Below are 72,089 nucleotides of genomic sequence, written 5' to 3'. Positions count from 1 at the left end.
ATCAGAAGGGAACAGAAACCTCTGCAGGGCAGATTAAGGGCAGAACTGAGAAAGCAGCTTGAGACCGATCCCCGATCCCCATCTTCACCAACTCCAGGGTGCAACACAAAAAATCAGCCAAGCGCTTTCATGACTGCATCGTCTGCACTCTTGCAATTTGCAGTAAAATCTCCAAAACTTACTGCTCGTCTCCATCGTCGTCAAAAGATCGCGTCACCAGGCAGCCCAACATGGCAATGAAGTCCAGGGTCAGAGGATCACAGGATCACAGGATCATTGAGAAAGAGCATGCTCTAGGCAGACTGATCTCCCGTGCTCTCTGCACATGGGATTAAATACATACAGACAGAGAGAATGACTGATTGATTGACAGATAGACTCAGACTCGGACTCAGACATGCCCATCGCGGAAGTGATGATAGCGAACAGCTATGTTTGACATAGCAACTTGTGCTGGGATTACACCATTCAACAGCTTACAAGGCTGATGAATTGACTGCCACTAATTTTATCCTGGTATCCACCACACAGCTGATTGAAGTGACTTTTTCTGGCCAGTGAATCCCTATTTTCATTTTTCCATATTTTCCATCCATTTTTCTTTTTTTCTTTTTCAACACACACCACACCACATACTCCGGCATACACTGGCTGTTGGTGACCACCCAGACAGACAGACGCGCACAGACAGACGCGCGCACACACACACACACACACGCACATGCGCGCACACACACATATGGGCAGATAGACAGACAGGTAGACAGACTGACTGACAGATAGACAGACAGAAGGACAGGTGGACAAACGGATACTCATGGTTTGACAGACGCAAACACAGACAGACAGTCACATGTACTTGTACTTTCTCAATGCTATGACTGGTCACGCGAGTCTTCCCCGAAGAGGGGCCGATATCCCCTGAAATTCCCAAACTCTCGGTGGACTTGGAAATGATCTCACTTATGGGCTCACCACACCTCAGTAAGTGGGAGAGGACAAGGTGAAGAAAAGGGATTGACGACATCAAGGTATCCGTCCTGGGATCCAACTGCATTCACCCCTGCCCCCAGTGAAGGTAATATTTGCTACTCCAGTCCATTCATAAAAGAGTGCTGGCTCTGGCGAGCTCCCGTGTTTGGCGATTTTTTGTGATTTAGCGTACACAGTGCAGTGCCGCGAAATCTGAGGTTAGAAAAAGGGTCCGAAAAAGGTACATCAACTGGGGTTCGAACAGGAAAATGCAGTAACGCAAGTGGAGTGAAACGGATTGGATTTCCATGGCCTTTCCCAATTCAGTGCTTACAAGAGAAAACCTGGCCGAAATCCTATTCTCGTTATGGCTTGCTTTTCGGAAAAATGGACTGCAGAAACATAATTAGAACAGCATTCCATGGGGGACTGCAGAAAACAATGGTGAAAAAACTCAAAATTTGACCCGGGCCACTTATGGCCAAGAACCTAGGATTTCATCTTTTTCTGAATGGATTGTAGTGTGGGTGGTTAAATCAGAGTGGATCTGATGAAGTCTTCACTAGCACCATTGATTACACAAGAGTTAATCTAGCCAGAAGCAGTCCATGGTTAACAGGTATGTATACTTCAAATAGAAAGTATTATGAACCCTGGAACCAACAAAGTTGGTAGGTACAGCATTACACGTTCAAGCAGCCGAGCCCGTTGGCAACAGACACAACACTATCTGGCATAAGTGTACCCACCAACCGAACTAGCAAGCCCATACACACACGCATTATGATAGCATGAAAAATGTTTTTGCCAAGATGCGCACTCGGGCAGGCTTTTTGGTCTCCGTTGTTCTACCTTTGTGTGGTACTCTCTTCCCTTGCTTGGGCATGGTGCAGTATCTACAGCAAGGACCCTGGCCGTTCAGACAATAACAATTCTACGGGATCGTAGAACCTAGTCCAGCAGGTCCAGACCATATTTCGAAAACGTTGACCAACCCAATTTGTGTAAAAGGTGCTTTTTCATCAACGAGAGAGCTTGGAAGCTCAGGGCTCTACGCTATTATAATGCTTTTTTGCCTAACTCATCATGCATGTTATCAGAACTAATGGAACTGTTTTTCCATTGATTGGCTACATAATTGTGTTGCAAAAACGTTTCAATCAGTTTGAATATGAGTTAAGCGGGATTCACAGAGACTTTTTTGCGATGCGATATGCGACGTGATCTGCGACGGATGCGTGCGATGCGAGCTCGCGAAATACCATTCACAGAAGAAGTCAGCGATGCGACAACGTCTTGCTGATTTGGGTACGTCACCATGATATTCGCGCGGTTTGGTACAACTTGTACAAATTTATAGGCAACTATTGAACCTTTGTACAACTTTGCTGTAGAAAAGGTCAAAATCGTACGCCAATTCGCTTGTTGCATCCCAAAACTTGAGCCAAGCTCAACTTCTGCGATGGCCCAGGTGCGGCAGTTGCGTGGGGTGTGGGATGGCTGCGATTTGGAAATTTCCCGGTTTCGCGGCTGTCGTATCGCGTGTCGCATCGCAAAAAAGCTTCTGTGAATCCCGCTTTAGGCAAAAGTAATTGCAGAATTTATTGGGTTTAATATATAAAATTATTGTATGGTAGGGCCCGGAGCGAAATAAATAAATTTTCTCTTTGCATTCGAGGGTAATACGACACCGTCTACCACCTTGATGACCTAGGCAAAAAAGCATAGGGATGTTATAAATTTTTCATTTCTCCCATTTTTTCAAGAAATAACCAAGGATTCGAAGCCACACTATTGCCCGGCATGCATTCCCCTGATACACTTCGCATACATACTCATTTTTCCAAGTTGCTTCACGTTATGATCTTGCATTTGAAAGCCCTGTTTGAATATTGTGACCAGCTGTCTTTGATGGTACGGTACTGGACAGGTACGGGATACCGCCAGGCATGCAGACGGCACAAACACGGAATTAAAGCTGTGTGGACCCTGGCTAGCGCCAAACGTTACTGAAGTAACGTCTTTTGCATAGCTACGGGAATAATGTTCGTTTCCAGTCCAGTGTCTCATTTGGCTGGACCACCTGAAATCTGGGTGCTTCGTCCCTGATACTAGTTTACATAGCGAATCAGTGCTTTTTTTGTTTTACCTGCGGAAAAAACTGAGTGGTACGGCAAAAACGGGTACGGTCAATATCCTAGTGACCGTAGCAACGTGTTCCGGCGCCCCTGGTTACTCTGATTACTATTGTAGGTACAGTACTAGCTGTCATGCATAACTCTCACCTACTAACACCTACTAAGTATAATCCTCATTCATACTCTCCATCTCGCGTATGGGAAACACGTCGCATCGCGAAAAAGTTGACTTGAGCTGAACTTGTTTGGCCCATCGCGCGACGGTCATCGCATGTACGCGAAATGAAGTATGAATCAGCCTTGAGATGACTTGGTTGTGTCATTGCTGTGTGATTATTGTATTGCTGGCTCTGTCCACTTGACGTAGAGCACTATACACAGCCTGAGTACCTTAGACAACTGTCTCACCGTATTTCATTATTTCGCATTTTGTCTCCTCTTACATTGTAACAGAGGGTACCAGGTTCAAGTCCAGCGGAAGGATTTTTTCCAGCCGTGCTGCGACCCACAGTTAATTGGGAACTCGTGGCCTGGCACGAGGGAAACATTGATGCAGTGAATGGGATTTTCGGTCTTTCACCACTTTGTGGTGGGTCTGATCTACTCACCGCCCACCGCTTAGGAGCTGCATCTGCGCCTTGATCCAAGAGGGTGGTGGCGTTCCCACGGCGGATGCGGAAAACTGGGCCTTCGGCCGAGTCTCACGCGAACCGTGAATTTTTTTACATTGTAATAAGTATTGCGTTATTCTATTCATCCACTCACGATAGCACCACAAACTTACTTGCAATGCAGTAGCGAGCACTACACAAGCACTAGCTCTGCTAACGTTCGACGCGGTAGCTCCGTAGCCACGGGCGTCCAGCTTTTCGTGGCCCATTACGGAACGCATGAGGGCAGGGTTTCGGTGCAGCAGTTGTTACCAATACAATCCTGAATCCCTCACCAGCACAGCGGTGTACTACTGGCAGCTCCCACTCAATTATTATCTCTGAGCGCTTGAAGAAGATTCACATGCATCTCTTCTCCTTCACGGCAATAGCGGAGTGATGTTTTGTAAAGCAGCTACCGGAGAAAATTGATAGTTATGCAGCCAGGACCAGAGTGGTATGGTAGAGATACAGTGGTATAATTATAATGTCTCCGTCAGACAAACCATTCTCCGCCGCCAACACAGTCCACGGGTAAAGCCAGTAAGATACCGGAGGAGAAGGACCTTCGGAAGCATTTCTGACGCGAGAGTTTCCAGGTAGCTTGAAGAGCAATACCCAGCGACACGCTCTGAACAACAAATTTTCTTTCTACTCCAGTTTTACATTTTGTGTTTATTACCTTCAACAAATATTAGTTTTATTTAGTTGAGTTGGTGAAAATGGCCTTTCATTTTCCTAAGCCGATCTGTTTTCAGCTGAACGCCTCGCGCCTGCTAGAGACGAGTGTGAGCGTCTGTGAGAGTGAGAGAGATTGTGAGAGTGAGAAGAGTCTGGGACAGTGAGTCTGGGACAGTGTGAAAGTGAGATGAGTCCGTGAGAGGGTCAGAGGGGTCTGGGACTGTGTGAGAGTCTGTGAAAATGTGAGAGTCTGTGTGACAGTGTGAGAGTCTGCGAGAGTGAGACTGTGCCAGTACAGACGGTGAGAGTGTGAGGGACTGTGAGATTCTGTGACGACAGTATGTGACAGTCTGTGAGAGTGCTAAGAAGTAAGAGCACATGCGCTACATGTACAGTCTAGTCATGGCCAAAGAAATCCGACCCGCGAGTCAAAAGTAGCGCCGCGTTTCCATTACATCATGCATGCTTCCCAAAACCTGATCCGACTGAGAGCCGCATGACCCTTGGCGCTGCTTTCGGCACATGGGTTGGATTTCTTGGGCCACGACTGTAGATTGACCATGCAAGTACTGTCGTAAATCCAGTCGATTGACCGGGGCCGGCGCCCTCAGCGCGCACAGAACAGCGCCTGATCCGATGCGACCAGCGCGCTGCAGCATGTGTGTACTGCTTACCCACGGCTGCATGGCCCGCGCCCTGGGGCCGCTAGACGTGCGACCGGATTTCCATGTCCACGACAGTATAATAGTTAATACCAGATGCACAATGCATAAGCAACTATCTCTACTGTCGTGGCCATAGCCTACTCACCCATACCATCCCTACAATTACAACCTCGGCGTCGCACCTACAGAGTAGAATCTACAGTCTCCACCCCATATGCCTATCACATATTCCACATGCTCCGATTTGCAACCACAGAGCCTTTCTGTCCACTGTTTGACTCCTTGCTCACGAGTCACTACCAACTAATCCAGCATCATGATTTGTAATTTTAAAGGATTGGGAGAACTTCAAATTCAAAGGATCAGTCGGGGAAGTGAGCTGCCTGAAAAGAGAAAAATTTCTAGACCCACCAGGACTCTGTGGTGGGTCTGGCATTTTTTCTCTCTTCAGGCAGTTCACTTTCCCGACTGATTCTTTAAAAAAATTTAAGTTCTCCCAATCCTTTTTAAAAAATTGATCACTTTCGTTCACCTCTGGTAGTACGAACTAGTTGGAACAATCAACTTCTCTGGTAGTACGTTCCAGAAACTGACCCAGGTTGGCGGGGGGAGAGAACCCAAGTGCCATCAGTATGTGTGGCACGTGTTGTGAGCTGCCTTTGGAGCGAAAACTTGTCAGCGCCTCCTAGCTAGGTTCAGCCTGGTCCCATAGCTCAGTGGTTAGAGCATTGCTCATGACAAGGAAGGTCCCGGGTTCGAGTCCTGCCTCCTGGTGGTTCTGGCATTGTTTTCTCTTCTCAGGCAGTTCACTTCCCCGACTGATTCTTTGAATATTAATTTTTGTAAACTTCAAACTTTGTTATCTTCAATGATGGACTCAGTCACTGCCCTGCTTACAAGTACTCAGTGCGTACATTACACTAGTAACTCTGTTCTGCCATGTGCTCATTCTTCCCTTACACCTCTCTCGCCAGCCTAATATTCGCTAGGAGACCTTTTGAAAATTGGTATCCTTTCAGTGCCTTTGGAGAATCCTTCAAATAGAATGTCACATGTCGAAACAATCAGGTAGAGAGTCTAGTCCACAGTGATGACACCAGGTCCATACCATTTCATGGGAAATACATGTATCTACCCGTCACCCATCACTCTGAGCTCCGTTGATGAGAACAAACAAGGTCGAAACGGCTATCTGTCTGAAGAAGTCCAGGACAGATTCTGCTCAAAAATTGGCAGACTGCTCGAAAATTGGCAGATTCTGCTCGACAATTGGCAGATTCTGCTCCAAAATTGGCAGCTTGAAACATACCAGAAAAAGTAACAGATTCTGCTAACCTTTTTGCCGGCATTATTCGCCAACGTCTAGCTGTCCTGTGTACATGTACATGTATCTACTTGCATGTCCACTGACCGGCCTGTCGACGCAGGATGGTGCTGGAGTAGGCATCGGCCATTGAGAACTGAATTTCGTCGGTTTTACGTGGAATTTTTTGGAGCCTTTTTTCCAACATATTGTACTTGAATATTATTCTCTTTTTCTTTTCATTGTATCTCTATTTTCCACATCTACATGACTATATCTTGCCCGTGAAAGAGGCCGTTACCCCGAGAAAAAAACTTGTATGTCCTCTTGCCTACCCATGTTCACTGTGCATGTACATGTACAGTGAACATGCACCAGTCTAAAGCACCCACGCTTGTGTGCATACAATTTTAACCCTGCCCCGGTCAACCGAGATTCCAGGGATCGGCATGATGTCACACATTCGAGTTCGCCATCCCAGCGTGCATTCATTTGCTTACGTCAACCACAACCCGAAGGTACCTATGAGTTATGAAGGGAAAATGGAATATAGGAGAAAGAAACAGGAACAATTAAGGGTTGGAGCCACGCAAGGTGGCTGTGCCAGTGGTGTAGGCCAAGCTCAGCCGACAGACCGTCTTGGCTTCATTTCCAGAACTACGCACTGTAGCAATGAGACAGACATAGGGAAATTCAGAATGACACACAGACAGAAACATAATCATACATGTTGATCGGTTGACATTTTTTTGTTGTTTAAATTTGTTTAGTATTAAACACAGCCCTACTGGAAAACATGTGGAGAACAAAAAGAAACGAGGGAAGGACAAAATATAGGGGATGTAGGCATGCTGTCAACCGATCAACATGTTTTTCCCAATTTCTATCAAACAAGGCTTACCTATCACGATCAATCACCACCACCACACCAAGGTCGTTGACGCTGCAAGTTCTATTCAAAGGAAATCCCCAAATTGTCGCCCTTGGGGCTTCGTCAGGGAGTAAAATAAAAATGAAATGAAACTGGTTCTGTAGCAAACGATAATATCGGAGCATTGAGACATTGGCACTACAGAAGTGAGGAGAGGAGAGCACGAGGCGTCATACATTAGCACTTTAATAGTTTACTACAGAGTCAGTTTCATTTCATTATTACTTTGCTCCCTGATGAAGCCCCAAGGTCGAAAATTTGGAGATTTCTTTTTAATAGAATTTACAGCGTCAACGACCTTGGTGTGGCGGTGGTGACTGATCGTGATATGAATTGACTGCAGTGGAGCCTCCGTGTTCTAAAAACAAGGCTTACCTATATGTACATGTACATGTACCAAACAGATTACATGTACATGTGCATGCACAGTACCGGGGGGGGGGAGCTAGTGGGATAGCAATAGTGTACATGAGTATTAGAAACGAGACGACAAATTGGGAAATAGTGGTACCATTATTTTGCCCTGGAGTGTAGTCAGACTGATCACGGGGACCCGGAAGACGAAATGAGTGGAAACCTGATACTTCGTTAGTGCGTCATCTCGATGATTGTTTGTCTGTCTCATTTCTCAATAGCAAGTATAAAACGTTCTATAAGAAGAAAAGAGGAGCGAAGAGCTACAAGTTACGCTATAATATCCACTAACACCAAAAATGTTCTATCAAGAGTTTTATATGCCCTGGGTTTATGCTCTCTTCATTCCTGTCACGCTCGCCTTAAGTTTTTTTTTATAGCTGCGCTTCATTACCAGTACAGTCCAGTACAGTAAATGCTATAGAGGTGGAGAACTCTTGCAGAACTCTTAATGAGGCTTCACGCAGCTTCATTGTAACAAAGCATGGTTTGGATGATAGCGACACTGGCCAACACTCGGTCATACTGCAATCTCACACAATCGATCAGAAATAGTGGATTTAATTTAGAACGTTTCTGTCAAATTATATAGACCATCTTCAATTGACTGCGTTGCCACGAACAGATTTAGTATGAATTTCTTTTGTGAGTACATTCAGGGAACTCCTCGACCTAGCTCAAAGTCTAATAATATTCGCGGGATCCGCGTTAGCATCACTTGAATGTTCAGAAACACACAAGCTATAGCCTTCGCTTCCGCAGGCCACCACTATGCCTTTTCACCTTAGTGGCGAATGCAGACCTCACAAGTGAGTCAGGGGAGTGGAGGTGAGTCTCTCAACTCGAAGTCTTAAGTGACGTGAAATGATTCGTACATACGTGTAGAGTAAGTACTCAGATGGAGAGCCAGGAAAATATTTGAATTGAAACAAGGAAAACGGCGGGACACAAGTTATGTCTGCCAACTACACCAGGTTTTTGAACAATGAGACGTGACACAAGGTAGCACCAGACTGGAAGTGACACCTGGTTTAGTTGGCAGACTCTAACGCATAACTCGTGCTCCACTGTTTTCCTTGTTTAAATTAACATACGTGTATACCGTATATTGTTTATATTATAGTAATGTAGCGTTGGCTAATACCGTGTATAGTTTAGAGGGGATCCAGCAAAAGCCACTCACTGTCTCATGTTCGCTCTAATACGGGGCACTAGACGTTACTGTTCGACAGCCAATCGCGTCCGGTGTTTGTGTATTGGGGATTGATCATCATTCTGTGGGAATGTGACCAACCCGGTCTGGTGAGAAGGTACTGTACATGCCGGTGTTCAGCCACGCTTACTGTAATGCCCGGGCTTGTTAGCAAGCCCCATGCAAAATGTTGCATATTCACTTAAAAGTAAAATGAATGAATCCAGCACAGCAACATGCTTTATTCTATTCCTTGGGTAAACTCGCACAGTAACGGATCGTTCGCATACTAGTACTTACACTGTAGCTGGGGCTCAGATGCTCTACTGTATCGGAATCCACCTACCGCGCTACCTTTCCGTGCTGGCCTCTTTTACTCCAGCAAACTGCCTTTCCAGCACACTGACTCTCCTGGTGTCGTTTTCGCGCACAGGTATGAACGAATTTTTCTATCAATTCAGTTTACCTTGATGGATTTTCATCATCCTGGGCTTAACGGTTGGAAAGATCAGGACAAAGCGAATCCATCCTGGTAGCTCTCAACTCAATATGCACAGCGGTGCAACTTCTACGTCCTCTTGAAGCTACATCACGATGCCTCGGAAGGCACAGGAACTCGATCTCACAATCGTTTTCAGTTTCTTGCTCCAGGTCAGCCGATTTTTTGTGACATTGTCTTTCTGAATGCAAAGATTAGGATTGTGCTTTTTAAAAGCCACTACTCCATCATGCAGGCTGTGTAGATCTACAGAGAAAACACCGGTCTTTACACCCAGGTGGTCGTTCATCACAGGTCCTAGGTCTCGCCTTACTGCGGAGCATGACCGAGTGTCTGAAGACTGAAGTGAGTGGTCTACCAACACAAGGAAGCAACACAAGGAAGGCGTCACGTGTTTACAGTGGCCACGCTTTACGCCACCAGTATGGTTGTATAGGTCAATGCAGGTTTGGATGGCTGGCTGATACCAGGGAGTAGTACAATACCGGTATTGTACTACTCCCTGGCTGATACAGTGAAAAAAAAAACTCACCCAGTGCGTACATGTACTCTGTTCTGTAATAGTTGACATACTATTGCTCCGGCGCATGGATGTAGTGATCAGTACTGAAGTACATGTACATGTACATGTATGTCAGCCTAGTAGATACCGATAGGAGATTAAAACTTGGAGGAGAGGAGATTGAGAAGAAATACTACGAGCAGATCTACGCCGTGCAAATATCAGCAGGGTCAGCACTGAGCATAGACTGTTTTTCTCTTTTTCTTCGATTTCTGACAATTCCTACGACTATTCGATTATTCGTTCACCCCACGAATATTCTAAATTATTCCATTATTCGTTTCAACACTAAATTGTCAGGATATGAAGTCCCTCGGATACTACGGACCCAGCACTGCTGACCATGGCCCGGGCTGTACATCTTATGAAGTCCCTCGGATACTGCGGACCCAGCACTGCTGACCATGGCCCGGGGTGTACATCTTATGAAGTCCCTCGGATACTACGGACCCAGCACTGCTGACCATGGCCCGGGGTGTACATCTTATGAAGTACTACCAAGTGGTAGTACAGTCAACTTCGCTAATAACGACTGCGGATATAACGACAATTCGCGAATAACGACCGAATTTCCATGCCCAGAGCAAAGTCCCATCTAACTGTATACATTTAACTTCGGATATAACGACTATCTGAATAACGACAATTCGCGTATAGCGACATGCTTTTAGTGCCCCGTGGTCATATTCACTGCTTGAATAACGACTTTCTGGGCTTTTGACAGCTATTTCAAGTACCTGTCAGTCAAGTACATGTACCTGTCATGCAGAAGTACCAGAACCTATGGTGCACTGCACTGGTGATGGATATTATTGCACACATGCAAGAAAATGCAGCCAAGGGGGGGGGGGCTTTTTCTTCCTTTTTTATGTTGGCTTCAAAATTGTTGGATTTACCAGCACACCTATATGTATGCAATGTACATGTAGCTGTACATGATTGCACAGTAATCATCATACATGTACAATGTACATGTCTCTGGCCCTAGGCCCTGTAGATGGCTCAAAAAGGCATATTTTTCAATTGATTTCCCTTGCATATTGAATTTTTAGTTCCTTTCAACTGCAATATGAAAATAAAGTACACATTGACATAGAGCAAGAAAAGAGCTTGATTTTGATATGCATATCATACTATACAAAATATGGGTTCACATACATTCAAATGGGACTTCGGTTATAAGGACACTTCGCGAATAAGGACACTTTTCTGATGCCCCGCCGAATGTCGTTATTGGCGAAGTTGACTGTATATAAGTAACTTATCAGAGTTCTACTGCATTAATTTTAGTGAAACTCGGGACTCCACTCCACTCTCCAGTTCAAGAACGCCAGGCAGTTGTGTGTACCGCGTATACCGGTTTGCGCAACTCCCTTGCACTCATCAACACGCTACAGTGTACAGTGTAGATCGTGTGACTGCATGATTTTACCCGTACATGTACATGTACATGTAGTTACGAGTCACCACTTGAGCGCCCTTTTCCTCGTCGCCGCTCAATACAACTCACGGTGTCAACACAATGCTGTTTTTAATTAAGCGAGTCCGGCAGTACATAGGACATGATTGTCACTCAAGTTTCCACATACAAGTCGTACCCTTCACCAGGCATAACACAATTGAACGTGAACTGATTTGCACGACGAAAAGAACGAAATTGGATACGGAAACAGCACAAGTTCAAGTGGAGGAACACGAGCTTCAAGAGCAGGCAATCTGGCAGGGCTCACGTAACCACTCCGTACTGCATCCGCCAGGAATGGATGTCAAGACCAGGTTTCCATGTACATTGTACAGTATTTGAAACTGTCCACCTCTCCGGACTGCCCTCTTGGCCCACATTCACCACTCCAGAGCGAGGAAGTTCGTTCTTGGATAGATGTGACAGTACATATCTCAGTGGAGGTACCAGTACATTTAGACAACGAATGAGTAGTAGATAAAGACTAGTGGATAATGGAATGAGTACATGTAATTTTACAATTATGGTAAAGGTGGCGGAATCGCACACTTTTATATATTATGGTAAAGGTGGCGGAATCGCGCACTTTCTGCATAGAAAAATGGCATAACCCAAAGAAGTTGAAGGTGACAACAGTTCTAAAGGTGATAACGAAACCCACAGTGCTGCCGGCACATGCATGCAGATGGCGCTAGACAAGGGTTTCGTCACAGCTTACTGGATGGATAAGAGAGAGATTCCCGTGAAAACACGGTCACGTACTGGGCTATTTGTAACAGAAGATGGTGACAGATTACGCTCAGATTGTTGTGAGCACCTTACGGGCAGACGTGCCATTCTTCATTCGTTTGACCATATGCGTGTAGCCGGTGGATGGTTCATTTAAATAAGTGTGCTGGCATACTGTCTGTTCTTGGCTACTAAAGATTCTCGACAGCCTCTTCTGCCTGTGTCAATATACTTGTAGTAGTGCATACGTGAACGGACTACATGTAACTGTATTGTTCGAAGCAGTTAAAAGGCACCCAATTAAGCCCCAATCCGCACAAATACAAACACTATGGCATGTACGTGTACACTCAAACAAACACACACGCCCGCACAAAACGCACACACATGCTTGCACACACAAACACACGCATAAGCACTAGCACACACACACACACACACACACCTGGTCCTGGTCCTGGTAAACACTGCCATTACGGTCACGTGTCCCCTTACGGGGCCGACAATATAGAACGACGAGCGGGACCATGTTCGAGAGAGCCATCTCCAGCAGCTATGGATCTGGCTTATCATCGGAAACGATTCCTCTCACGGCTACAGCTAGAACTGGTCCATCACTCTCCACAACAGAGCGAACATTCCATGAGCCAACGCTCAGAGTCAGACACACACACACACACACACACACACACACACACACACACACGCATAAGCACTAACACACACACACACACACACACACACACACACACACACCTACAGACGCTGGTGTCCCCGATTGCGTACCTCACAATTCTGCACGCGAGCACGGAAAAGTGAGTAACTTGATCCGAGTACAGAACGTAAAGGAAAGCTGTCTAACACAGAGGGTGTGCGCCTTAACCTGCAATAGTGCTCAAATGCCCGGAATGGGCAGAGCGTAGTACGCAAGAGGTACACAAAAGGAAGTATATAGGGCTGTTTTTGTTGTAACTCAGAGTTTCATGGCAAAAACCAATCATCAGACAACATAAGGAGATTAGAAAAACGCAGGTATATGAAGGCAAGCAGAGGAGATAGAATAATTCAGTGCAGACAATATGATAATCATTCAACACCTCCCACCTCCCAGAGGCAGTACGCTCTGACGTGCCAGAATCAACATCTCAGGAAAGCTGTCTAATGTGTCCGTAGTAAGCACTCCGAAATACGTCAGACAGGTACCCGGTAATTGCTAGTTACTTTCAGTTAGTGAAGTGCAAGGGAAAGGGTGGCTACAACATTGGAAGGGACAAACCTTTAATCACGTTAGAAAACGTAAGTTTTTTACCTCCACAGAAGTACTTCAGAACTGAGTAGGAGCCTGGTCCGGCAACGGTAAATACTGGGTGCTTGACGTGAAGAGAGAATCGTGCGTGTTCGCGCGTGTACGCGTGTGTGTGTGTACATTATGTGTAGGTAGATGTCAATGTTACGAGTGTATCATCGAGGTTTGGTCCATGGGATCCATGGCGTCTACTTACACCCAATCTCTGCTACATTTGCATTATACAATGTAATGTAGGCTAGCTGTTTACAGTCCATTCATTGGAAACTGGCACCCTAACTTTTTGGTGTCTCTCTCTCACATACATGTAGTTGTAGATATCGTGAAAACAACAGTACATCCTGCATTGTGTGACCCGTGCAATTACTCCTTGCCACATTTGAGGCCAGAAAAGTCCAAGAACAGGGAAAAAGAAATTCAGCCAGGTTTTACAAAATTAGGACAGGTATGCCATGGCAAAATGTATGGAGAAGCAGATCCCAAACCCAGATTTTTGAGATTTAAAGTGGGTTTTTGATCCTCAATTCGGCCCAAATCCCACTTTCAAAAGCCAGCGGGCCAGTTTCCGATGAATGGACTGTAGGCTAGCTGTTTAGGCTAGCTGTAGAGGCTAGCTGTTTAGGCTAGCTGTAGAGGCTAGCTGTTTAGGCTAGCTGTAGAGGCTGTTTGCACCTTGTTAGGTCTCATGGGCACCGACAACTAACTACTAGTACCTAAGTAGTTACTTGGCACTGGTCAGAATTCGAGACTGCTCGGTGCTCGGCCGCGTTGAGTATTACAATCATGTGGAGTGGGTCATGACTCATGGTGTGCTAGTAAACAAGTACTAGTATGGCCAATTCAAATGATGTATGCAATACAAAATACAAATACAATACAATACAATGGCGGGTTCAGGTTCCGGGCAGCAGCTGCTGATGATATTAGACGCAGAGAGCGTATACCGTACTCTTTGCTCTCCCGGCTCCTGTTCTACAGGCAACACAGCCCTACTGGGACACGAGACAGTGGTAAAGTAGTAATTGCGAGAAGTCGCCTTAACAAACCAGCAACATGACTCCAAGTTGTAGATACTGACAAGATTATTAAATTAATAATCTGCACAAGAGAGAGATTGGAAGCTTTGTTACAACTCTGAGTTTCACGTATTACTATAATCATCAAGCAATTGATGGATCCAAAACGGGCAGCCAGAACATAAGGGGAAGCAAGGTGGGAAATTCCGAGGGGTATCATAGGCGACGCGTATCATAGCGCGAGAGTCAATTAATAATAATATGTTCTCCATACAGAGCAGTTTCGACCACTCATGTCTCAACAGTGAAGGTTCAGAATAATGAATAATGAATAATGAATAGCTAGAACTGATTTGAACGCACAGTATATACAGAGAATGCAAAGAAGAAGTCGCGATCCCGTGCTTAGAGCCAATAGACTTGTTTAAACGTGCGTCCGTTGACTGATTCTGTTGCCGGCGATCCGTACCGTATGAGCCCAGATACGATTCCTGTGCTTGAGGCTATCAAGAGCATTAGCCAGCTTGTTAGCAGCATCTACCTTGTTTGGGTTAGCAGTCATTGTGGCTTATTCCTCAATGACGACGTAGATCGCCTGGCTGCGGCTGGTACAGTCGTCCCTCTCTAATCCGGCACTTTATAATCCAGCACCCTCGATAAACCAGCACAATTTTCAGTAGCCAAAATGTCCTCTTCATGTACATTGCAGCAGTAAATCAGATTTGTTAATCCAGTACCCTCCCTAATCCAGCAGATTTTCGTGGCACAAATGGTGCCGGATTATAGAGGGACCACTGTACCCAGGTCCCCCAGGGTCGCGTCCGTCTTCCAGTGCAAGCCACCAAGACTGCAGTCCGCAAGGCAACACGGTACCGGCCACCACTGCTCGACACCAAGAAGCTCAGTGACCTTCGGACACGGAAAGCGTCCTGCAAGCTGAACCAGCAAATGACCGGCCACTGTAGTCTTCTGAATGGCTACCTCCACCGCATTGGAGCTGCAGACTCGCCTCACTGTGTCTTCTGCCCTGGCGTCGTCGAGGATGCAATGCACTTCCTTTTCGACTGCCCAGGAAGAGCACAAAGCCGTCACTCTGTAGCTCTACAGTCGTCTTAATCCGTCAGTCAAGCTGTAGCCGACTCTCCCTACAATATTGCAGTATTCTTGCAGTTGGAGAAACTGTTTTGAAGTTTCGAACACAGACTTGAAACACGATACATGATGAATTGCTACTATTATTATGTGAACTCTCATTACACCGGTATGCGGTATTACCTTCCACATAGTCATTAGTCTAGCATGGCATCATATATTTATCTCAATCCAGTGTTTTCCGAAGAATGAAAAAAAGTGCTAACACACGAAGAAAGGGTGCAAAATGACACTCTTACGGGTTTGTTTAGATGGCCGAAAGCTGCTTCTTACCTACATCAGTACATGTGTATCTAAGTCGCCTTAAATTAACACTGCATTATTCCTGGTGGGGAGTGTTGCCGTGTGATATTCTGTTACGAGCAATTTCTTAGTTATGGAACGTTTTGGCCCTCTCTTTAAAGTCCTGCACCGCCACGTGCCAATTCAAGCGTCTCAGATTGAAAGTTTACTTTCGTGGCTAATGCTAGGATGATGGCGCCTATGCCGAGAGATTCTAGGCTCACAGTTTTCTTCACTCCGCCTAAACAGGTTAACATTATCTTTTATCGTTTCTCCCTTTCCATCGTCATCATAAAATTGGGCATGATTGTCCGTTGGATTTGCGATGCAAAATAACAAAATATACAAGTACAAATACAAGCACATTGCGAGGACAGCAGACCGCATTCGTTTCTGCATCGGCGTTGCAATCACACTTCGGCACTCACGTCGTTGTTGTTCCTCTATCTCAGTATCTGTTTCTATTTGTGTTGAAGTGATCAAGGCAGGATTGATTTCTTAGAGCGCAAAACAAGCGCCACTCGGCCCCGAAGTCGCCTGTTCAAGTGCGCCTCTTACATGAACTGACTTTGCGCTGTACATAATCATTACCATTTTCGCCCTATGATAGAATGAATAGGCTTCGAACAGTTTGCGTATGGCACGAGCATTCACTGTGACGGTCGTTGAGGGTCGCCCAAGGCAACGCTCGTTTCCTTCGTCCCCTCAGGCTATTTTAGTGGGGCCTGCTCAGTGTTCTATGTTGCAGAGCTGTGTTGGACACCACGAATACTCCCCTACGCTCGTCGTATGCATGTTCTCGTACTGTGAGCTCCGCTGCAGAGACCTATGCTGCAGTACCTAACAAGGTCGAAATACAGTGCTGGCAACTGAAATCCGACCACTGAGCGGTGCGGTCACATTCTAGCGGTCTCTATTTCGTAGTTTTGCTACGCAGGGGTCGGATTTCAGTTGCCAGCACTGCAACTACCTATCCGGAGACCGAGTATTACGTTCCCCGCATCGGCTTGGCTGAGTACTGTCTGGTCGGCGTCAAAGTAAGTAATAATTATTAGTTATCTGCCCTCGTATCGTGCAAAGCTCGCTGTGTGTATCGCAGTTAGAGCACTCTGACGTTGATGCTTTGAGCCGGTTTAAACATGCTTGGTTGTTCATTAGTCTTCATTGCCATCGGCTCGACCAGTAACTCTCTGAGCTCTGCTAACGAGACCTAACAACATTCGGGACGGAAACAGCTACAGTAGCTATCTGGAGATTGTGTGTATCAGTATGTGCATGTACGACTCGTAGATACCTTTCGCACAAGATTCAGTGTGAGGGAGACAATGACGACCAGTGCTCGGTTTCTCACATCATTCACGAGTCCTATTCTTGCGACTTGACAACATGGGTTGTCACGCACCAGGCCGGGGAGATGTGCAAAATCAAACTTCCCACCCATAAGTTATTAACCTAGTGTTTCGCAGCTGCTATTTCGCACATTTGTTTGTAATTGCGCTGAATATAATGCTTGCTGGGAAATGTTCTACGGCCTCAAACAGGGTTGCGCGGCTCAATGATTGCACTTTGCTTACACAAAGCAATTCCAGCTGACGTCTTAGATATAAAAATTGCATTGTGCTCCGACCCTTTTCCATGTATTTCAGCCATGTGCTTAGTACACTTTACAGGGATGGTGGCCTAGCTCCGCGTACGCATGATTCAAAAACTTAAAACCCGTCTTGAAATCATCTAGACTCTTGATTCAAGAGTATAATTGCGTTCGTCACGTGGCAAGTTATGACCAGTAGCAAAGTAGTATAATTCACCGGTATCTGAAATCACAGAGTGGTAAGGTCTGCGAGCAAGCGTGCATGCATTCATCATGAGAATAATATCAAAATGTGTCCCAGTGTAGGGAATATAGTCGATCAAGTGAAACAGTATTGGAGAGAGAGAGAGAGAGTGAGAATAAAAGGGAAGGAGAGAGAGAGCATCTCAGAGAATTCTTGCAGGCAACTTTGCAAATGTGTAGACCAAACGCTAGGGCACTGGGAACTGGGAGCGTCGTGGCCGCAGTGGACAAGAATGATTCACTGTAGTATATGGCGCATACTGTAGTATGGATAGCATAGGCACGCCATTGCGACTGTGAAAACTATAATGAAATATCAACGCAGGTTCATTGTATGGTGACACAAAAGCATACTAAGTTATCTATTATAGAGACGAATGCTCTCAACGAACGTGATTACCTGGTTGCCTGGACAAAGGTGGATCATTCTTGAACATCGCACTGATCCCAATGAGATGACTTTCTAGAATGGGTACGCTGAATCGTATCTCTTGAGTTGCTGTTAGCAGCTGCGGTAACAAATGTACTATATAGAACGTTGCTATGTCCAATTCCCAGTCCAAAGAGGAAGGAACAAGACTGCAGTCGAGGACACTTACTGTTGTTTGTCTGTGAGCGAGTCTTGCTTCTTTACGGAGACATTGCCCAGTGTCCTGTCCTTGGCCGGTGGCGGCAAGATCTTCCCGCTGCTCTGACGACGAAAGAGCGATGGCTTGTTCGATGCCGTGCTGCCCTTGCCGGATTTCTTGCTGTCTGATCCAGGCATTGTTGAACGGAGACGGAGAGATCGATTGTAGAACTCGGGAAGGGATTCGACAGTGGGAAGTAGCGAAGGTGATTGAAGCTCAAACAACTCGGCGAGAACTGGCGACTTGTGGCGAGGAATCCAGGCTTTTATGCCCCGCTGCGGTGCGGTTCACAGATGCAGGGATTACAGCAAGCAGTCCGGGAATGCTAGTAGTAGTAGTAGCTCAGATGCATGTGTTGTTGTGAATAGCGCGAGGGCAGCATAGCAGCGAGGAAGCAATGATTGAAATAATCCTCTCACGCTGCTGCTGCTACCGCTGCTGCTGTCCTTACTAAGTATGGGAAACAATAATAGAGACTGTAGTGCAAGATAGCTGGGTGTTCGGCTCCTCGTACCATTCTCCAGTCTTTCCCAATACTATGTTGCACTGTATTGGAGTGCTCGGAGTGGGGTCTTCTCAAGAGCCGTCTCGTAGGCGTGTCCTGAACAATACAAAGTCGTTCGAAATTGAGCATCCACTGAATCGAGTTGCCATCTCTCTGCCGACCCACTTACACCACTCAGTACCTTGGAGTACAATGTGCGATCTTCGTGTGAAGCGTGCCCAGTGACAGTAGTCTGCCTGTGAAAGATAATGAGCGTCGGTACGCGGTCCAAAGTGGCTCCGTAGGGTGCAACCGGAGGTTGCATGCCAGTCCGAAGTGCACACACACCAGTGGTTGCACGTGGCCTACAAGCAGCTCCGGACTCTAATGGGTAATGGTAGGGCGCGGACGACATGTGTATGAGATAATTAGCTGCCGCTGCTGTCGGTTGCATGCTCGGAGTTCATCCTTGTTCTCTCACCCGCCACCCACCTCCGGCCAGCGACCTTGTATTATAACGGCAAGCGTAAAGTCTTCTGAGAGGAGCTCAGAGCACAGAATGCCTGATCAAATCACTCCATTCCATCAGTCCCATACTCTCTCTCTCTCTCTCTCTCTCTCTCTCTCTCTCTCTCTCTCTCTCTCTCTCTCTCTCTCTCTCTCTCTCTCTCTCTCTCTCTCTCTCTCTCTCTCTCTCTCTCTCTCCAGTCTCAGTGATCACCGGCAGAGGCACTGTGGTAGCAGACCGTGTACGGTGATCACCAGCAGAGGCACGGCGGTAGCAGACCGTGTACAGTGGTGGTCTGCAGTAACAATGCGCTGCGACACACAACAACATAACGGGATTGTTTGTGTCGATTCCACGGACTTCACGATGCACGTAAGCACAGGTATACACAAGATTTTCTTAGAACAATGCTAAGTGGCCCTAACATCGGCATCCACTGAATAGCTATTATCAAAGTGTGTACGGAACCTCAAACGGAAGAACACAGAACACACTGTCAGATGTCATGTCGTCACTGAGGGGCCCAGTCTAATCCAGCGCGACGAAGCCGTGTGGTCGTTGTCTGGCTGAGAAACTCGTAACCCTCGTGGCAGACAAAACAGTCAACATCGACATGAGGTCAGAGTTTGTGCCAAAATGCCGACACCAGCACCAGAGCCCAAATCTCCCTCTCTAACTAACGCTACTTCTCGTCTTCAGTCACATGAGCTTGTTCTGTCAACACAACGCCAAGCAGTACCGAGTTCGAGGCCATGATGATTTCTCCTACACTACTGTATCGAGTATTTACCCATGCCTGCTGTAGTACTGCTCGCACTGGCATTTCCCGTTGCTGACCCATATTAGCGTTGAGATGTTTTAGCTGAGGTTTTCATCCCTGCTATGGCTCATGTGCTAGTAATAATTATCACCAGTCAGTTCTGATCCAATAACACTCAGTCCCATTACCACCGCCATACGTGACGCATCTGCGCCTTGATCCTTGAAGGGTGGTGGCGTTCCTACGGATGCGGAAAACTCGGTTTCCAGCCGAGTCTCACGCGAACCGTGATCTTTTACTTGACGCATACGCGCCATGGCCTCCCCCCCCCCCCCCCCTATCCTCCCCCACCGTTTAGGAGCCGCATCTGACGCCTGATCGTGGGGTTGTGGCGTCCCACGGAAGCGGAAAGGTGGTTCTTGACCAGGGAGTTGTACGACTCCTTGTTATTGACCTGCCCGGTACGCGAACCCCGTCGAATTTATTTATTTTTTATTTTATACGCGCCATGGCACCAGCCTCCCTGAAAGCATCAAATATCTAGGCCCGCTCGCAGCACCTTCGATGTTGAGTGATGGCACAAAGGGGTGAATTAAAAAGGTTACAGCTCGGTGGATCTTCGTCTCCGGTGTGTACATGTACATGTAGGTGTGTAGGTGTGTAGGTAAACCGTTCACTGCATACTTGTGTACTGAGCACTCTATCCCAGATCTACATGTAGCTTCAAAAATATTTAATAATAATCTTTATTTCAGGATTACCCAAAGGCTAACCTTGGCCGGCCGTGTTTCAATGTTTGTAATTACAGTGCAAGTAATACCTCGCAAACACTGAAACAGGGCCGGCCAAGGTTAGCCGTTATGGAGACTGCAAGTTGGCTCGATGTTCCACACCTCGTACCATTCTCCAGTCTTTCCCAATGTTATGTTGCACTGTAGCGGAGTGCTCGGAGTGGGGTCTTTTCAAGAGCCTTAGCCTTTATGGATTGAACTCGGCTACTGCGCCAGTAGTGAATGCACAAAATGGAATTTGGTGTCAGGTCGTTGAATGTCTCAGTAGTGTGTCAGTTGTGTACTTACTCATCTACTCATCGCACTTTCTGACTGCTTACTACAGTGAAACCTGTCTAAGACGACCACCGCTCAAGGGACCTTCAAAACGTGGTCTCTGCTACCAGGTGGTCTCCTTATCCAGGGTCATGGAAATAGCTTCCCTTGGTCCTGGATGCGGTGGTCTTCTAGGACAGGTGGTCACCTTATCCGAGTGGTCGCCTTGACAGGTTTTACTGTATTAAAAAAAATTATTACAGGCCTCTTTTACGGGCAAAAATTAACACAATGTTTTAAATTGCAATAAACCATACACTGGAGAAGAAATCAGATAATGCATGTGTAAAATACTTAGTAACTTACTATCTTGTTACAGTAGTGGACAAGTTGACCATAACTCGCACCCATGTGTCCTTTCTTTATTTTTCGGTGGCTGCACATTACATACATGTATGGACAGTGGCGGTATGGATCCGTAAGCAATACAATCTCTACTGTTATTAATAACGCTGCAATGCAGCATGAATTGTCGTGCCATCGCACATTGATCAGTACACCTATCCACACTGCGGAACATGTAACTTCAGGAATTCATTCTTGTTCTCATATGGGAGCAACTGGATGATAACGCTTTTCAAGCGTCCAGCCGAATTCTGATCAATAATTGCCTCTCGGTACGTTTCTCTACACCTTCACAGTGAGTCTACAGTCAGTAGTCTGACTGTGAGTAGTCGATCCTATGCATAGCTACCACGACCAGATCGAACGCATGCTATACACGTGTTTTGGTCTGGCATATGTACATGTACGAGAACAGTGAAACCTCGTTAAGAAGAACACTGATAAGACAAACTTTCGCTTTAGAAGAACTAGTGTTCATAGCTCTATTGGATGAATCACTGTGTATTCACTGGGTATAAAATATGGATAAGAAGAACTCCCGTTATTACGAACAAATACCATCGGTCCCTTGGTGTTCGTCCTAAAGAGGTTTGACTGTACTTCAAAAGAAGTAAGCCTTGTTTGATAAGAAAACGTATACTTGTAATAGTTACTGGCGAGGTATCCTGTAGCTTCATAACTCAAAGAGAGGTGGTGAGCACACATGCTCCTTCTCTGGGCACTGCAAATTCACAACTCAGTTCACATTATCCTTTTCTAAGGTAATCATGTGAACATAATGTTGACTTTGCAGTGCCCAGGGAAGGAGCATGTGTGCTCACCACTTCTCTGATAAGAAAAGGCAAGAAAAAGAGACAAAACCGAAACAACGAAACATCCAAGTACAAAACTTGAAACAAGCCAACCTGGAACAAGTCTACAAACAAAATTGATGATGAACGGCTGACAGGAGCTACACACGACTGACATCCAACAACGAGCATGGAGGTACAGAACGGACGCCGGACTTCCAGTACGAATAAGGAATATCTTCAACTGACGTCTATAGTATAGGCACCGGCAGATTCTGCTCGACAAGTAGTGAAATTGGCAGAACCATACAAACCTTATGGCGGGCAATTCCTCGAATTCTGCTCCATTTCTTTATCCACATACCAAACATGCATGGAACTTACCAGAAAAAGTACCGAATTCTGCCAATTTTTCTGCCGGCATTGTCCGCCGGTGCCTACCCTAGTATATGGAGGGTGTGAACCGGAGCCAGACCCCATACGGTTCATATGGTCGTCAACACCGATGATGCGTGCAGCCTCAGCTCAGTCAGGAGCACTGTCTTCAACATAGTGCGTCCTCCGCCACCTTGTAACATGCTGTCAAGCTTTCACCATGACATGGTGTTGTAGTCCCGTAGGTATTATACAGTGCCTGTAAAGTGTAGTCTGTAGACTTGTGAAGCTGTGTGTGTTGTGCATGAACTGCTACTGGTAGAGTCTACAGTACAGACAGTGCAGGTCGACATGTCCTGGCCAACCACGTATGGATACCTGACTGCAAAGTTTCCACTCCGACTACGCGCCTGGGTAATATGTACGCAACACATGCAGGCGACATTACGAAGATTCCAAACAAGCAGCTAGTGGCGACTGATGGATGTGAAAGCCCTGAAGTTTGTATTACCTACTTTAAACTTACCGGCAAGTTCAACGCGTAAATGACCCAGCCTGATTTGTCATGTAGTCGAACTGCCGTCGGCGCCAGACTACAATACACGTGAATAGGCTGAGCTGAGGAAGGGGGTATAGGCAAGTTTGTTCAGGTTAGTTTGCCTCTAGGCCTAGGGCCTCTCAGTGACGAAAAGGGACGTCATAATTGTTTTCCTAGAAGCCTGCCGAGATGTTGTCGATGTACATGCACATGTATTAAAGTTTGAGGGGAAGAGACAAACGGGAAAAGTCTGAAGAAAACATTGACTGTCACCACCAGGACTCGAACCAGGGACCCTCGCTTGTAGCCAGCGATGCTCTAACCACTGAGCTATGGTATAGTACATGTACTCAATCTGCGGACAGAACTGTTTCGTCCTTTGTGGACTCGTCAGCGCAGCACAGAGGAAATGAGGCCGAACCTGAAGCAATGGAAATAAAAATTTCCAATCAGGCCCGAACGTACCTTGCCAGAGTGCTCAAACTGACAAGTCAGTGAGCTCTGTACGTGCGTGTACATGTACATGTACACGCACGTACTGTACTGTGCTTAGTAGAGTACAGTATGTATGTATTACTGCACAAGGACCAGTGCAATACCGGCCGATATCTGCACGAACGGCGAAGCCGTAAGTGCAGATATCGACGCCGGTATTGCACGCGTCCGAGTGCAGTAATACATTTATCGCACCCCTGCCACCACACAGTCTGTCACCACACACTTGACACAGTCTGGTGCATGCAACCCTAGCATGCTGCATGCAACCCTGCTATCATTTCACAGTCATACAACACAGCACAACCAGTCGCGTTCATTTTTAGAGGAACACTTCTTTCGAGTAGCTGCTGTCTATCACGGGAGATCCTGGAAGTAGCGGGACAGCTTGCTCATGTCGTCGTCGTTGATGGGGTGTTTGTGCTCCACCGCTTTGACTTCTTTCTTTGGCTTCATGAGGAAGGCCATCAATGCAATGTTTGCGTCCTTGAACGCTGGGTCACTGTGGACGTTCATGGGCCGCTTCAACTCGACTAGCTTTCGATGTATTGCGGAACGGAAACCGAGCAAGCTTGATGCAGAGTAGAACTTCACTCCAGCTTTTTTCGGACGCAATTCGACGTATGCATGTCGCAGAATGTAAGCTAGGTCGCTTGCCGTAACCGTACTCAGGTCACAGCGACGTCCTGTGTCTTTACTACTCGTCGAATAAGCGGAGCCATTTGTCAGTTGCCTGCTCTGTGTTTTTGTTTTTCTGCTCAGAAACGAGGCAGTTCGATGGCGGCGTCGGACAGTTTCTCAAATCGGCTGTCGACAGTCTTCTCCAATACTTGGGCGTCCGCTGTCTCGACTCTCACGGAGCTTGTGAAGTAGTTGACTTGGCGGACGCAAGCCGGGTCCACATTCGCTTCCGCGACATCGACAGCGTCCTCGACCAATTATTTTGGTGTGCTGCAGCAAGTCAGCAGCGACTCCCTGGCCTGGCGGAGCGACTCGCAATATTCCCAGTACTCGGACACCGCCAGCCAATGACTATGTGGATGCACTGCAGTGCGATATTGCACTCCGGCGAGTGAGCGTGCAAATAACCTATATATGCACGCTCACTTCGAAGCGAGCGTGCAAATAACCTATATTTGCACGCTCGCTTCGAAGTGAGCGTGCAAATATAGGTTATTTGCACGCTCACTCGCCGGGGTGCAATATCGCACTGCAGTCCATCCACATTGGCTGGCGGTGTACTGGGGAATATTGCACGCTCAGTAAGGCCGCTGATTGGCTCAAACCATGGAAACACTCACGTGGGGTGCGATAATCTACAGGATTTGGCCTTACACGAGTCTGTACTGTATCCCGCTTTCTCCAACCATTCAGCCACTTGCACTGCCAGTACATGACTGTATACTAGTAATAGTATGATCTCCGGAGAACATGACACATTCAGGATTCAGGCTAACAAGGTCAATAACACCTACACGCCCTTTGTAGTCCCCTATGTTCTCTTGATGTTGTTGTTGTTGTTGTTGTTGTTGTTGTTGTTGTTGTTGTTGTTGTTGTTGTTGTTGTTGTTGTTGTTGTTGTTGTTGTTGTTGTTGTTGTTGTTGTTGTTGTTGTTGTTGTTGTTGTTGTTGTTGTTGTTGTTGTTGTTGTTGTTGTTCTCTTCCATTCTATGTAGGCATGTGCACTTTCATAAAAAAAATAAAAAAATAAAAGCTACACCGTCCATGAGAGACTGAGTCACTCTCCGCCTCCGGATAGCCACCTACATGTGTATGTACATGTACAATATTATCATAACTGTGCATCGCTCTCCGTAGCCACCTTCACTTTACTGATATCACTCGATCTTGGAAGACTCGGCTACAGTGATATCATGCCAACATAGCGGATGTTCCTTTACACCAACACCCGAATACTGCAGATAGTGCTGATACATGTACATGTACATGTAGAGAAGAAGTAGCGACGACCCGTACATGTACAACATTGGAGTATAGACACTGGGCGCTCATCTGACCCTGGGCGCTACCCTCTCCCATTCAACACCCTCCACATTGCACCGCACTTCGCAGCAATGCCAGTATCACGTGCACGTAACGCCGCTAGTGACTGTCACCACCAATACTAATAATCCTACTTCGAGTATCTATTGTACTGCACAGCGGGTGCAATCTGAGAATGCATGCAATGTTCCTACTAGTCTTAGCCCTCACTAAGACCACAGTCCGCGGGTGCAACGGGGCCAAGAAGGACGACACGAAAAACCTCCGCAGTACAACACCGCAGTTCCTGTTGAGAGATCCTAGCCAAGGATCTGGACACGTAGAGCGAGAGATCGATAGGCGCGCACAGTGTGCACGTTAATCATACCATTGTAACATAGAGTGTGAGCTGTGGAGTGAGTGGCAATAATGGAATTACTGTACCGCCCGCTAGGCTCTATGCAGGGTGTAGGGCTGTACCCTCCCTGGCTGCATGCAGGCTAGGCTACAAGCGTTGGCAGTGTAATTGATGTAATGTTAGGGCACGTGGGAATCCACTTGTAATCTGTTATGGAATGACTACATGTACGTGAAGAGTTCCTTCTAGCTAATAGCTAATCGCCTGCACCATGTGCTAATGCTGAGTAGTGTAATAGCTAAAGTGGAAATAATTGAAGAGGCCATGCTGCATGCCATGCTACATGTATACCTCAGTGTTCAGTGTGTAGAGACGCACGATCACACGAGACGAGATTGCCTGCTTTCCTACTTGCCCTCTGGCCTGGGTCTGCATGGGCCACTGGGCTAGACACCATACCCTGACAGGCTTAGGACATCATGACTGTACTCGTGCCAATGGTTTTCGTCGATCACTTATGACTTGTAGCATCGCATGCAACCCTTTCCTTTCGGCTTGCGACAAACAGAGACTGACATCCCAAATACGGACTCGCTGGTTTGCAGTGTAGCAGCAAAGTACATTATTAAATTTAATAAGCTGGGACTCGTGGTATTGGTGGGTGCACGCCGACTACTGCTACCCTGCTGATAAGATGACATTACTGTGCACGACTGCATACATGTACATGTACATGTACCTCTGGCAATCCCACAACAAGAAGAACTGAAGGGAGACAGGGCTGTGATTCTGAGTTTATCTCGGAGTTTCAGGCAACATGGAGTCATGGAGACGATCATTATGGCGAGAGGCAACCTTTTTAACAGGCATTGCTCACCGAGCTTGCATCCCTTCACGTACATTATGGTAGGCATGGGCGGGTAATGCTAGTTATTTGCTGCGATAATGCTAAAGGCAATGCTCATAATATGAGGATATAATGCCACTTATAATGCTCACACTACTCCATAATGCCAGTTTGAAAGTTGGAAAAGTCGATTTAAGAAGGCCGTCTTGGATCAAGGCCAAAGCGTGGAAGAAAAAAACTTGAACAGCAGTGAGCATGTTGTCTGAAACAATCCACTGAGAAGGGTGATTTGCAACGTCAAGTCTCCGGACGAAGCCGGACGGGTTCAGATGCACGATTTTCGGAACTGGTTACTGGACCTAGCCAGCTTCATGCATGACACCGTTGTCGACCAGCAATTATGCTTTTAATGCCAATTTTGCATGCGAAAATGGTTTTATAATGCCAGCATTATGCCACCTGGAACAAAGGGACTATACTGCCAGCCATAATGCTAGCATTACCCGCCCATGCCTACATTATGGTCTCACACGTCTTTCTTCTCTTTCTCATTCTCCTAGCTCTTCTTTCATTCTCCTGGGTGGTTACCAACAGCCAGTGCATGCCGGAGTATGTGGTGTGGTGTGTGTGTGTCAAAAAAATTAAATAAAAGAATGGAAAAAAATGAAAAATAGGGATTCACTGACCGCAAAAAGTCACTTCAATCAGCTGTGTGGTGGATACCAGGCTAAATATTAGTGGCGGTCAATTCCCCAGCCTTGCAAGCTGTTGAATGGTGTAATCCCAGCACAAGTATTAGTTGCTATGTCTAACATATATGTAGCTGTTCCCTATCATCTCTTCCGCGATGGGCATGTCTGAGTCTGAGTGTGTGTCACGTACTTGTACATATGACTGCGCCTATTTAGTAGGTGCCACACCTTCCCGTAGTGATATCGTAGCTGCCCTAGCTGTTCATCACTGTTGTTTGTTTGTTTGTATTCTTTATTTAGAGTGGGAAGTCCAAAACAGGCCCTAGCCTAATAACAATGGTCCCACTAGTGAGGGAATGCTGTATATCTGTGCATAAGCCTAGCGGATCAGTGAGTGTAACAGCAACTATTAGGGAAAGAAAAAGAGAGAAGAACAACAACTCAAAACAGGAGTTGCGACTTGCATAGGGAGAAAATAACGTAAAGAGCAGTGCATACAGTATTTGTAAAAAGGCTTATTTATCTGGTAAGCAAAAAGGCAAGAGCCATGGACTTAAAGCGATTGCGTTTTCTTTCTTGCCTGACCGCAGCGGGAAGCTGGTTCCATAAGATGGTCCCAGCATAGGTAACACGTTTGGCAAGATATGCAGTTGGGCTGCCTGGGACAATCAGTAAATTGCTGTGCCCACCACGAGTTTGAGTGGAATTACTGCGGCTGAAAAAGTTAGTGAACAACATGCTGATGTTAGAGGAGTCATGGAGACAACGCCAGATAAAAACCAGAAGGTGCATGTTGGTGTATGTGGTCAATGTTTGGATGTTCATGCGTGTAAGAATATTGCTTGTGGGTGTCCCGGGAGGTACCCGACAGACTGTGCGTACAGCACGCTTGAAGAGCCCATTAAGCCGTTGACTTTGAGACACCGTGAGAAATGGTAAGTAAGCAGAAGCGGCATACATAAAGTGTGATTAAATGAAAGAACGAAAATAGGCTATGCGACATTGAAAGGGCAGGAACGTAGCGTATCGTCTGAGCACGCCAACTTTCGACGCGACGCCCCGTGCGACGTGGTCGACCATGGTGCTCCAGCTCATGTCCGCATCAAAGTGGAGACGTAAATATTTTGCAGAGCGAACAGTTGGCAGAGGCAGTCCATTACATTGCACTTGCAAGTCAAATGTTTGAGATCGTACTGGCGATATCGACATGATCTGTGTCTTCGTTTCATTCAAGATGAGACCGCGGTTCCTAAGCCAATCGGCGAGGTGCTGGACAGCACTTGAGAGATTTTGGGACACCTCATCCGTGCTCATGCTGGGAGATATCGTCCGCAAATTGCAGGGTCGCAACGTTGTAAGGGGACAGCTCTTTCGCAATGTCACGGACGTAGAGAACAAACAACAGGGGCCCGAGAACTGACCCCTGTGGTACTCCGGAGAAGCTGGTGTATGGTGAGCTCTGTACCTGACCGACTTTGACATACTGTGTTCCATCTGAGAGGTAGTCTGCAAGCCATTGCAGCACCGTTCCACCAATTCCGACCTCGAATAGGTCCTGAATAAGGGTTTGGTGCTTCACCTTATCAAATGCTTTTGACATATCTACGAAAGCAATCCCCGTGAAGTACTTTTTTGTCTGGGCTTGGCATATGCCCTCAACGGCTAATACAAGGGCATCACATGTGGAATGATGTGAACGATAGCCGAACTGAGTTGGTGGAAATAGATCATGTCGGCACAAGTACTGAGTGAGCTGATCATGGATGACTTGTTCCAAAAGCTTTGAAACTATCGACATTAGAGACACGGGTCTGTGATTCTTTGCTATGCTGGGATCACCACCTTTAAACAGAGGTGAAATGCTGGCCACCTTCATAGGAGCTGGGAAATGTCCCTCCCTCATGGATTTGTTGAACAGTAAGGCCAATGACGGCGCAAGAACATCTGCATGAGCTCGAAGAAGGGCTGCAGGGATGCCGTCACTGCCAGTTGCCTTCGTCGGATTCTGTTGCTCTAGAAGCTTCCGGACTTTTGCAATAGATACAGGAACAAATTCCACAAAACTAGTTGCCGTTCGTGGCCCTTGGGGTAGGTGAAGATGAACTGGGCGGCTGGGATCTTCCACGATCTTGGCGAAAGCACTTCGAATTGCCTCAGCTGAGCACTGAAGCGGTGCCGATTTTCTTTGTTTCCCCGTCAACTGGTTGATGATTCGCCAGGTTTGTTTTACATCACAAGTCGCAAGCTGAAATTTTGTACTGTAGTACGCTTCTTTCAGCTTCCGGTTACAGGTAGTGGCCTCCCTTCTCGCCGCTTTGAATGTAGCATACCTTTGCTCAGATCTGTCTGACAGCCACTTTCTATGAAGCCGGTTGCGCTTACTCAAAAGGTGCAAGAGCTGGCTGTCCATCCACGGTACTGATCGTCGCTTGTGTTGCTTACAATATCTAAGAGGGGCATGAGTGTCAAGCACCTGCAGGAAGCGATTATTCCACTCCGTCCACATGTCTGTTGGGCTGCCTTCGATGCTGCAAAAATTCTGCTGAATCAAGTCAGCTTTGAAGCTTTCATGATTTATCCTTCGGTAGTTCCGGCACAACATTGATGTCTTGGGACTCCTTGTCGGGTCAAGGTAGAATTCACTTTGGACCGCTGCATGGTCGCTGAAAGCCACGGGATGGATCGTTGCCACATTGTGCTGGTCAAACGTATTGAAGAACAGATCCAATGTGGTGGCTGTGGAATTAGATGCAAACCGTGTCCGCTGATGAACGCCCTGGTGGAGACTGTAGCTTGCCGTTAGATCAGACAGGAAATGGAGCTGATGATCTGGAGCCGTTGATGGATCTACATTCACATTTAAGTCACCGCACAGTATAACGTTCCTGCCCGGAGTGATAGCTGAGTGTAGAAGACCATCAAGGCGATCCCAGTAGCCAATAGGTTCAGAGGGAGGACGATAGATTGTGCCTATCAAGCAACTCCCACCAGTGCAGGGAATCTCGCCCCAACAACTCTCAACCCCAGCAGCAGCTATATCGCATCTCGGCTTGAGAGGCAAGGATGTTCGGGAATATAAGCAGACACCTCCACCAACTTAATCCTCTCGATCAGCACGCAAAACATTGTAACCTGCCAACGTGATTTCTCCATCAGTAATTGTACTATCCAGCCATGTCTCGTTCACACAGACAACATCAGGACAATGCTGGCGGGTGAGTTGTGCTAGGTCATTAATCTTGTTTCGAAGGCTCCTGATGTTTATCAGTAGAACTTTCAGCTTAGCGTCACCACTCAGTCCTCCCCTGTCTCTGAAAGGTGCTTTCGGATGGCGCAATCTACCCGGAAAGAAAGTTGGAGCCTGCGCATTCAGTATCGAGGTATTCATTGCGCCTCTGCTTGGTCAGACCTGAAGCGCCAGTCACGGAGAGTGTATGCGACTGTTTCAGGCCAGAAAGACTTTTCACTAACTTTGTTCACGTCCTGAGCGTCAACTGTTATTCTCGCGGAGGCCGTTCTGAAGTATTCAGAAGAGTATATTATAATACATTGCACTATCTCCACGTCCCGATCTCTGCACCATTCAGCGATGGACTGTGCCTGGCAACCATACGGGATTTGCCCCAGGTAGAGAACTTTCCGCGGGCCTCTGGGGACGGTGTCTAACGAAGGTGTCGGGTTGCTATCGGACGTACGTTCCCGGATGTAACGTGAAGACTCGTGGCGGCGGATGGGATTTGTCTGCGCTTTGCGACTGTCAGTCTGCCGTTCCGCAGGACTTGCAGCCTTCTCCGTCCCGGAAGGTTCTGATGCTAGCCGCCTCTTGAAGCGTCGACGCTCCTTCCTGGACATGACATCCTCGAATGGCGCCTGGTCAACCGATATGTCCATTGGAAGGTCAATTGGGGCAGTATCTCTAGATATGGCCTGTGAATACAAGTCCTTGGGTTCATTCCTAGCAACGTCTTCAAGCACTGATCCTTCACCTCGGGATGTGGCATGTAGGTCTCTTTGTGCTCTTTCAATCTTCGAATAGCTCGCCAGGGGAGCAGTCATCTGCGGCCGGGCATGCTTGTGCTGTTTCCCGCCGCTGGCCCTCTCCAAGTCTCCTACTCTGTCCGAGAGAGATGCCAGTTCCCGCTTTACAATCGCTTCAACCTCTAGTAAGGGGATACCCTTCTCCTCTGCAGCCGTGATCTGCCGCCGCTGGTCGTCTCTCAGTGCTGCCAACTCGTCACTGATGCTAACGACAATCCGCATCATCTCACCCAAGCGTTCAACGACTCCAGCAGCTGATGGGTGTAACACACCCACACCAGCCTCGCGAAGTTTCCCGACCACCTCCGCGCGAGCCATACTGTCCAGGCCATCAATGCTATGCCGCCGAGCTAAACCTCGCAGTTCCTCGAAAGTGAGAATGGCTAAGTCTACAACGTCACCCAGGCTCATCTTGCACCAGATTACCGCAGACACGGCCGCAGCAAGTCGCGAAAATAGCGTCGTGAAGACAAACCACCAGTGTGAACAGAGGCGCGAGCACTCCACTCCAGCGCGTGATCCAGCACGTGATGCAGCGATGTAGCGATGTAGGTAATCCAGCTAGACGCAACGCACAACCCAGCCCTAGCGCTTAGGATTAGACCAGACCTGGACCAGGACTTCATCCAATGGCAGGACACTGCCAACTCAGCCAACCAGAAGATATAACAGCAGCCCAGTCAGCTCCAGACCAAACAGCAACCAAGCAACTCAGCAGCCAAGCAAGCCTCTTCCTCCAACCAGAGCATCCAAAAGTCCAACCAGCATCTACTTCTACTCAGCATCAAAGAAGAAGAGAAGAGACTAGAGTATGATTGTCAAAATGCTCTCATTGTCACGCAGAGTTGCGCTATGGACCTTAGACATAAATTAATTATTTTACGGACACTGAACTGAACGGCACAGCCTGCTCATGCAAACGTGTTCATCACTGTTCATCACTGTTCATCACTGTTCATCACTGTTCATCACTGTTCATCACTGTTCATCACTGTTCATCACTGTTCATCACTGTTCATCACTGTTCATCACTGTTCATCACTGTTCATCACTGTTCATCACTGTTCATCACTGTTCATCACTGTTCATCACTGTTCATCACTGTTCATCACTGTTCATCACTGTTCATCACTGTTCATCACTGTTCATCACTGTTCATCACTGTTCATCACTGTTCATCACTGTTCATCACTGTTCATCACTGTTCATCACTGTTCATCACTGTTCATCACTGTTCATCACTGTTCATCACTGTTCATCACTGTTCATCACTGTTCATCACTGTTCATCACTGTTCATCACTGTTCATCACTGTTCATCACTGTACATTACCTACATTGTAGAGGCGACGGTTCGATACCGGAACGTGTTGACAGCAAAATTGTGTAGACTCAATCCGATCATTAGTATGGATTGTTCACTCGAAATATGTTTGTGGGAGGAAGGTGGCATGTTGAAGTTTGCTCTGATGCCAGAGTCGATCGATCTGAGCCCCTCCTTTGTGTTGGCCCGTTGCCTCCAAGTTGCCCTCAATTTTTGGTGTTTACAGAGGTGGCTCCAAACCGGACAGGTTTTAGAGTGCCCGTCAAATTCACTCTGGGTCTGAAATTAGGTAATTGCTATGGCTCCACGACGGCCAGTACAGAGCACCAATAAGCCTTCTGTGTGCTTCCATTAGTTTTCATTGGTATTCGGTTCTTTATTGGCGAGAGGCGAGCCGCTGTTTAACTGCGACAAGAAGTTGATTTTTCAAAAGACGTAAAACTCAAGTCGCAGTGGGAAGCAACACGTCGAAAACTCAAATGCTTGGTATGGCGCTTCTGGTCATCGCAGAGCCATGGAATTTTGGCGCTTAGTAAAACACATCGTAGTCTCACTGTGACATACGTTTCTAATCAAAATACCAAGAGAGAAAGTGAGTATTTAGACCGTTCCGGTTAGCAACCTACTAGTATGTTCTATTTGAAACCGTCTCCTCTACATGTTCATGGGATTCTACACTAGCAGTATTACTGTAACCTAGCAGCAGGCTGCATCATAGTGAATGATTACTACTGCATGTCAACGCCTTTAAATCCATGGCCTTACCTGTATATTGGAAACACCGCTGCTTTCCTAGATATTTTAGATGCAAAATAACTAACCCACTACGCCATGCCATACAAGTCAAACTCCACAGAAAATTTTCAATCTAAATCTTCTTGTTCACCTTTCCTGCTGGTAGCCCTTTCCCAAAGTCCCAATAGTATGCTGAAGATATCGCCTTTTATATACACTGTCAGTCTACTGGAGAACTTCAGCACAAGTTGACAAGTGAGTTGAACAGACTAAATACGTACCTTGGAAGCATTGGTCTCATCTTGAATGCCCAGAAAACGAAGTTCATGGTGCTTCGGAAGAAGGCTCTGCCTCTTCCGCCGGATCTTACCATTGCATGCGGTGGTGTCGATATTCGACTTTCTGCCACAGCGCGTTATCTTGGCCTCATTATTGACCAACACCTCACCTTTGAGGATCAAGTCAACCATGTATGTACATCTGTTTATAAGAAGATAGGAGCATTCCGCCGCTGCCGCCGTACAGTAGACCACACAACTAAGCGAATATTTTATTTATCCCTCATCCAATCCACTATTGAATACGCCAGCAACTCGTATGCTCACTGTCTTACACCATCTTTATACTCTCGCCTTGTTACTTTAAGTCATATCAGCATGAAACAGGTGTTTGGTCTCCCTCGCCGTACCCCGACTGTCTTTGTTTTGCGGCACGCTTAGTTATACTCCCTCGAATCTCGTCTCAACTTGAGGCTTTTTTTATTTTTGTTTTCCGCTGTATTCATCAGCTTACAAGTCCTCTTCTCTCCTCAATGTTCACCCTCCAGTCGGCTGCTACTTGCACCGAGAGGCGCACTAGAGGGCAATCATTCTCTTCACATTCTTTGCCCGCTGCTACCACTAGATATGGCATGTTCTCTATTTCTTTCCTTGGCGCTGATAGGTGGAATTCTCTGCCTGTCTCGTGTCGTCAGGTTGAGCATCTATCCGTTTTTGTTTCGCTCTGTAAAGAGCACTTAGGGTTCCCTGTAACAAGACGGCAACGTCTGTAGGGCCTTCCCTATCAAAATAATAAATTCTACTACTACTACTACTACTACTACTACTACTACTACTACTACTACTACTACTACTACTACAAAGATGCCATCATTTTTCGCAACTTATGCTGTTCGTAACCGTGCCAAAACAAGTGATAGTTGCTGAAATCGCATCCATATTTTCAAAAAGCTCAAAAGTTGCAGGAAACATTCGCACCATGTGACCAAGCATGCAGTGAAAGGTGTCAGATTTTGGGCGAAAAGTATTGGGCAGCACAGGACTGTTGTAGCAAGAGCGTTGAACTACCGGTAGTACCGGTACTACCGGTACTACCGGTACTACCAAGAGTACATAAGGTTTATGTACTCTTGGTACTACCGGTAGTAGTCTGCGATCCGATGTAATCAGAGTGATGTTCGTGTTGACTGTTGTGGTACGAGTCCATCAAAATAATAAATTCTACTACTACTACTACGTACTACTACTACATGGTACGAGTAGATCTACGAGTAGCGAGTACGAGCTGCCGGCTGCCGTGCTTAGCCCTTGGCGGATTATGCCGGCATAATATTTGGCATAATCGATTTCGTCAAAAAATTATGCTCCGGCATAATACGGATTCCAACGTGTAAGGTCGGCATAATCTTTCGGTTTAGACAAAAATTGTGGTTAGGGGCATAATGCAGCTTTGTCAGAAAGCCTGCAGATGTTTTTTTTAAATACCCCAGTTACGACTCCTTGTCCTAGCCCTTGGCGGATTATGCCGGCATAATATCTGGCATAATCTTGGGATTTCGTCAAAACATTATGCTCCGGCGTAATCTTTCGGTTTAGACAACAATTATGCTTAGGGCATGGCCGTGTGTGTATGCGTGGTTTCTCAATCCTCTATTTTTTTATTTTTTTATTTCTGCACCTCGTGGCATGTCAAGACAGCCAATTGAATTGAGGAGAGGGTGAGACCAACCACGGAAGAAGAGAAAAAAAAGAAAATTAAGAGCACGTACACAAAGTGGGAAGGGATTAGCAACTTACAAAGCAATGGGATGCTCAGCGAGCTATGCAGCGGAAGTGGTGACTGTGACTTTGTTTACTGGGAGATACTGAAGTGCTGTCTGACGAGGGTACGGAATTTGGGCATATCTGGAGCTTGTCTAACACTGGGAGGCAGTTGGAGCCACGTGGAGTAGGAGGAAAAGAAAGGGGAATTTACGAATAGGGTAGACCTAGCTAGGGGGAGACGAACGCAGCTTCGGGTGGTGCCACCGGAATTGAACCAATTAAGGGACTGTAAATGAGCAGGGTGCTGGTCAAGGAAAATTGAATGCGCCAGGGTGCACTTGGAAGCATCAAGGTAATGTTGCAGAGTGGTAGTGGATGCAGCAGCATACAAGTCTAGATTTGAGGTATAACGATCAGTACGGAATATGATTCGCAGTATACGGCGATGGAGAACTTCTAATTTACCTATGTGGGTTTTGTTAATGGTGGACCAGGCAGGGAAGCCGTACGTGAAGAGGGGAAGAATGTATGATTTATAAAAATTAATCCGGCAATTTTTGGGCAAATGGGACAAGTGACTTGACATTATGCCGACAGATCGGCATACTTTGGACGACACATGATCAGCATGGTGAGACCAGGAGAGGGCGGAATCTATGACAATGCCAAGGTGTTTATGGTGGGGCGCTACAGAGATAGGGTGACCGGGATCATCGGGAAAGTGGAAGATGGGTACTGGATCTGTGGGAGGGGGAAACAGGAGGAGCTCGGTTTTGGTCACATTTGGCTTAAGGTACCAAGTGCTCATCCAGTGAACAATGTCGTTGATACAGGTCTGAACTTTGGGGTACAGGGTGGCGTGAGATGGGGAGGAAGCAAGGACAGTGGTATCATCTGCAAACAAAGAAATATTGGGAATTGAATAGGGGAGGTCATTAACGTATGTGAGAAAGAGCAGGGGACCTAAAATGGAGCCCTGGGGCACTCCGGATGTCACAGACTCGGGGTCAGATAAGGTTCCATTTACTGTGACGCACTGATTTCGGTCCAAGAGGTAGCTAGTTATCCAGGCGAGTAGGGAGCCGGAGACACCATGGGCACGAAGTTTGGCGATCAGGCCCTTGTGCCACACGGTGTCGAAGGCCTTGGAGAGGTCGAAGAAACAGATGCAGGAGACCTGCCGCTGGTCTTTTAGGGAGCAGAGGTCTTGGATTATGCGGGATAATTGCAGGGATGTGTTGTCCGTACGACGGAAGCCAGATTGTGCGGGGTGAAGAAGAGGGGAGATATGGTCGTACAAGCGGTCGTACACTATTCTCTATAGCAGTTTGGAGACGCAGGACAGGAGGGAGATTGGTCGGTAATTAGACGGGTTGTTCTTGTCGCCTTTATTTTTGTACACTGGAATGACAGTGGCTGACTTCCATCGTGACGGGAATGTGCCGGAGGAGAGGGAAAGGTTAAAAAGAATGGAGAGTGGGCGGGCAATTGAGTAGCTCAGTTTCCTGAGGATCTCATTGGTGATCCTATCAGCTCCGGGGGATTTGTTCAGAGGCAGTCTTGCAATATACTTGTGAACAGTCGATGAGGTGATGATCAGGGAGTGCAATGTAGTTGCTGGTGGAGGTAGAGAGGAAATAGTGGGAATAGGAGCATCGGGGTCAACCTGTAAGCCAGCACTAACGAAGTGGCGGTTCAATAAGTTACCAATGGATGCCGGAGAGGTGCTTGTTCGACCATTGGGGCCCACCATCTTCGAAGGTATAACCCGGGCGCTGGTAGGATTTCGCAGTTGACGAATGAGCACAGGGAGGGATGGGAGGCGAGGGTTTGTGGGAGATATCGTGGCACGGAGGTTGCGGATGTAGCAGCGATGGCAGGATCTGAAAAGGCATTTTACATAGTTACGTTGGTGTTTGTATTTGTTGAAATTTGTAGGGGATGGGTATTTCCGGTAGATGCTGTAGAGATCGCTCTTGACTTTAATAGCTGCTTTCAGTGATGGAGTCATCCAGGGGCAGGGTTTGTGGCGTGATTTCCGACGAGGAGGTGAGGATCTTCCTATATATAGGTCCAAGGCACCTTCAAGGATGTCAGTGAATGCGGAGACAGCCGTGTCGATGCAGTGGGAGGCAAGGACCTGAGACCAGGGTACAGCTGCGAGAAAAACATTCATGGCATTCCACATGTTATCCGTGGCACTCAGGACATTGTATTTTTGTGTAGATGGTGGGCTACGGCAGGTGCTGGCTGCTGTGGGGGAAGACTTTGAGGAGGAGAACTCAGCCAGCAGGACGGCATGGTCTGATGCGCCAAGAGGAGCCAGGTGTTGAATGTGGTTGAGTTGGTTAGGGATGTTGCTCGCGATAAGGTCTAGACAGCTGCCAAGTCCATTCGAGCGGAGGTGGGTGGGAAAGGTTACCGATTGGGTCAAATTATAGCATGAGAAGAGGTTGTCAAGACTCAGACCCTGTGCATCCGTTTGGTCAGTTGAGCACCAGCCGGAATACCTACAGTTGAAGTCGCCTGATATCACAAGGGCTTCCGGCTTCCTTTGAGTTGATTGCAGGGCTATTTGGAGGCGGTCGAGAAAAGTCGAGAAGTCATCCGTCGACGGGGAAGGAGCACGGTAGATACAGGCTACTGTTAGGTGGGTTGTTGGCAGGTCAGAAGGTGAGACAAGCTTATGTTCAGCGAGTGTAAGCCGAAGTGCTAGCGCTTCCAAGCCCGGTTGCTGAAAATCCGGTAGCTGATCAATGGAAGTGCACAGACCTTCACGAACTAAGATTAGAACTCCTCCATACCCCCTGTGTGGGTCACGGTTCTGTCTATTTTCTAAAACAGGTCGGTCTCGACGGAAGCATTCATAGTGTGGCACGTGGAAAGCTTGTGTGGGAGTTAGCCAGGTCTCTGTGATGCATACTACGCTGGGTGTGTGATCTTCACAGATTTGAATGAGTTCGCCAGACTTGTTTGCTATGGAGCGAGCATTAAGGACACAGATTGTAAGTCGGTGAGTAGCAGCATGTACAGAATGGGGGAAGAAAGGTGGGGCAAGAGCGTTGAGAGGCGCAGGGGTTGAAGTGGAAGAGGAGGGATAAAGGTTACGCATTGGAAGCTGGCTTCGTCACTTTGGGGCTGTCCGCAAAACGCCACTTGCGTACTGAGTGGCTGATGGCTTCGGGCCAGAAGGCTCTGTCTAGTACACGCTCTTCATGTTCTGCAGCCACAGTGACTCTGGCATACGATGTGCCAAGGTATTTGGACTCCATGACGGAGCAATTTAATACCTCCACGTCCCTCGCTTCGCACCAGTCTCTGATGGAGTGAGCGTTGCAACCGCTGTTGATGCTTCCAACGTAGAGCACCAGTTTGTTGATGGGCACCACCCCTGTCAGGACGCACGGATCAGCAGGTTCCGTGTTAGGTGATTCCTTCACGTATCGAGAGGTTATAGTAGCCCGCAGAGCTTTGGATACGCTGTCCGTGAATTTGTCCTGCCGTCCTTTTCGTCTATGGTTCACCTCTTTCCACGTGTTCTGTGTTGGCTCTGTACTACATATGTACAGCGTGAATACATAGTGGAACCGAGCATAATTCAGCATAATTCAGCATATTTGTTGGCATAATTGTGGCATGATTAAAGGGGAAGTATACCCTAAAATCAAATTTTCACCAGTTGTAGTCTTCGGGGTGCTGAGTCGAATGGTCTTGGTCCGAGGAAGCTGCGACGCTCCCTTCCTACTTGAATCCCAATCGAACTCGCGCACTTCCACCGAAACTGGGTGACTGCGCCCTACTAGATGGGGATTTGTATGCAAAATGTCACTAAAAGCGCCATTTCGTTCTTATAAAAGCACGGATGACCGCGATTGGCCCATATGTTGTAGTCTTTTGGACGCTGAGTCGACTGGTTTTGGTCCGAAAAGGCTGCGATGCAGCGTTCCTCCTTTATTCCCAATCGAACATGGTTGAACAAGCGGTCACGTGCTCCTGGGTGCCCAAATCACCTGGTCACCGCGCCAGCAGGCGACAACTTTCACACCAAGGTTCAACTCGAGTTCAACTCGAGTGACAGGACTGCACCCAAAAAAGGTCAAACAGGCTAGTAAGTTGTACCCTGCAGGCACGGTGACCAGGTGACTGGTGTACGCAGGAGCACGTGACCGCTTGTTCAACCATGTTCGATTGGGAATAAAGGAGGAGCGCTGCATCGCAGCCTTTTCGGACCAAAACTAGTCGACTCAGCGTCCAAAAGACTACAACATATGGGCCAATCGCGGTCATCCGTGCTTTTATAAGAACGAAATGGCGCTTTTAGTGGCATTTTGCATACAAATCCCCATCTAGTAGGGCGCAGTCACCCAGTTTCGGTGGAAGTGCGCGAGTTCGATTGGGATTCAAGTAGGAAAGGAGCGTCGCAGCTTCCTCGGACCAAGACCATTCGACTCAGCACCCCGAAGACTACAACTGGTGAAAATTTGATTTTAGGGTATACTTCCCCTTTAAAAGCATAATTTGACGATTGGCCGAGCATAGTCCGCCAATGGCTAGCCGTGCTGGTCCACTACGAGAATGTTCAATCGCGTCTATCGGACATCGCCGGCGTCGCACTTCTAACCCGAGCCGCTAGCGCCGGAAGGTTTACTAAGAAATGCAAGACTGTATGAGTCGATTTTTAAAAGTAAATTTTTAAAATAACCTGGTCGTCATGTGTAGATCTACTCGTACAACACACAATCGTTACTACAGTCATGAGTTAGTAGTAGTAGTAGTAGATCATCTACGATCACCATTCGTGTTGGGTTTAACTACTCACTGTACTGATACATGGTGATGATTGTGCTTTGCTTTGCCCGTAAAAGAGGCCTTCCCTATCTACGATCACCAACGACCTAGCTCCATGGACCAGTCCATAGTGATACCAGTTCTATCACGCTCCCAACCCGCCAGGCCAGGGCGAAGGCTTGCTATGCAGGTTCAACCGTTGTCCTAACTACGTCATTGTATGTAGAATGATGTACATGATTGTACTTATTCAACCTTGTGCCATGCTGTCAATCTAACAATATGATTGTTGTACTTCTACCGCAAATAGCGCTCGTAGAGAGTCGTAGTACTAGTAGTCATACCAGGCAATAGTACGCAAGGAGCATAATATTTAATATAATTTAGGGTTGGTTCACATATCGCCGGTACGCGCCGGGAGTCACCGGCGGTGGGCTTCTTGCAACCTCTCCCGGCGCATTGCGATTGTGTGAACCCGTGCAGTCGTAACAAAATCATACGGTAAAATATCGCAAGGGACCGCCGGCAAAGTTGGACAGTGCCCATGCCCAACTCTTGCGATCTGCCCCGGCGCCGATCCCGTACAATTTTGACCAAAAGTGGTTTGTGAACCGTTCGCGCCGGTGATCGCCGGCTGCCGGGAGCCAGACTTTGTCAAATTATCAAACCAATACTTGTCCTGAATTTTCCTAAATTGAAGCTAGAGAGGAGGTCCGTTCGCCATTCTTGTAGTCGCTTCAAGCTGGCAAATAAGTCAGCATACCAGCCCGTCCTTCTCGGATGATCTGCTTGACCATTGTGCAACTTATGAGACAAATACAATTGAAACAAATAAAAAATATGATGGATACATTGGCAAGTTCTTGTGACTTCCCCAACGTTTGCAAGCATAATTTCGACACCATCGCTTACTAGACTGCAATAAAATGTGTAGAAGTATTTTCATGATCTCCAGTAAAAGGTAGCACCGAGTGGCCATCACGAAAAGACCTTGAACTACTGAAGAAACATAGAATTCAAGCTTCAATTGGCAAACCTGTCGTAGCATTTGGGCACATTCTGTACTACTTTGTAGTAGATTTGGTACTCGAACCGTATGCGCAACGGATCGGAAGCTGGCTCACCGCCGATGTCTTGCGGCGCCGATTTTGCTTATGTGAACCAACCCTTACCGGCACTACTCCATTGCTACTAATCGTAGTACGATCATACAAGACTCAAGTCAAAACTATACGACACGACAACCGTATAAACCATTCTTTACTTTTCTTTGTCCGCAAAAAAACCAATCTGACATGTACAATCAGTCATCCACTCATACGTCATCAGTACGCCTGGTTCGAGTCCTCAATCGACTCCTCATGCATGCAGTCATGGTAGTGAGAGTCATTTTTTCTTCAGACAATGCCCGTTTGCATTTTTCCCCCAAACCAGTGAATACTCTACGACCTATTGAATACAAACACTGCACACTGATGACTGCTGAAGCCTCTACATGTAATTTTTTTAATTTAAAGCACTGCACACAACACCACGAACATTTCAGCAAGGTCTAGTCGCTCTTCCATTGAACTTGGAAGTATTCATGAATTAATAATACAGTTTCCTCTGAGCCTGAAGTGTGTCCTTTTTATGAGTACTAATTTGTATACAGATTTCTTTGGTTAGTAGCATGACCAACATCACCCTTCATCGCATGGTTTGTTTCTGTCTCTATGGTACACTTTCACTCCACATAACACACACACACACACACACACACAAACACACGCACACATCACACACACACACACACACACACACACACCACACACACACACACACAAACACACACGACTCTGCTGTGGGCACGGTGGCTCGGCAATGGCGTACAGACTGTAGAGAAAAGTTCGCTTTCTTGTTATGCCTTCGCTTTCTTGTTATGCCTTCGCTTTCTTGTTATGCCTTCGCTTTCTTGTTATGCCTTCGCTTTCTTGTTATGCCTTCGCTTTCTTGTTATGCCTTCACTTTCTTGTTATGCCTTCGCTTTCTTGTTATGCTTTCGCTTTCTTGTTATGCCTTCGCTTTCTTGTTATGCCTTCGTTTCCTTGTTATGCCTTCGCTTTCTTGCTATGCCTTCGCTTTCTTGTTATGCCTTCGCTTTCTTGTTATGCCTTCACTTTCTTGTTATGCCTTCGCTTTCTTGTTATGCCTTCGCTTTCTTGTTATGCCTTCGCTTTCTTGTTATGCCTTCGTTTTCTTGTTATGCCTTCGCTTTCTTGCTATGCCTTCGCTTTCTTGTTATGCCTTCGTTTTCTTGTTATGCCTTCGCTTTCTTGCTATGCCTTCGCTTTCTTGTTATGCCTTCGCTTTCTTGTTATGCCTTCACTTTCTTGTTATGCCTTCGCTTTCTTGTTATGCCTTCGCTTTCTTGTTATGCCTTCGCATTCTTGTTATGCCTTCGCTTTCTTGCTATGCCTTCGCTTTCTTGTTATGCCTTCGCTTTCTTGTTATGGCTTCACTTTCTTGTTATGCCTTCGCTTTCTTGTTATGCCTTCGCTTTCTTGTTATGCCTTCGCTTTCTTGTTATGCCTTCGCTTTCTTGTTATGCCTTCGCTTTCTTGTTATGCCTTCGCTTTCTTGTTATGCCTTCGCTTTCTTGTTATGCCTTCGCTTTCTTGTTATGCCTTCGCTTTCTTGTTATGCCTTCACTTTCTTGTTATGCCTTCACTTTCTTGTTATGCCTTCGCTTTCTTGTTATGCCTTCGCTTTCTTGTTATGCCTTCGCTTTCTTGTTATGCCTTCGCTTTCTTGTTATGGCTTCACTTTCTTGTTATGCCTTCGCTTTCTTGTTATGCCTTCGCTTTCTTGTTATGCCTTCGCTTTCTTGCTATGCCTTCGCTTTCTTGTTATGCCTTCACTTTCTTGTTATGCCTTCACTTTCTTGTTATACCTTCGCTTTCTTGTGTGTGGACCAAAAAGTAGGGATTCACTGGCCAGAAAAAGCCACTTCATACCTGTGTGGTGTAGACCAGGCTGAATAGTGGCGGTCAATTCTTCAGCCTTGCAATCTGTTGAATGGTTTATTTTATTTTTTTTTGAGAACGGAGAGCAGCAGCAGCCTGCAGGTCTTATTCGATAGTGAGGAAAATGTTATCAACTCCAAAGCACGAAAAAGGCCAAAAACTAAACCAAGAACATATGCAATAACATGTTATTTATAAAGACAGGACAAGTGAATAATTAGTCAGTCCATTGTTCATGATGATCTCCGACGGTTACGTCGGCAAGCGAGCCTCCGCCACTGCCAAAGCAGCGTGGGCTCCGCAGGAGGGTGCAAATTTCAAACCAAAATTTAAACGCCTACAACCGCGAATGCACATGATACAGGATTTCAGAAGGCTGAAGGAAATCCTGCATCTAACAAATGCCATAACATGAGAGTAATGCTCACCCCTCTTCTCCGCCAACAGATGAGCAATTCGTTTGTACAGTGCTGTTGATGCTGGACCCATTCCGCCACTGGCTGACATGACCGCCGGAACAAAGGAGGCTTGCTCAACCTGCCTCACCCGCTCCTCATAGTGCCTTCTCTTTTCTTTTTCATGTCGCTGATACACAATAGTATGTGGTGCAGATTGATTTGAGCGTGAGTGAGGATTAAAAACCCGTATATCAATAAGTGTACGCTCAAAACGACTGCCCCACAAACTATTGGCAGCGACATCCAACCGGGCACGGTCTTCCACATTTGCGGTCCGGTAGCGAAGACGCTCCCCCGTCAGCGGTTGCAGCAAGGGCTCGATGGACACACTGGTGCACACCTCGTCCAGCAGCCGGGCCGTGACGTCCCGAATACCATTGTGTCTAATGGAGGGAAACCCTCCATAGGGGCACGACAGGGAATGCGCGACAGTTGCCTCTTGGCCGCAAGAGCAGTGTGACGGTACCCTGGCCGGTGTCCATCCGTAACGGAGGCAGAGTCCGTCCCAAAACTCTCCCTTTGTTAAATTAAAATGATATTTCTTAAGTGGACGGCACGTCAGCCAGCTCGACGACCCTTTCTCCTTCGCGACGTCTATGACATGTCGTAGCGACTCCGACGCACTGCCCGATATCGCGTCGAATTCCAGTTTCTGATGACGTCGAGAAGATGCCTTGGCGTCTCTCTTGGCCGATCTGATTAACACTACCGAGTTACCGATGGAGTCATCCCCTGACAAGATTCTCTGAGACAAAGGGTTGGTCATCCGAACCGACGAGTCGTATTGTTGGCATAGGGACACAGGATTAATCAAACCGAGCCCACCCAGACGACACGGCAAAGCCATAAGCCGTCGGAGGGTGTCGCCTGGGGGTGCACGGCAAGTTAAGGTGGGAATCAGTTCAGACTTCACAATGTCCTCCAGCGGTTGGAACATGGGTTCGGGTACCTTCATGGTACGACAGAGGAACGCCCATCTACCCCTGAGGCCCGTCACATACGCAGAATACGCAGCCTGCGGCTGGGTTTGTGCAAATACTGCTAGCTTCTTCAGTTCCCCCATCCATTCGTCCACCTTTGTTTTGATATAGCTTTGAAGAAAGCTGTCCCTTCCGATTGCTGCGCCAAGATATCGTGATCCCTCGTCCGTTATCATTACACCAGTGTCTCGAAACAATTCAGTCGCCTCCTGGTAACACCTTTCCTTGACGACAAGGACCGATTTCTTTGGGTTTACGTAATATCCATATGCCGGTCCTCTCTTGTCCATTATGTCCCACCATAGACGGAGTCTGCGAAGACGAGCAGCAGCGGATGAATCGTCCGCGAACCATGACTGCACCGCACCCGCCTCATCCGCCAAACGTATCAAGGGCATTATTCCCAACGCGTACATGTACATTGCAAGGGGATCACCCTGTGTTGTCCCTTCTTGCGACAGGATACTTTCACCGTCCACGTAGAGATGAGCTGGATCACGGTAGGTATTAATTAGAACGGTAGCAAGTGATGGACACAAGTGCCGAACATTTCTTAAGCAAGTCTGTCGATTTAGTCTGTTGAACGCATTACTTGCATCCGCCATCAGAATTCCTTCGGTGTCATCCAGCTCAAAGGCCTGCTGCATCGCATGTATTCCCGCCTCTATACCGCAATCCTGGCCAGCGCATAGCTGTATACACCCAACCGCCTCCTGAACGGCTTGGCCTACGACGGAGAGGATGGCCTTGCTTATAATGCGTCGAGCGACCTCACCTATTCCAATCGGCCGGACACCGGGTTGCTTGTCCAACGCTATCAATCTGCACGCAGTGAAAGCCGACAAAGATGCTGGGTGCACGTACGTGGAGGCTAAACGCCTTGCACACGATGCTAGTGCATCGCAAAGGCCCTGGGAGGTGTCAGAGAAACTAGCGCAAAAATGCCTCCAGTTCTCGGCGTCAACACCACTCGGCCCCGCAGCACCTTGCGTACCGAGCGCTGCACTCTTGATCGACTGACGTCCAAGGCTGCTGAAATAGATCGGATGAGGTGGAGCAGGTGGATCACCACCAATAACGGCGTCCTCGCTCATCGGCTCTGCGAGTGGATGTTTGTCTTTCAGGATATCCCGGACAGTGCGTCCGTCAATCTCGTCGTCCAACTGATGCACGCCTCCATCATCACCGCTTGTCAAGCCACGGAGCGCCTTGCCCACTTTGCCCGCGGTGACATAATCTGCAAAACGCCTAGCAGGGTCAACCGACGGACCCACTGAATCACGTTTATGTTTGTTCTTGGACGATAGAAGAGAGGTCTGTATGGTGTCCGCTTCCCGAATGGTGCAATCCCAGGACAAGCTGCTATGGGTCCTGCTGTAGCATTGCTATCATCGCCTCCGGCGATGGGCGCCCAATGGTCCAATGGTCTGTGTGTGTGTGTGTGTGTGTGTGTGTGTGTGTGTGTGTGTGTGTGTGTGTGTGTGTGTGTGTGTGTGTGTGTGTGTGTAGCATTATGGTGATAATGCAGATTAATTGGTGCACGCAGCTTTCTGCTACCGCTCAATCTATGCTGCTATGTTTGATAGTGCTGTTACTGCATGCTCACGCTTTGCTGCTGGCTATGGTCTCTGTGCGGCTTGGCACTCTGCATGATATTGAATGCATCTCTCTACGTGACATTGAACGTGTCTCTGTTCATGCGTGTCGCTGGCCTCCGATGCGCGGCGTTATGGTGGCGCTTGCTTGTAACTCTACGTGGGTGGGTTTGGCGGTGTTATGATGGCGCTTGCTTGTAACTCAACGTGGGTGGCATGCATCGTTGCATGTCTTGCTAGACGCTGTCCTTTTCGTCCCTACCAACAGTCCTACCAACAGTTTTCCGGCTTCGCTAGTAACTCCAAGGGCTCAGCCTCCCCAGGACAATCGGTCTGCCGCAATTTCAATGCGGGTCGGTGCTTCGGCCCTTGCTCCAGGTCCCACATCTGCCAAATCTGTCGGGGTCGCCACCCAGCTTCCCAATGTAAGGGTAACACCACCAGCTCGGGGGCGGGTGGTAAACCCAAGCAATAGGGCTGCCAACGTCATGCCAGCCTTCAGTGTCCAGCGCGACACTAAGGCCACCATCCACCGCACACTGCATAATACTGTACATTCTGTCCATACGCCTCTGCACGTTTCCCGTTTTGCGTCCATGCTTGCTTCACATCCTGATCAGCAATTCGTCAATTATGTATGCAACGGCCTTGCTTACGGTTTCTCTGTCGGCTTTGAGGGCCAGCGTAAGACTGTAGTAGCCCCGAATCTCACCTCTTCAGCTCCTCATTCACAACATATTTCGGACTATCTCCAACGCTGCTGCAAGGACGGTATGACAGCTGGTCCATTTACCACGCCACCATTTAGCCCCATGCAGTCGTCTGGGCTTGGCATTGTTCCGAAGAAAAACGGTCGTCTTCGTGTAATTCACCATCTGTCGGCACCGGAAGGGTCCAGCGTAAATGACGGCATACCAGCGGACAAGTTCAGCTTGAGGTATATCCACGTCGACGATGCAGTTCGTGCCATCATGTCAGTGGGCCGCGGCGCCCTATTGACGAAGCTCGACGTCCGCAACGCGTTCCGGCTCATTCCAGTCTCCCCTGATGACTGGCCGCTGTTGGGCATTCATTGGCAGAACCAGTACTATTTCGAGAAGGTGTTACCGTTTGGTCTGCGTTCTAGCCCGTTCATTTTTAACCAGGTTGCGGAAGCCGTTGAGTGGATTTTGCGTCACCAGTTCGCCATTCCGATCATCATGCATGATTTGGACGACTACCTCTCTGTGTCTGCGCCTTTCTTGTCCCTCGCGTCCAAGCAACGCTCTATTATTGAAGAAGCCTTCACATCCTCGGCGTTCCCCTTGCGGTGGAGAAGCTGGAGGGCCCTGTGACGGAGTTGACATTCCTTGGCATCACGTTGAATTCCGAGCGGTTCGAAGCTCGGCTACCAGATGATAAGCTAACCGATATTAAACAACTCGTCCTCGATGCTAGCTCAACTCGCTCTATCCCCGCAGCAAAGTTCGTCTCTCTATTGGGCAAGCTCTCTTTTGCTGCGCAGGTGATTGTTCCGGGCCGCACGTTTATGCGCAGATTATGGGACACCGCTAAGAAGTTCAGCAAGGTACCTCGGCATTACCGAATTACCTTGAGCAGCGACTGTCGTAAGGACCTTCTGTGGTGGCAGGAGTTCTTAGCTAGTTGGAATGGCAAGTCGTTCTTCCTGTACCAGGCCGAGACTTCCAGTACCGACTTAGGTCTATACACTGATGCTAGTGGCACCCTTGGATGGGGCGCCTATTATGCCAACGAGGGCAGGTGGATGTACAGCCGCTGGGAGCAAGACACCATGGACCTGTCCATTGAGTACAAGGAACTGTTTCCTATTCTCGTTGCGTGTGCCACGTGGGGACATATGTGGTGCCGGCTTCGCATAGCATTCCACTGCGACAATCAGGCCGTGGTTGATTGCTTGGCTTCGGGCACGTCAAAGTCTCCACCTGTGATGGCCCTCATCCGCAAACTGTTCTTTGTGTGTGCGAGGCATAACTTCTGTGTCGTAGCCCGTCATGTGCCTGGCAAGTCTAATGCAATTGCGGATGCCCTCTCTCGTTTTAAAATGCAGGAATTTTGAATGCTCGCCCCGCGGGCTCGACAGGGCCCGGACACGCCAGTGCCCCTTCCCTCCTGGGACTAAGCAGCGAAACAGCCCGATACGCGTCCCTAGCCATTGCGCCATCTACCAGGGCAGCATACCGTTATGGAGAACAGCGCTACCGGCAATTCTGCCAGTTATGCCGATGGGACCCGTTGCCGGCCACAGACAGTATGTTATCGAGCTTTGCGGCCTACTTGGCGAGGTCTGTGAAGCCGGGTACAGTGGCCAATTACATCTCGGCCGTTCGTAATCTGCATCTCGAGTGTGGCATGGATGATCCTACGACAGGCGCTACCCTGCTACCGCGCATGCTTTTAAAAGGGTATTAAGAGAGTGAAGGGCACTGCTCCGTCCATGACCCGTCTTCCACTGACAAGTGATCTGATCCGGTCAGTTGTGGACCGGTTGCGGAATGACCCGACTTCTACTCCAGACGATCGCGTTATGCTGCAAGCCGCAATCCTGTTGGCGTTCCACGGCTTCCTGCGGTGCGCTGAGTTTACTGTAAGCGATCACGCACCGTTCGACCCAAGATTTGATGCTGCCGGCGATAGTGTGAAGATCGCATACCATGGTGGTAAGCCCGCGTTGCAGTTTGTTGTGAAGCGGTCCAAGACGGACCCGTTTGCCAGAGGCATGACCCTATACATCGGGCCAGCAACGCCGCAATATTGTCCCGTTGCTGCCATGGTCGAGTACTTGTCACGCAGTAAGCCGCCGTTGTTGCGGCCCTTGTTCCGGTTTAAGTCAGGCGCACCGCTGACTCGCCGTCGCTTCACTGCTAAACTGAGAGCCCTCCTGCAGTTGTCCGGGGTGAGTAATGTGGCTGATTATAGTGGCCACTCCTTCAGGATTGGTGCGGCGACAACGGCTGCTGCAAACGGCGTACCTGTGTGGAAAATCCGTGCTATGGGTAGGTGGCAAAGTGACTGTGTTCTGAGGTACATTCGCACTGATCCGTCGGACCTGCTGTCTGTTCCTATGGCTCTTCACAGTGGGCCTATTTAATTGTGTAATGTGCCCTGTAATCATGTGTGTGTTGCATGGACTCTTGGCGATGGCCTCATTGATACTATATTTCGTGCTGAGACAATGCACGAACCATTATTGCCTCTACCTTACTTCTTACCTTCCACCCTGGGCGACCTCTAGCTCTCCTGCTGTTTGCACAACTGCGCTCGTGGCTTCTTCGGTGCGGGAATTGCCGGCCATTATGGGCCACGCTCATTTCCGGCTACTCAGGGCCCTCGGTCGCCGTCCCTCGGACGCAGACTCTTGTAGATACTTGGCTCCGCCAACATTCTGCTTCGGCAGTGTCTACCCGGCCGACCCTGAATCCTCTCTCGTAGATACTTGGCTCCGCCAACATTCTGCTCCGGCAGTGTCTACGTATTTCTGTCCGTAGCCTCTCACTCCGCTGGCCGGCACTCCCCCATACCGCAAGTTGCTGTGTGTTGTTGTTAATGTAGCATTATGGTGATAATGCAGATTAATGGGTGCACGCAGCTTTCTGCTACCGCTCAATCTATGCTGCTATGTTTGATAGTGCTGTTACTGCATGCTCACGCTTTGCTGCTGGCTATGGTCTCTGTGCGGCTTGGCACTCTGCATGATATTGAATGCATCTCTCTACGTGACATTGAACGTTCTCTGTTCATGCGTGTCGCTGGCCTCCGATGCGCGGCGTTATGGTGGCGCTTGCTTGTAACTCAACGTGGGTGGGTTTGGCGGTGTTATGATGGCGCTTGCTTGTAACTCAACGTGGGTGGCATGCATCGTTGCATGTCTTGCTAGGGTTTGCTCTGCTATATATTTTCGATCCGTTCTGTGCGACGATCATTCTTGTTTGCTCGTAGTGTTTCACCCTCCCACCTCCCATTTCTCATCACTAATTTGCTTTGATAAAGTGAATAAACGGGGTGTTGGCCACGCTCATTTCCGGCTACTCAGGGCCCTCGGTCGCCGTCCCTCGGACGCAGACTCTTGTAGATACTTGGCTCCGCCAACATTCTGCTTCGGCAGTGTCTACCCGGCCGACATTGTTAATATGTGTGTGTTGTAGTTTAAAATATGTGTGTGTGTGTGCGTGCGTGCGTGCGTGCGTGTGTGTGTGTGTGTGTGTGTGTGTGTGTGTGTGTGTGTGTGTGTGTGTGTGTGTGTGTGTGTGTGTAGGGTAGTTACCAACAGCCAGTGTATGCCGGAGTATTTTTTTTTTTTATTTATTTATTTCTGCACCTCGTGGCATGTCAAGACAGCCAATTGAATTGAGGAGAGGGTGAGACCAGCCACGGAAGAGAAAAAAAGAAAATGAAGAGCACGTACACAAAGTGGGAAGGGATTAGCAACTAAAAAGCAATGGGATGCTCAGCGAGCTATGCAGCGGAAGTGGTGACTGTGACTTTGTTTACTGGGAGATACTGAAGTGCTGTCTGACGAGGGTACGGAATTTGGGCATATCTGGAGCTTGTCTAACACGGGGAGGCAGTTGGAGCCACGTGGAGTAGGAGGAAAAGAAAGGGGAATTTAAGAATAGGTAGACCTAGCTAGGAGGAGACGAACGCAGCTTCGGGTGGTGCCACCTGAATTGAACCAACTAAGGGACTGTAAATGAGCAGGGTGCTGGTCAAGAAAAATTGAATGTGCCAGGGTGCACTTGGAAGCATCAAGGTAATGTTGCAGAGTGGTAGTGGATGCAGCAGCATACAAGTCTAGATTTGTGATAATATAACGATCAGTACGAAATATGATGCGCAGTATACGGCGATGGAGAACTTCTTATTTACCTATGTGGGTTTTGTTAATGGTGGACCAGGCAGGGAAGCCGTACGCGAAGAGGGGAAGAATGTATGATTTATAAAAATTAATCCGGCAAATTTGGGGCAAATGGGACAAGTGACTTGACATTATGCCGACAGATCGGCATACTTTGGACGACACATGATCAGCATGGTGAGACCAGGAGACGGCGGAATCTATGACAATGCCAAGGTGTTTATGGTGGGGCGCTACAGAGATAGGGTGACCGGGATCATCGGGAAAGTGGAAGATAGGCACTGGATCTGTGGGAGGGGGGGGGGGAAAGGAGGAGCTCGGCTTTGGTCACATTTGGCTTAAGGTACCAAGTGCTCATCCAGTGAACAATGTCGTTGATACAGGTCTGAACTTTGGGGTACAGGGTGGCGTGAGATGGGGAGGAAGCAAGGACAGTGGTATCATCTGCAAACAAAGAAATATTGGGAATTGAATAGGGGAGGTCATTAACGTATGTGAGGAAGAGCAGGGGACCTAAAATGGAGCCCTGGGGCACTCCGGATGTCACAGACTCGGGGTCAGATAAGGTTCCATTTACTGTGACGCACTGATTTCGGTCCAAGAGGTAGCTAGTTATCCAGGCGAGTAGGGAGCCGGAGACACCATGGGCACGAGGTTTGGCGATCAGGCCCTTGTGCCACACGGTGTCGAAGGTCTTGGAGAGGTCGAAGAAACAGATGCAGGAGACCTGCCGCTGGTCTTTTAGGGAGCAGAGGTCTTGGATTATGCAGGGACAATTGCATCGATGTGTTGTCCTTACGGCGGAAGCCAGATTGTGCGGGGTGAAGAAGAGGGGAGATATGGTCGTACAAGCGGTCGAACACTATTCTCTCTAGCAGTTTGGAGACGCAGGAGAGGAGGGAGATTGGTCGGTAATTAGACGGGTTGTTCTTGTCGCCTTTATTTTTGTACACTGGAATGACAGTGGCTGACTTCCATCGTGATGGGAATGTGCCGGAGGAGAGGGAAAGGTTAAAAAGAATGGAGAGTGGGCGGGCAATTGAGTAGCTCAGTTTCCTGAGGATCTCATTGGTGATCCTATCAGCTCCGGGGGATTTGTTCAGAGGCAGTCTTGCAATATACTTGTGAACAGTCAATGAGGTGATGATCAGGGAGTGCAATGTAGTTGCTGGTGGAGGTAGGGAGGAAATAGTGGGAATAGGAGCATCGGGGTCAACCTGTAAGCCAGCACTGACGAAGTGGCGGTTCAATAAGTTGCCAATGGATGCCGGAGAGGTGCTTGTTCGACCATTGGGGCCCACCATCTTCGAAGGTATGACCCGGGCGCTGGTAGGATTTCGCAGTTGACGAATGAGCACAGGGAGGGATGGGAGGCGAGGGTTTGTGGGAGATATCGTGGCACGGAGGTTGCGGATGTAGCAGCGATGGCAGGATCTGGAAAGGCATTTTACATAGTTACGTTGGTGTTTGTATTTGTTGAAATTTGTAGGGGATGGGTATTTCCGGTAGATGCTGTAGAGATCGCTCTTGACTTTAATAGCTGCTTTCAGTGATGGAGTCATCCAGGGGCAGGGTTTGTGGCGTGATTTCCGATGAGGAGGTGAGGATCTTCCTATATATAGGTCCATGGTATGTGGTGTGGTGTGTGTGTAGAAAAAAAAAGAAGAAGAAAAAAATGGAAAAATGAGAAATAGGGATTCACTGGCCAGAAAAAGTCACTTCAATCAGCTGTGTGGTGGATACCAGGCTAAAGATAGTGGCGGTCAATTCATCAGCCTTGCAAGCTGTTGAATGGTGTAATCCCAGCACAAGTTGCTATGTCTAACATAGCTGTTCGCTATCATCGCTTCCGCGATGGGCAGGTCTGAGGTGGTGTGCACAAGTGTGTGTGTGTGTGTGTGTGTGTGTTTGTGGTGTGTGTGTGTGTGTGTGTGTATGTGTGTGTGTGTGTGTGGTGTGTGTGTGTGTGTGTGTGTGTGTGTGTGTGTGTGTGTGTGTGTGTGTGTGTGTGTGTGTGTGTGTGTGTGTGTGTGTGTGTGCAAGGCTTCGATTTCTCTCTCTTCTCTTCTCTCTTCCTGTCGGTGTCTCCCGCTTCTGCCCTGGCATGGCCCATGCTTCATGCATGCTTGACTTCGGAATCTTCTGTCCATGTATTCAAGAGAGAGCTGCGCAAACATTCTTGTCAGTATTCAGGTCTACTTGCTGGCATGCCGTTACCCTGTTCATTGTAGTCCCCCCCCCCCCCTTCCCAATCTGCACTCTCTTGTACCATCATCCTTCAATGCGACGGACCCCACGATAGGCGGTCAGCCTTTGGGTCATCCTAATAAAGTTATTATTATTATTATTATTTCTGTTCTTGTGATATGTAAGCACAAGTACGTGTTTACTGTGTCCTGCCGCTACTCCAGCTTTGGCCACGTGACCACGATTTGTCTCCTCCTTTTCTCCTTTATCCTTTTTTCTTTTTTTTGCTAAGAACTTTCTTCTCGCCGTGACCACGATTTTTCCTTTCTTTTTTCTTCTTCTTCTTCTCCTTTAATTCTTTTTTTCTCCACAATGAAAAGTCAGTAACAGTACCGTCGGTCAGTGTCGTGCAATGTTATCACAAGAACGGATTGCTAATAACTGGTGGTGTTAGTGGACATTATAGCGGAACTTGTAGTTCATTGATCCTTTTCTTTTCTTCTTTTCTATAAACTTCTCCTTGGCTCTCCATCCGAGTCCAGACTGTAGAGAGTGGTTTTTTTCTTTATTCAATCAGTGCCTGGAGTTGTAAACAGATCGATACCCAGAAACCGATCAAGGAGTTATATGCATGCACCACGGGTCCTGCTGAGAAACGGTTCTCTGCAATGACATACTCCCTGGGCTCAAAAGAGTCATTACCGACCGGTGGTGTATGTTCAGACAGAGTGCGAACCGCGGATGCACATTATTGCTGGCCAGAGCAATGCAAAGGACAAGCTATGGATCCGTTTGACCGGATACTACCACTGTTCACCCAGTCCTTGTTCCTATCGCTGCCTGGGCTAATGCCACAGTCATACTGATGACAACACTGCTGCTAAAGACACTGACACCAGTACTACTAGTAGCACTGCAGAACTGCCACGCGTTGTGCTACTGCTGTTCATGCTACAGAACTATACATCACATGAACTACTGTGTAAGGTGTGGTGTGAGTTTGAGTTGGCTGTCTAATGTCTGCTGCTGGTCAATCATGACAGGTGCATTCTATTAATGACAAGAGAGACGCCTTTGTGACGCCAGAGGCTGTCTACCCAAGATAAAAGCTCAGAAGACGGGACACACACACACACACACATACACACACACAATGCACTACAGTAGACAGTGCTGTAGAGTGTTGCAGTATAGAACAGGACAGTTACAGTAGCAAGGGAAAAACCGTTGAACCTACTCGCACACACTCATACAGTAGAATAGTAGCTACTGGTGTTGCCAACAGCTGTAGTAGTACAGTGGTAGTGCTGTTGTAGTAACAAGAGCAAGACTGCCGTGTGCTTGTCAGAGTTTGAATGTAATTATCAACTGACCGTCAACAATATCACTCCTAGCAGAAAACTGAAGAAGAATATGATACATGGTGCACACCAGCCATAGCTATAGATTAGATGTGTGTGCTGGTTAGTTGCTTGTTCTAGTAATTCCTATCTGTGCACCTGTTACACTCAGGTCTATTGCTGATAGTTTAGAGTCGTGTAGTCACCGTCAACTGTAGCTGCGGCTGCTCAAGCAGCTGTGGGCTACCATGAAGAGATCTTGCCCATCACCAAACCAGGGCAGACCTCAGACAAAGAGACAGCAAAGATGGAGGGTGGCTTCGCTGCCAAAGGCTGTCAGAGAGCTGCGGGATTCGCTATGTGAAATCTACACCAATGTCCGCACTCTGGTTGAAGACAGCAGCACAGAGGAGGTGAGAAGTTTGAACATGGATGAGATCTATGCAAACTTGCATGTTGTCCCACTTGAAGAGCTTAGTGCAAGAATGCAGCAGCTGAATGCTGACAAATTAGGCAGCAGTGCTGGTATTGAGCAGCTCGCACACTCCCTTGCTTCAGCTGCAAAGAAGCTGTGCAAAATAAAGCTGGCCAACATCCTCACAGCCAAGAAGTCCATGAGATTAGCCAGGAGGAGGGAAACGTTCCGCACCATTGCCCTCTCTTGCGCTGGTGGGGGGAAGACGTGTCTGTTTACCAAGAAAGGTCCTTACGACTGGGCACTGGGTCGCATTTGGCAAGAGATGGCTCTGGTGTTCGCCCTTGAACTCCGCTTGCCTTCCGTGCGCCAAGCTACGTGTGCCGCTGAGCTTCTGGCATTGAGGAGTCACGACATCATCTCGGGTACTGATCAATCTGAGATCTGCGCATACGTGAAAGCCCATCCAGAGAGAATTTGCGTCATACTCGATGGATTGGACGAAACGAAACTAGACGAGTGCAGCCAGTACGTCCAGGATGTCATCGCCGGAAAACGCTTGCCCGGTATTCGCCTCATCATAACATCACGCCATTCCACGGAAGCAATGAATCTCATCCACAACCCAGAGGTTGTGTTCCACCAAAGCGTCGAGCTCTTGGGCTTCGAGCAGAAGGAGTTAGAGAAGTACGTCCGCAAGGTCCTCTCAGCTGAGAAAGCGTGCAGTCTCCTGGACAAGCTGAAGAGAAGTCCTCAACTGGCAGCAATCATGCGCACTCCACTGTACGCTAGCAGCATATGCCAGCTCTATTCCAACCAGCGAGACATACCGGATACGCTAGGCAGGATCTTCAACTCCATGATTCTCAATGTCATTCAACCAAAGACGGAGAAAGGCCTGAAGAAGACTAAACCTTACGAGAAGATGAACGATGTTCCTGATGGAATGCAGGAAAGCCTTCTTCATCTCGCCAAGTTCGCTTTCCACATGCTCATCCGGCGGAAGGTCGTCTTCACGGAGGCTGATTTCAGCATGTTTGCACTGTCATCGGCAGCTCGGTCACTCGGTCTTCTCATTGCCTGTGATAAGCCACTTTCACGGGCCCATCCGCAATGGCGTTTTAGCCACCTGGCACTTCAGGAAGCTCTAGCAGCTCGTTACATCGCTAGCCGCAGTCCGAATGCAGCTGACGTCGCTTGGCTTGTACAGCGCCTTGGAGCATTCACAGGCAGCCTCAACATGTTTTGGCGCTTACTGGCCACTGAGCTGGACAGTGAGTCCGTCAATGCGTTGATTGAAGCCATTGTCAATCCGCAGTCCACACCCTCCACTCAGCCACACGACGACAGCAAGTACGTCACAGGAGCAGAAGGGCACAGCGTCACATGTTTTCTCTTCACAACGCATGACCACATCATGGAATGGGCCGACCACGTGTCCTCATGTCTTTTGTTGGAAGACGCGGAGCGTCTTGCAGAAGAATTGATAGGCGACAGGATCGGCCTGGCATTGTCTGCTCCTGAAGTGGTCCGTCAAGAAATTGACCCGACCGTCACCAAAATCACCTGCAAGGATTTCGTCCGTTCACTGCTACCCATGTGGACGGATTGCGTGCCCAGTGCCAGTACACAGATGCTGCACGACTGCCTAACCAACGTCGGAGTTGGATCGGCCATTCGATGCTTCACCGTCACTCCCACGTCTAATCTGCCTACAGTTCATCCACACGACGAACCAGCTCAGCCAAACGCAGCCCAGGACAACGTCAGTGCCGCGGAACGAAGACAACGAATCCTCTACGCCTTCCGGATCTTCGCGGAGCACGTCAACAACAAGCAAAGCAGAATCGAAGACATCCCCAGCATACAAGCCATCATCAAGCAGCACGGAGTAGATTTCGACCGCGTTCCTCTCTCGCCATCCGATTGCCAGGCCATCAACGCAGTCATGATTCACCACCACCAGTTCATCACCAGCATCAGCCTGTACATCTGTGGTATAGGTGATACCGGGTACGCATGCATGGCTGATGGCATGGCTCTACTACGCAATCTTACGATCATCAACCTGCAACTGAACAACCTAACAGATCGTCGCACGGCCCATATCGCAGCGTGTATCGCATCCAACACGTCAACACTGCGACTACTCTACACAGCCATGAACCTGTTCAGCAGCAATGCTATGGCCACCGTCCACAGCAACACACACCGCTGTACGCGACTGCGGGGAGTGGACTTTGGAGGTCAAAAGTGCACCGATCCAGCAGTCAACCTTGACGTCATCACCACAGTCTGCAGCAGCTGCCCAGATCTCCAGGCCGTCAGTCTCGATGACTGCGTACTGGATATGGAAGGTCTAACCCAGCTAGCACCATTGTTAGGAGCACTGAGGCTGAGAGTGCTGGTGCTGCCCAAGGTTGGGATGAAGCAGAACTCGGCTACGATCGTCAGTAGTATCATTCAACAGCAACACGAGAGTTTGGAGTTCCTCTCACTCCAGCGCGATGAGCTAACTGGAGATTTCCTGGAAACCATTCGTGGTGAGCTGAGTCAGTGCCGACGCCTAGCGCAGCTGTACCTGGACGACGACTGCCTCTCGTCAGGAGCTCTGCCGGTGCTTGCGTCCCTGCTGCCCAGTCTGCCCAAGCTCTTCTCGCTCAGAATGGCGAGGAATGATTTCCGAGATGCTGACGACGAAGCAAAGCTGTTCGCCGCCGCTGTCGAGAGCTGCTCATCTCTGAAGGAGCTGTGGATGCCTGAAAGAGCTCTAGTGTCTCCACGGCTGCGCGAAGCTCTAAGTGCCATGGCCAGAGATGATGTGAATGTGCAGTACAAGCAGTTTCGCTGGTACGACGAAGTGGAGAATGACGAAGAAGAAGAAGAAGACGAGTACGGCGATGAAGGAGATAGTGAGAGTGAGGAATGAGGAGGTGAGAGGATTCATACAGTCCGTCTGTGTATCCTCTTTGGAGTGAAACATGCGTGTGTGCATGCGTGCTAGTGCTTCCGCGGGTGTGTGTTTGTACATGCGTGTCTGTGTGTATACTTGAGCGTGTACATGTACGTGTGTATACTTGAGTGTGCATTTGTGCGTATGTGTGTCTGTACGCTTGTGTGTTCGGCTGGTCATTCGCCCCTTCATTTTCAGAGAATACCAGGACTCACTGTTTTGACCTTTGAACCTTGAACTTTGGACCCTGTAAATGCATATTTTCGTTTCGTAATTTTTTCCGGTAATTGTGGACTTGTCTTTGAAAGAATATGTAGTAATGAATTTTTCACTACTGTTCATGCCTTTTTTCCTAGAATTGGTGTGAACATTTCTTTGCATGAACACTGCACATGTACATACACTGTGTCATTCTCTGGTTTGTAGATTATTTGATGAAATTTGTCATGTTTGGTTTATAAAAACTTGGCAAAAAGATTGAAAATGAATCATATCAAACGTAGAATGTTGATGTAGATATGTTTCTTGAAATCGAACACTATTTCCTCAGTAGTGAGATTTCACATTCAGTTGGTATTAGAATTCTATGACGAGTGTACTTCAAGTTTGTTTCTGTGTGTGTGTGTGTGTGTGGTGTGTGTGTGTGTGTGTGTGTGTGTGTGTGTGGTGTGTGTGTGTGTGGTGTGTGTGTGTGTGTGGTGTGTGTGTGTGTGTGTGTGTGTGTGTGTGTGTGTGTGTGTGTGTGTGGTGTGTGTGGTGTGTGTGTGTGTTTGTGAATGTGTACATGACATTGCATATAAAATAATATAAGTGTGCATTCATGTATAGCGGCTCTTCACCTTCACTAGCTACATTGTACTAGCAACAGTTACCAGTTGTTAGCTATACCGGCCTACACCTCTTGAGCGTAAACACATTACATTCACATGTACATGTACCACCACGCATTGCATGCGCGGCAGTCTAGAACCGGAACGCATTACATTCGCATGTACATATACCACGCATTCACAGCATTCTTGACACGGCTCACACTCTCCCTCTCTCTCCCACACATTGCTTTTGTAATCCATGCATTCAGAGACTGAGCTTAGGCTATGTTTGGTCTCCATTCCTCCGCATAGCTGTCACCAGACCTTCTTTCTTTTCCTCACCACCTCACACACAACAACTATTGCTTCCAGCTGTTCTAGCAATGCCGTAGGAAGTGTAGCCACCCTCGACTCCATCCACATGCCTACTCTTCTCAGTACCGCTACAATATTCTCCATTGTACTCCACCTAGAACATAGACAAGTGTGTCTGCCTGCTGCCGGGTCTCCATTTGACATGATACACAAGGCACGGGGCGGGGCCCCAGGACCACATGGGGCACGTGCACCCCCCCCCCCCCAATATGTCGACCTAGGTTCAGCATGCACACATTGACTATGAATGAAAGGCACCAGCCAACCTACGCATAGTCATTATGCGGCGGTGCACCCCCCCCCCCCACCCTAAAACGGGGGGACCAGCTACGCCCCTGATACACGTTCAAAAACCAATCCGAGGGTCGCAGGCGCCACGTGTGCCTTGGCCTTGATGTATATTATTAACACATTCATGAGTATTTATTTGCTGCTTCTGCTGCTGCTGCTGCTGTTGCTGCTGCTGCTGCTGCTGTTGCTGCTGCTGCTGCTGCTGTTGCTGCTGCTGCTGCTACTGCTGCTGCTGTTGCTGCTACTGCTGCTGCTGCTGCTGCTCATATCACCATGGTAATGACTGTGAAGAGTAATGGTAGGAAAAGTCTGGACAATTTTTCCACTGACTTCTGTGCTTTCCTGTGTTAGTTTGCGTCGCCTCAACCAAAATATCTACTATATCCCATGGCAAGGCGGTTTCACCAAATCGTGCCAGTTCTGAGCTGGGTGACGTGTTCAGCGATATCCCGCTCGGTTCACATAGTAGGTCACGCCAAGAGTAAAAAATTAATAAGTACAGTCAACTTCGCTAATAACGACTGCGGATACAATGACATTTCGCGAATAACGACAGAATTTCCATGCCCAGAGCAAAATCCAATCTAACTGTAATACATATAATGAGACTTCGGGTACACTATCAGGACACTTCGCAAATATGGACACTTTTCTGGTGCCCCGCCATGTGTCGTTATACGCAAAATTGACTGTATAGAACCAGACACGGATGTCAGGGCAGGTATCGTTGATTCAGACCCTCGAGCGTAGCCCGAGGCCGACGGCCGAGGTCTCGGCTCGAGGGCCTGAATCAACGATACCTGCCCGGACCGTACACATGGTACATATCTGATTGTGTTTCAGACTGCCACCCACGTACAACATACATACCGTATTTCCCAGAATATCGCACCTTTGTACACTAAATTTCAAGGGTAAAAACAGGGTGGGGGGGGGGGAGGGCGACTTACAATCGAGCATGACTTACCACTGAAGTCAATACAGTGGTCCCTCTATAATCCGGCACCATTTGTGCCACGAAAATCTGCTGGATTAGGGAGGGTGCTGGATTAACAAATCTGATTTACTGCTGCAATGTGCATGAAGAGGACATTTTGGCTACTGAAAATTGTGCTGGTTCATCGAGGGTGCTGGATTATAAAGTGCCGGATTAGAGAGGGACGACTGTACAATGAAACCTGTGTAAGACGACTGTTCAAGGGACCTTCAAAACGTGGTCTCTGTTACCAGGTGGTCTCCTTATCCAGGGTCATTTGACTTGAAATAGCATCCCTTGGTCCCGGTTGCAGTGGTCTTCTAGGACAGGTGGTCAATATGGCTAAGACCTGAAAATGGCGGTGCGACTTATAATTGAGTGTGACTTCTATTCGGTGAAATGCGGTAAATATATTATAGTGCCTTCATCAATCCACATAAACCATGATACTAGCTTTGCAAGCAAGTGAAAGAAGACAGTAAGATTGAGAGGAACAAAGAAACAAGCCTTGCTAGCCATTGGCGGACTATGCTCGGCCAATCGTCAAATTATGCTTTTGATTATGCCACAATTATGCCAACAAATATTCTGAATTACGCTGAATTATGCTCGGTTCCACTATGTATTCACGCTGTACATACATGTAGAGGATTGAGAAACCACGCATACACACACGCGGCCCCAGGGCTTTCTGACAAAGCTGTATTATGCTCTAAGCATAATTTTTGTCTGAACCTAAAGATTATGCCGACCTTACACGTTGGAATCCGTACATTATGCCGGAGGACAAAGCTGCATTATGCCCTAAGCATAATTTTTTGTCTAAACCGAAAGATTATGCCGACCTTACACGTTGGAATCCGTATAATTATGCGGGAGCATAATTTTTTGACAAAATCCCAAGATTATGCCAAATATTATGCCGGCATAATCCGCCAAGGGCTTAAAATCGCAACCTAAAATTACAGAGTTCTTGTGCAAAACCCTACAAAAAAGGGAGCAGAAATAGCAGAAGTGCAGCGGCAGCAAACTCGTAGATCTACACCCCTTCCTGCTGTGAACCACCATTTTACACAGTGCAAGGCAGTAGCCTGTTGCATGTATCCTACATGTGTACCGGGCCCAGTGTGATGCCGTCTTTCTCGATTTCTCGAAGGCATTTGATCGTACCAGCCATCGCCTCCTAGCCTCATGTCTGTCCGGTTGGTGTGCACCTGACTCATTCGCGTGGCTGATGGACTTCCTGGAAGGCCGATCAATGTCTGTGCGGGTCGGAACCTCCTTATCAACCCATATGTCGCTCACCGCTGGTGTGCCACAAGGCTCCCACCTAGGCCCTCTATTATTCAACCTTTCTATCAACTCCCTTCCCAGCATTCCCCAATCCAGCGATCTGACTCTGTTTGCGGATGATTCCAACATGGTCTGCGTTTCTCCGCCTACTGTCGTACCCGCCGCGCACACTGCCTCCCTGCAACTAGACCTTGATAGATGTGTGAACTGGTCCCATAAAGCTGAAGCAGTTTTCAATGCTAACAAATGTGTCCATGTTCCCTTTTGCAGACCTAAATCAAACCCACCTAATCCCAGGACCGTCACCATGGCCGGTACGTTACTGACCCAGCCCTCTTCCCACCGCCATCTGGGCATCATCCTCACTCCTTCACTCAATCTGTCCCCCCATATTCAACACATTACCAGCAAATTTCGAGGTCGGGTTTTTCTTTTAAACCACATGTCCAACTTCCTTCCTTTTCCTGCTGTGAATCTTTTGTATAAATGTTATGTTCGTCCCCTCCTTGAATATGCTGTTCCCGTTTGGATGTTTTCCGTTTCAGCCACCATGTCCACAACCCTTGATAAACTGCAGGCTACTGCTGCTAGAGCATACCTAAATAGTAAACTCAAGCGTCGGCCTGACTGGACGACTTCCAAAGAAGACCTCAATGTTCTGTCCTCTTGGGAATCTTTAGCATGGCGACGGCAGATTCTTGGCCTTGTCTATTTCCACCATGTATTCTCCCAATACCCCTCCTTGTTGTCTCACTTCCAGCTACCCTCTTCCCAAAGCAGTCGTCACCCTTCATCCATAATTCTTCCTAAAGCTGGCACCTTCTTTCGTAAATCAACCCTTTTTTCTTTGAGTGTTGCCTGGAATAAACTCCCTGAAGATATTCGTTCACTCTCTACAACAGCGAAATTTAGTATTGCTGTTCGTCGGTATCATTCGCAATCTATGTTTTCTTTGAAAGGTATTCCTGACTTTTGTGTCTAGGCTAACCACATCTATGATAGTTTCAATAGTTTGTGTATATGTCAGTTATAGTAGTCCGCAATGCTGCTTTTCTAATTCTCATTATGATTAGCATGCAATGTACTACCCGAAGTACTGAATTTACTTCTTCTGTACTCTATATTCTAATGTATCTTCTACCTCTTCTCCCTTACGAACATACTTTCTCATTTTCCATACTTAGGAGACTCCCTTCGATAGGCATCTATTTGCCTCTGGAGGATCCGTGAAATAAAAATCAATCAAAAAATCAATCAATCAATGTATAATCATGTAGACCTATTATGTACATCATTCCAGTGCAAGGAAAAGGGAATGCACATTATCATAACTACCGTTGATCTTCTGTTTCTGAAATCAGTCTGAAGGCAGGCGAGAAATGAGCGAGTACGAGTATGCATTTGTCCCACATGTAGTCGGTGAATCGGTGACTTGATTTTTTGATCCCATCCCATGGGGCCAATTGCGCCAAGTTTGCGAAATAGTTCGCGAAAATGAAGGAAGTTGCGAAAGTTGCGAAAGTTGCGATTTCACCAACAACGAAAAGTTGTGAAAAAAAGTGGCGAGCATCTTTGGGAAGGGGCTACCTGCTGGGCTGTAAGTTTGTTAGCATAGTACTTATTCCTTCATTTTACAAAACATACTTCAAATGTCATTTCATTATTTTATGAAGCTCATAGCTTTATAACTGAGACTGGCTTTATAATCGAATATACCGCCATGGCTTTAAAGGTGCAGACATACGGTATCATTGCAAATAACACTGAGTAATTACACAAAAACCAGCATGTTGTGGCTGTGCGAAAGGGGGCATATGCTTTCGCGGCGTGTGTGCCTCAAGCGACAATCCGTGTTTTAACTGTTACCTGGTTGGGAAGGGCACTGTGCCAACCGCATTCCCGGATCCAGAAAAGCAAGGTTTCAAACTAATGTGCCGGACCGAGGGTTGGGCAAACCACTAGTACCGCTACATGTAGTGCCGATACAAATCTGACTGGAACATCCCAGGTTTCGGTCCCTGCCCTGTCTTCAGTGTCGTTGGCTCTCTCCACGGTAGAGTCCACCCAATCGCCAGGTGCTGTGGGTAGCAACGACGCTGCGCCTTCATCACAGTCTCTTGTGATTGCCGTCGATGCTCCAGCCTCCGCATCTACGTCGATGTCGGATTCTGGTGCTTGCATTTGCGCGCCGAGTGTAGAGCAGGTTGTGCGCCCGGCTGTTGGGGAGGTGGACGTTGGAGACAATGGCCGCGGCGTTTGGTCACTGGCTGTTGTTGACATCACCCATCTGATGGGAAGTACCTATGCCGAGGTCATGAAGTGGAGGAAGGATATCTTCATGGTTCCCTTTGGCGACGATGGTGCCCACTTCGTGGCTGATTGGCTAGACTTAGCGGTCTGTTTTGCGATGGAGGTGAAGCTAGGGCTTTTGCGTGGTCGGCTGTCGTGGTGGCGGGCCATCTCCTTCTGCAGCGACCGTTCGGTACATCGGCTGCCAGTGAAAACAAGAAGTTTCTGCACAAGCGTCTATCATTGTGGAAATCTGGGAATATGACGGCTCTGCTCCGTGTAGCGAGGTGTACCCAGGCTCATTTGTCCTCTTCCAGACCGCAATGCCCTAGGGCTGAGTTGGATGATGTCGAGTTCGCCAAGATGGTGTATGGCGATCGAATGGGCACTGCAACACACTACCTGGAGGACAATGGGCGAGGTGGTGTCCTTCCCCTCGACCATGAAATCAGTGGTAGATCCGTTCTTGACATTTTGGGGGACAAACATCCGGATCCGGCTGCTGCGTATCCAAGCATCTTGCTGGCTTATGGTCCTGCTCCACCGGACAATGTGCTCTTTGAAGCCATCGCCCTTTCCCGGGTACGTGCAGCCATCATGACGATGAAAGGAGAAAAATTGAGAAGCTTTGAATCGTTTTTATCAAAATCTAAATATTTGACGCGTTGGAAGGTGGGAATGAAAGGAGCCGCTAGGCCTTCCGGGCTGGATGCCGCGGTGTGGCGGTGGATGGTTTCGATGTTCTCCACAGCCTCTAATGCTTTATGTGCTTCACTGGCCCGAATGGCGAAATGTTTGTGTACAGAGCCTATAGAGCCATCTCACCTTCGTCCTTTTTCTGTCTGGCCGGCTAATACCACTGTACAAGCAGTGTGTGTTGCGCCCAATTGCCATTGGCGAGGTGTTCCGCAGGGTGGTGGGCAAGGTGATAATCGAGCAGCATGTGGTGGCCGTTACCGCTCCGATGCAGCTGTGTGTCGGCGTTCCGTCCGCGTGTGAGGTTGCCGTCCAGGCTCTCGGCAGGATATTTGAACAGGATCTGGATACTGGCATTTTGTTAGTGTATGAGTCATCATGCACTGACTTGCGCCAGTGGGGGTTACCATGGTTACCCCACGCAGCGGCACAATGTCAGCTGAGGGACCTGCTTGCTGATGACCTGACTGGTGTCGCTTGTGACGTGGGGGTGGAACCTCCTCTGATGCCACTTCAGGGTGAGGCAGTATTTCTGGTAACTCGGCTGATGGTGCTCGTGTTGATATTCGGGCTCGTGGCTTCTGGACCAGGCAGCAAAATGCCTTCTTGATGTGCGGGTAACTCACCCGAGGCCATCTTTGCTGTCGGGTCCAGAAGTAGCACGTCAGCTCAGCCAACACCAGCGTCAGAAGAAGCGGCAGTATTCTGACCGGATTAATCAGGTGGACCGGGGTTCCTTCACTCCGTTACTAGCGTTAGTTTTCGCCACCAACTGGCAGTGTGTCCCAGAGGGTAGAGGGGACGGTTTCAAATAGGACACCGGTTGCAAACCGGAACGGACTCAATATTCACTTTCTCTCTTGGTATTTTGATTAGAAAACATATGTCACAGTGAGACTACTATGTGTTATACTCCGAGCCAAAATTTCATGGCTCTGCGATGACCAGAAGCGCCATATCAAGCAGGTGAGTTTTTGACGTGTTGCTTCGCACTGCGACTTGAGTTTTACGACTTTCGAAAAATCAACTTCCTGTCGCAGGTAAACAGCGGCTCGCCTCTCGCCAATAAAGCACCGCATACCAATCAAAACTAATGGAAGCACACACAAGGCTTATTGTTACTCTATACTGGCCGTCGTGGAGCGATAGCAATTACCTAATTTCAGACCCAGAGTGAATTTGACGTGCACTCTAAAACGTGTCCGGTTTGGAGCCACTTCTGATTTGAACTTTTTTGAAGCGAAAAATTGGGCAACTTGGAGGCAATGGGTCAACACCAAGGAGTGGCTCAGTTCGATTGACTCTGGCCCCAGAGCAAACTTCAACATGCCAGTTTCCTTCCACAAACATATTTCGAGTGAAAAATCAACGCTGATTATCGGTTTGGGTCTATACAAATTTGGCTGTTAAAACGTCCCGGTATCGAGCCGTCTCCTCTACCATTTTTCCGAAAATCCTCTCGACTCAGCTGCATGACAAAAACCGTGATGTTCCCTATGCCGACATAATCCGTCATTTACGATACAAGATTAGTCTATCTCTCGTGCGGTGGCAGATAACTTGCTTCCGGGGTTCATGGGCTTACTGACGCGGTGGATCGGGTGCCAGCCGACACCAATTTATCACGGTGCTTTAGCTCACCCGACGCATTAATGAATTATGTCTTGTCATTGACTCCATGTTTTCTTGCTGTGTCTTTTTGAGTCCTGTTGGAGCTTTTTGAGTCCTGTTGGAGCTTTTTGAGTCCTGTTGGAGCTTTTTGAGTCCTGTTGGAGTTTTTTTAGTAGCTTCTGGTATGTGAAAAAGAGAAGAAACACATGAGAACGAGTTATGCAGCAACTATTTAACTGTTTGTCTTAGACATTCTCTTTCTTTGCTGAGTTGTTGTTGCTACTCTTTTGTTTTCCCTCCCCTTACTTTTATTTTTCGCCGTGGTTGGCAATCACCCACTCTCTTATCATTGGCCGGTGTTTCCACCGGGTCTTGAGATGTTTTAATAAAATATAATATAAGCAGTTAAGTGGCTGGGGCGGTACAACTTTTTTGGGAAATGTTTGACTGCATTTTTGAGTTTATCGGCAAGGTGGAGATGAAATTTGAAAATGTTTTCTGGTGAATCTCTGGAGAATAGCCTTCTCTAGCTTCTTATAGTTTTAGTTTTACTTTTGGACAAAATTTGAAAACGTTCATCCTATTCATAGCTATGTTTTATGAAAGGTTCGTGTTATTTTTTCACGGACCTTTCATAAAACTTTTTCAAATTTTGTCCAAAAGGAAAAATAAAACTATAGGAAGCTAGAGAAGGCTCTTCTCCAGAGATTCACCAGAAAACATTTTCAAATTTCATCTCCACCTTGCCGATAAACTCAAAAAATGCAGTCAAAATGTAATCAAAATGACCCCTAAAAAGTTGTACCGCCCCAGCCACCTTAAGAGTAGAGCCCACGCGCTCTCTTCCATTAACACTGCATTAGTTGAACTCATTTCACAATAATCATTGCAACGTTTCGGCAAATTGCCTTCATCAGGTTCACAATGATGTGCAAGCTCCCAAACCAGCATTTGATAAAGGCCAACAACTCTCCTGTCAGTGAGAGGTTGTGAGAAGCCGCGCGAAAACGAGTTCAGCTAATAGCGCTAACATCGGGCGCTTTCGATTTCAACTCAAAAAAAGCAATGATTGACTCAAAAAAACGCCAGTCCGGTAAAAATCAATGGCGAACAAATTGTGGGCAGAGTCACGAGATGGCTTGGTAACAAGTACAGATACAAGTAGGTTGTTCACTGCATGAGAAGGTGACCTAGGCCGTCAAGAAACTGCCTCACTGTAACCTCTCCATCATCGAATCTGCGTTGCAAGGCTCTCAACGGGGGGGGGGGGGGCATTGACTTGTGCATACTGCCTAATATTGGCGACGGATTAATGTTCGCTATTTTCGCGAGAAGAGAGTAACGCGAATATTAACCATCATGAAATCTAACTTCAACAGTGGGTGGATGTAAGGGGCCCCAGTGTTTCGCGAACTTTTACCATCGCAAACTCGCTGGTTCGAAGAAATCGCGAATATTGGGCGATTTTCAGTAGTTGCGAATAACGCGGTTTGTCTGTTGCCCGATGTCCATCTGCAGTAGATGTCCATCTGCAGTAGATGTCCATCTGCAGTAGATGTCCATCTGCAGTAGATGTCCATCTGCAGTAGATGTCCATCTGCAGTAGATGTCCATCTGCAGTAGATGTCCATCTGCAGTAGATGTCCATCTGCAGTAGATGTCCATCTGCAGTAGATGTCCATCTGCAGTAGGGCAGTTTTAGTAACGGACTATTCCTTTTGCAGAGCTTCGATCAGTCGCCACAAATCAGGAAGATCGCGACCAACCGCAGAGGCAAACCTGTTATGCCACCCCTCGACGTGGTTGTTAGCCCTTGTGCAGAGATCTCGGACATTCCACCGTGCAACCGGACAGCTTTCTACCCAGGTCGTGCGGAAATATTCGCACTCCGCCTGGAGTTGAGGCAAGTGCGCTTGCTGCTCTTCCTGGAGAACATCAAATTGCTCCAATACTAGTTTGTACTTGGTCTGTCCGAAGAAATGCAAGGGAGGAATCTCCCAGTCACAGCGGTGGGCGTCAACCGGTGATGAAAATCCCCTCATATGATGGAACGCAGCCATTGGAGCGTTATCTTGACCTGTTCGAGGACATCTGTTCCAAGAACGAGTTCGAAGAAAGCGAATGGCTGCTGCGACTGCGCATCGCGCTAGCGGGTAGCAAAGCGGAGAGGATATGTATTGGATGCAATAATTACGAGGAAGCAAAACGAGAGTTGCTTGCCTCGCTCGGAAAGACTCCGGATAAAGCGTGGAAGACATTGCTGACAGGCAAGCAGCGGTCAGATGAGTCGTTTCATCAATACGTTGTCCGTGTTTGCCGAGAGGTAGAGGTGTGGGCCACACTCGCTATGACAGAAGATGGCGAGGTGGACACCAAGTATAGCGCCGATATAGGAAAAATGTCCCCGGTGCTGCAAGCAATGGCAAAGCAGGTAATCTTGGAGCAATGCGGACCTGAGATGAAGACGTACCTGGTCGAACGGCAGTGCTACGGGATGTCACTGCGCCAGGTACAGGAGCACGGCGCGTCTTACCAGGTCGCGCACGGACGACAGGGTGATACTGCCAGGAAGCCAGTAGAACGATCCGTGCCAAGGCCCACGGCGTCGGCACAGTGCATGGCGATATCGGTCGCAGATGCAGAGAAGCAGCTAAAGTCGCTGCCACAGGAAGGGAGAAAGGGTTTTCTGCAGCGAGAGAGACTCTGCTGGAACTGCCTTAAGTATGGCCATATGGCCAGAGAATGTCGGTCAGGCTCGAGATGCACGAAATGCCAGAGGAAACACCACCTGCTAATACATGATGTGTTGGATAGAGCAGGTTACAGCCGGGAGAAACCGACTGAGATAGTTACGGAGAAGAATGTTGGGTCGTGCTGTCTACACTCGCCAAGTGTGCGGCTGATGACCGGAGTGGCACGAGTTGAGGGAAGAACTCGAAACGCGAAGGTTCGCGTGTTCCTGGACTCGGGTGCTGAGGCGTCATTCGTGACTGCAGCGTTGGTGTCAGCAATCGATGCAGAACACGTTGGGGTTGAAAATGTAGAGGTGAAGCCGTTCGGCGCGGAACCAACCCAACAGCGCATGGATAAGTACGCCATCACGATCCAGGGTAGCTCCGCTAGCATTCGGGTACGCGCGTTCGTGAAACCAACGCTTGAGCTGGACCTGAAGTGCGCAAGTCCGCAGACCGTTGCGCAGTGGCACAGTTGGGGAGTAGAGCTGAGTGACAAGCCTCAACAAGGGACATCAGACGAAATACATATGCTGATTGGTGCAGACTATATCAACGCGGTACTGCACAGCAAGAAGGAAGTTAATGGTGAGACGGTGTGGAACACAGAGATAGGTAATGTATTATCTGGTCCAGCGTCTGCACCAAGTCGAAACAGTCAGCCGGTGACCGTGTCATGTGTCACAGCCCACATCGACAAACTATGGCAGTTGGATGAACCTCCAGAACAACATCAGCACCTGCCATCTTTCCCGCTATGTCGCCAGGGCAGCGGGTACCAAGTGGGTCTCTTGTGGCGAAATGAGCGTCGGCCAACGGATAACTTTGCTCAAGCTAGAGTCATCGCAACGCGGCTTCTTGAAAAGCTGAAGAGGAATGGGAAGCGTGCGCTCTATGATGATGTGCTGATCAGGGAGTACCGCGAGCTTGGAGCAATTGAGCTGGAGCCATGTGAGAGCGATGCCGGGTACTATGTACCGCATCATGGTGTGTTCCGCGAGCACGCTGCAACCACGAAGTTAAGAGTGGTGTTCAATGCCTCGGCGACGGCGCCAGATGGCAAGTCGTTGAACGACATGGTTGACCCTGGACCGTCGCTATTGCCGAGTCTCGCAGGTATGCTATTACGGTTCCGTGAATATAAGAGCGCGCTGCAAGCGGACATCCGCAAGGCTTTCTTCATGGTCGCGGTTAATCCCGAAGACCGTCCGTACCTGCGTTTCTTGTGGCCCGGTCGAAGCGACAGCGATGAACTGTTAACCTGGAGGCTAACGAACCTGCCATTTGGCGTAAACTGCTCGCCATACATGCTTACTGCGGTGATTCAGCATCACTTGAAGGAGCTACGGGCGTTGTCTGCACCCAAAGAGCGAGATCGTATTGATCTCTTGCTCACGAGTTTCTACGTTGACGATTTGGTCTCTAGTGTCTCAAATGCCTCGGAAGCTAAGGAGATGCAAGAGTTCAGCGTGCGTGTGCTTACGGATGCTGGCATGGAGTTACGCAAGTGGCGAGGCAACGAAATCCCGTGCGATCCAGAGGCCGGAGATAAAGTTCTCGGTCTGAAATGGAAAACCAGTGATGACTTGCTCAGCATAGCAGCGCTAGGCGAGTCCGATAGGCCGTCTGTTTGGATCCGGCGATCCCTCCTCAAGTGTGTTGCATCAGTGTTTGATCCGCTAGGTCTAGCAGCACCGGCAGTTGTGCCGGGAAAGATACTGCTACAGCAAGCCTGGAAAGTCGGAGGCGACTGGGATGATATGTTGCCTGATGGCATCGCAGCCGCATGTGCGCAATGGTGGGGAGAGTTGGCCGAAGTGGTGAGCATTGACATACCACGTTGGATTTGCTGCAATCTTGACACGCCGATTGCGCTTCCTGCCTTCGCCGATGCCAGTGAGAAAGCGTTTGGATGTTGTTTGTATGCAGTCGTCAATGGACAGTCGCACTTGGTATTTGCCAAGGCCAAAGTGTCACCTGTGTCTCCGCCCACGTTAGCCCGCCTTGAGTTACAAGCAGTATGTTTAGCGGCTCGCTACGCTGAGTTTGTGGTGAAGGAGCTGCGTGTGACCGTCACGCAAGTCTATGGCTGGACTGACAGTCTCACTACCGTTCATTGGATCAGTAATCCATCGTACAAATGGAAAACATTTGTGGCTAACCGCGTCAGTCAAGTCCAAGAGATATCGAAGAAGGTCGGCATTGTGTGGAACCATTGCCCAGGCCTTCACAACCCAGCAGATTTACCGTCGCGTGGGAGTAGTGCACAGCAGATCCGTAGTCCGTTCTGGAGGGGCGGACCAACCTGGATCACGGAGCCCAATGACTGGCCCACCGCATCCTCAACCGCAGCTACAGATGAGTCCAGTGTAGAAGTACGAGTGTCAGCCACCACCTGTAGTCGAGAATCTGATAAGGAATGGTGGCTCCGATTCAGTAAATGGTCGAGGGCACAGGGCATGGTGACTCGGATGTTGCAGTGGAAGCACACTGAGCCTCGTGCTGAACTCTATTTTGCAGCAGACAACGTATTGTACCGCATCGTTCAAGCCGCATGTTTCGCTGAGGATCTTGAGCTGATCAA

General features: G+C 48.1%; 4 protein-coding genes across 4 annotated transcripts; all 4 read left to right on the top strand.

The window, feature by feature from the left end:
• The first annotated feature begins 47,474 nt into the window (after window positions 1–47,474).
• On the top strand, window positions 47,475–47,996 carry LOC135821521 (uncharacterized). Its single transcript, XM_065334519.1, has one exon. The coding sequence runs from the start codon at window positions 47,475–47,477 to the stop codon at window positions 47,994–47,996; it is 522 nt and encodes a 173-aa protein (XP_065190591.1).
• A 194-nt stretch (window positions 47,997–48,190) lies between these two features.
• LOC135821520 (uncharacterized) lies at window positions 48,191–48,739 on the top strand. The gene has a single exon (XM_065334518.1). The coding sequence runs from the start codon at window positions 48,191–48,193 to the stop codon at window positions 48,737–48,739; it is 549 nt and encodes a 182-aa protein (XP_065190590.1).
• A 378-nt stretch (window positions 48,740–49,117) lies between these two features.
• LOC135821518 (uncharacterized) lies at window positions 49,118–49,771 on the top strand. The gene has a single exon (XM_065334517.1). It carries the CDS (start codon window positions 49,118–49,120, stop codon window positions 49,769–49,771), a length of 654 nt encoding a protein of 217 aa, XP_065190589.1.
• A 5,245-nt stretch (window positions 49,772–55,016) lies between these two features.
• On the top strand, window positions 55,017–59,028 carry LOC135820780 (protein NLRC3-like). Its single transcript, XM_065333814.1, has one exon. The coding sequence runs from the start codon at window positions 55,311–55,313 to the stop codon at window positions 58,404–58,406; it is 3,096 nt and encodes a 1,031-aa protein (XP_065189886.1). The 5' UTR covers window positions 55,017–55,310; the 3' UTR covers window positions 58,407–59,028.
• Window positions 59,029–72,089: the final 13,061 nt, after the last annotated feature.

The sequence above is a fragment of the Sycon ciliatum genome, chromosome 7 (assembly GCF_964019385.1).
Source record: "Sycon ciliatum chromosome 7, ocSycCili1.1, whole genome shotgun sequence".
Lineage (NCBI taxonomy): Eukaryota > Metazoa > Porifera > Calcarea > Leucosolenida > Sycettidae > Sycon > Sycon ciliatum.
This window is presented reverse-complemented; position numbering and strand designations above follow the sequence as displayed.

Coding starts and splice junctions, on each gene's coding strand:
- LOC135821521 (XM_065334519.1), top strand. CDS start 47,475: ATGCAGTCGTCTGGGCTTGGCATTGTTCCGAAGAAAAACGGTCGTCTT.
- LOC135821520 (XM_065334518.1), top strand. CDS start 48,191: ATGCGCAGATTATGGGACACCGCTAAGAAGTTCAGCAAGGTACCTCGG.
- LOC135821518 (XM_065334517.1), top strand. CDS start 49,118: ATGACCCGTCTTCCACTGACAAGTGATCTGATCCGGTCAGTTGTGGAC.
- LOC135820780 (XM_065333814.1), top strand. CDS start 55,311: ATGAAGAGATCTTGCCCATCACCAAACCAGGGCAGACCTCAGACAAAG.